The sequence below is a fragment of the Siphateles boraxobius genome, unplaced genomic scaffold, assembly GCF_051911475.1.
Source record: "Siphateles boraxobius isolate OS27281-9 unplaced genomic scaffold, OSU_SipBor_1 6, whole genome shotgun sequence".
NCBI classification, from domain to species: domain Eukaryota; kingdom Metazoa; phylum Chordata; class Actinopteri; order Cypriniformes; family Leuciscidae; genus Siphateles; species Siphateles boraxobius.
This window is the reverse complement of record NW_027509186.1, coordinates 21,750,917-21,823,005: the sequence shown is the minus strand read 5'-3', so window position 1 is coordinate 21,823,005 and position 72,089 is coordinate 21,750,917. Positions and strand designations below refer to the sequence as shown.

Genomic DNA, 72,089 nt, shown 5'->3' with positions numbered 1-72,089 from the left:
TGGTGATGCTCCAGAGCGGTATCTTCGTAAGTCTTTTGAGAAATATAATAATAAATGCATCTTTACCACAGTGAAGCATGGAGGAAGAGGTATTGTTGTGTGGGGAGTCTTTTTAGCTGCTGGTATTGGTATATTTCGCTGTGAAAAGTCATTTAATGCTTTGAAGTACAGGTGAATATTGCAGAATGCCTTACTTCCCACAAGTGAAAAGTTGTTATCTAAAAAGAAATGATCAGGTTATTTTTCAAGAAGACAATGATCCTGCCCAAACTGCAAAAACAACTAAGAAGTGATTTGAAATCTGAGAAGTGATTCCATCAGGCTCATATTTTGGCCTGGTCAGAATCCAGATCAGAAACTTATAGTGAATATTTGGTCTTATATTATAGTCAAACACATTGGAAGACATTTTTCAACTACTCATGAACTGTTTGAAGCAATTCACATTGAATGAAACAACACTGACTCTACTTCCTGTTTTTCACCACATAATTCTATTAACTCAATTCGTAGGATGTGTAGATTTAATATGTTTGTTGTCAGCAGTTCTTCTCATCAGGGTATTTGCACATACTGCCTCTGCATATTTTTTATATTATAGACAATTATCTTTCTTCATCATTTTGTTTACTTGGAACAGTAATTTGCAGGCAGTTTATTAAAGCATTATTTTATTTTAGTTGTGTTTTATACTGTTTTCCACAACAACAAAAAAATATTGTAGTGTTTCATAAGCACTCAGGCACTTTTAATAATAAACTTTAAAGTTAAAGTTTAAACTGAGCAGGTAATGAAATTGTGTGTATATATAAATTAAGTACAAATGTAGGTGACATTTCAGACAAATCTATTTATGTCTATAAGACTTTTGTTATGCCATCATTTAAAGTTGAAGTGAATTATTTTCCTATTAAAAAAGACATTTATTGCCTTATTTGTATTTCGTGCCTTCTTATAGGCCTTTGTATTTTATCATAATTGTACTTGTTCATAATACTCAGATTGAATTTGTATTTAAAATCTATTCCAATTTGATTCCGGATAGCACACAACCCCTTACCCTAAGATATATACATATCTACTTATTTGTACCTACTTATGATCTAAGATATTCAATGCAGTTGTATGAATGTATTTCTGACATTTTGTCATGAAAAAGCCAGAGGCCTTCCACCTATTAATTGTTATATTATATAGATTCTTTGTAAATGAAATCTTATCCAGCATTTTTGGTATGATTCATATCTGTAAGATCACCCAGGATCACTTTGACCCCTTAAGCGTAAACAACCTACCACACAGTAAAAGGAAACAGTCCCCACTGGGTTTCATCTGTTATCTACGGCAGAACTGAAACATGCATCGCTCACTCCTTTTTTCTTTGCTGAGACGGTTGTGGTTGTATGCTTTGCTTAGGTGCCTTTGGGCGCCCGTGCTTGATCTTCAGTGGTTTACTGAGAACTTTTTATGAGTGCACTTTGTTCCCCTGTCTCTCGTTTGCCACATTTTCCCTTGGCTGCCTCGAAACTCGCAGCTACAGCATTGAAGGGCAAAGCCTCTTCATGAGATTACAATTCAAACCTATCCTATGTATTATATTAACACTACTTCCCGAGCACTCTCTGAATTTAAATAAAGTTTCTAGGCAATTATTATTCATTGGATTGCAGCATGTTTAAACACCTTATTAGAATGTGCATAAAATCAGACTTAAGGAAGAGTGTGGAAACAGTGTTATTTTACAGATTATGGAGCTGATTTAGCAATTGTTGCAGGTATTGTGGTTAGACGTGTTGGAGCATTTTGAACAGTGCCCAATGATAGCGTGCAGCTATTTCCATAACAATGACACATAAAACATTCCTCCTGAGAAATCAGTTCATTTGTTCATCAATGTCTGACTTGATGCATGTTATGGGAATGTTTTTCTGAAATAAAGCAATGCAAGTGTCCCTTAACAATCTCTGTGATGCTGTCCTTGGCCATTTGTAACAACAACTGTGGCCAGAGACATTGACTTATTAATTATGAATTACTAAGAAGCATCCAGCGTTGAACTGACCCTCGCTTGTGAAGCAGTCCGGCATAAAATGATTTGCATACATAACACGTTAACGATTTTCTTCAGCACATTAAATTCAACCAAAGTGTCCTCAGTGGCTCAGATGCCGTTAGTCTATGGAGACTCTTATGTTCGTTGGTACATCCAATAACAGAAAATTTGTAACAATGGCTCTGTTTAAGTGCAATTTTAACTTCCTTCCATCTCGTTCACTCGGATGTAGACCAATGCTTATGTTGCATTAGGGCCTATACTGGCGGAACCCTTGATCACTTGGAATCTGCTATGGAATTATAGCCTATTAAAAGAACCCGAAACAGGGAAGGCAGTTTCCACTAAATAAATGAAGAGGCCTCCTGCATAGGGGACTCCAAATCTTGGGGAGGCAGCAAGAACTTCATTAACACAAGGGAGCCACCTGCTTATATAACCTCAAAACAGTGGGAGGCAGCTGCGATCTTGAAACTTCAGCATATATGGAGAACGATGGTAGCGAAGGCCTCAGCAGAACAACTGTCCATAGTGAGAGGAGGCCAAACTTCACTCAACCTTAAAGACAGCTTATCACAGCAGCTCACAGAGAGCCAACACACTTGATGTCACTGTCAAGATAGAGCTCGGAGAGCAATTACCTCAGCAGAAGAACACTCTATAGTGAGAGGAGGCAGACCAAACTGAACCTCAAAGACAGTTTACCAAGGTAACCTCACAGAAGTCCAACACACTTGATGTTACTTGTCTAGCTGGAGTTCAGGTGAGTGGAGGTCTCAGCAGAATGACTCTCTATAGCAAGAGGATTCCAAACTATACTCAACCCTAAAGCTTATCACAGTGTCCCACAGAGAGCCAACACACTTGATATAGGGTCCCGTTACACATAACATATGGTAATAATAAATAAAAATTCACATTTTATATCACATAATATCAAATAAATGATTTCCATTACACGAGAGTAGATGTTAAAACTTCATGCTGATTTGTACTCGGCTTTCGCCAAGATAAGCACCAACTAAGACATAGCTTTACAGTAACCTATGCTTCTCCATCCATTAACCCTCTGAGGTCGGCTATCGCGCCGGCGCGATAGTCTCGCTTTTTTTCTTATCAGTGCAAAAGAAACTCAAATAACTCCGTCGATTTTTGTCATACAGACAAGTGTTTTACATTTTTAAAAACTGTTAAATGTCTTCTTTTTTTTGTGTACACTAATAATAAAAACAAAAAGTTGTGTTTTTCGTAAAATAAAGAAAAAAAAACATGATGCACGTTCTGTCTTCTCTCTCAATGTGAAGTTCATTCTGAAACGCGACAGAAACTGATCTGTAACTCAGCCAATACTTGCCACTTACTTACCTTACTTGCAGAAGGTGCTCCAAACTGGATAGAGCGCGCACGGCGGAGAGGGAGAGGGAGAGAGACCTTGCGTGTGCGTGTGTGCCCCATGAAGCGCATGTAAGACGAAGTCAGGCACCGAAATCAGGCACTGAAATTTTCGTTCTTATTCGGTCTGATTACTACCGTTTACGTCGGAACCGGTTCCCTATTGGCACCAAGTTTCGGTACCCAACCCTAGTCGTGTGTCATCTGGTGTCAGATAACGCTGACAAACGTCCTGAAACGCTTGTCAGAGGATACATCCATTATTGCCAGAAATCACACTTTAAAAATAAACAGTCTCCTGGAGACAAAAAAGCTGATGACATCTATTACAGGTGCCCTTATATACTCACGGGTGCACCAGTAGTGAGGTCACGGACTGTCGTTGGCCATTGACGTTTAATCACGTGACATTTAAACACGTGCTTCAGACACCAATGGAATAATGATATAATCATGGAATTATATGATTACTTGCCTTTGACACTTAATCTGAACCAATTATTATTTCCTCATTGTTATTATACATTTGTATTTTAAGTCATTTTACTGGTTATTGTTCACTTAGGTCTATTTTTATTACCACAAAAAAAAAGCCAGATTACTTGATCATTCGCAATAGGGAATGCAAAGCTTTTGCGAGCAAATGCAAAGTTTCTCGGGGGAACGCTAAACTTTTTCAGAGAAAATGCAAAAGCATATATTATATATTTTTTATAGTATTTATAATATTTTTTATAATAAATTTTTTTCTCCCATCCCATATTTTTTTTTCTTAAAAATATTAAAAAAATTAATTTATATACATATATCATAACTAATCCTGTCCCACTTACGCTGCAAATCGGGTGATTGTAGGTCAAGATTTTGACTGTAAAGGCCTCATTATGCTTCTGCGTCAACTCCACGGCGTAGCTATGCTGTCACTCCTACGGCGTTGTGGCCGTTTTATGGTTCTGCGTCAGGTTGAGTTGCATCGCGGTGCATCTGACCAATCACAGCCCTTGTGGTCTGCATCGCCTCGATGCGTAGTTACAATTTTTTGGAGGTGCACGTCAAGCTACGGCGGAGGGGTTCGCGGCGACGCTGAGGGGTCTGCGGGGGTACGCCGTCGATTCGACGCAGAAGCATAAAATGCCCTCTGTCAGTTGGGAATAGCAATATGGCCGCTCAAACACTTCCGGTGGCTTCACCGTCTGCTGGAAGTTTAGAACGCAATGAGCAGTCCAGTTATTTATATATATCCATTTCAGTTGACTGCTTCATCTTTCAACAAAAATTTATTTGCAAACTCTACATTACACTGTGCCTCACTAACAAAACAAAATGCTCTGAACAAACATATAATCCTTCCGTCACGGATATACCATCGTCAGCACCAGGGGCCTCATTTATTCGTACGCACAAAACAGGCCCTGAAAGAGGCGTACGCCACTTCTGACGCACAAGTTGTGATTTATAAAAACAAACTTGACGGGAAAGTTTGCGCACCTGCACGCAAACTCTGACCCATGCGTACAAACATTTTGGAGATGGAGCAGTTTGGCGACACCGATGGTGAGCTGGAGTTAAATGTCTTTTTGGTCACTTTTGGACAGAAAATCTAAAGAAAATTATACATATACAGAAAGATAATACAAATATAATTTCACTCACCAAGCCTATCACATGAAGCAAACATCCATCCCGTCTTGAAATCCCCGCGCCAGCGAGCGTGTTGGGCCGTTCAGTGAAACTGACGCATATACAGCCTATCTAAAACCGTAAATCTTCATTATAAATCCTAATCATAAATACAGTGCATGTTCACAATAACAGTTTAAATAAATAAAAGAATGATTTAAACTGTGTTTTACTTCTGATGTAAACATTTAGATTAAATATGCCATTCTGATTAATGGAGTTAAACACTTAAATTACATGAAATCATTACTGAGAAGTTACAAAAATTTTTATCTTCAATAAATATAAATATTTGTTGTGGATGCAATGCAAATTCAAACACTTTTCCTCTGGCATGCTGTGTTTTAATGTTTTATCTACATAGATACTTGCTTATCATGATAATAGCAGATTGTCTGAGAAAATAGTTTCGTGCAAATAATGCACAACAAGGTCTATCTGTTTCCATTAAAAATATGAATCAATTAAAAATACTCTTTGGCCAGTGGGAAAGTTTGAGAAAAACTTTCTCTGAAATGTATTTTACACTATTTGATTTATTTATTCAAAAACAAGGCAAGGATAGGATACTAAATGATTTTACTAATGTATCTAATGTGACAACAAATCCGTATTTCCTATTTTCCTAATGTCTTGTACTGTTAAACATATTATCACGTGGATGAATAATCATATGCAAATGATACGCAGATGAGGATATGCCTTGTAAAACTAGGCGTTGTAAGCTCCATATATGATTGTTTCGGGGAGGAGACGCATGTGCGCACAATCTTCCGCTAACTGGGATTTATAAAAGTGAATTCTGCGCTGGTTCTGGCGTATGTTATAAGTCTGAATATTTTTTTGCGTACGCCATTTTTGGCTTTCTGCCGCACGTACACTTTAAGTGTACTAAAACTCCGCCCACTCGTTACGCATGCCCTGAATACTAATCATCCGCACCTGTCATCATCACCTGCCGGCAATCTGCACTCACTCACCCACACCTTAAATTCACCACCAGTTCCCTCAGTTCACTGTCTGGTCTCATCGATACGCCATCGACTTCTTGACTCACTGCGTTAAAGACGATCTCCAAGTCTGCATCCAAACCTACCTGCTTCGTCACCTACCTGCTATCCTGAGTCCCCGTTCCGCTGAATCCGGTCCATCTGTCTTCAAACCAGTCTGCTATCTTCTCCTCATATCCTCGCAATTCATCCTGTGACAGATAAGAGACCCGGTTATATAAATTCATCCTGTTCCACTTCCATTTATACCATCTTCACTTCAACTCACCTGCCGTGACGGTTCCTGAGTGCATTTAATAAAAACCTGTTGAACTTTACCTGTTTGTGTCCTTCTGATTTATGACAGAAGACCAGACCAACATGCACGAACTCACCGCTAACGGCGAAGAGGAAGCTTCACCCCCGGTCACGGTCGCTGACGTCTAACGAGACATTCAGTGCGCCATTCCACCACCCGCCATCTGTCCTTCTACATCTTTATGGGACGCGAATGGTACTGTCACACAATCCTCATTAACTTCTTTGGCCATTTTCGTGAAGTGTTTTCACAAGCCTCAAACTCTCTCTCTGTTCACGATCAGTTATTTCGTTTACTTCAAGGACAAACTTCTTTGTCAACATATGCATTGCAGTTTCGCACCCTGACGGCTTCCAGCGGATGGAATGAGTCGGCACTTATCACCACTTTTCGCCAAGGCTTAAACCATGAGATTCGTTTATAGCTCGCCATCTACGATGAAGTCATCGGTCTCGAAAGCCTTATCCAACGCTTCATCCTTGTAGACCAACGTTCGCGCCGCCTGCCAGCTCGATAGCCCTGCACTGCCTCCTCCTCGCCCCTTCATTCTCTACCAGCCCTTCTTCATTCTTCTACCAGCACCAGAGCCCATGGATCTTAGCTCCACTCATTTATCAGCAATCGAACGACAACGCCAAATACATAACAATCTCTGCCTCTACTTTGGAACTGCCGGTCATCTTCTCATCACCTGTGCAGTCCATCCCCCACGACCGGCAGTGAGTATGGTACAACTTCTTTCACCTATTTCCCACATGAAATACACTTCAGTTCTGGTAACTTACCTCTCTTCCAGTGAAAGCATTAATCGACTCTGGTTCCAGTGCAATTTCATCTCACTATCCACTCTGCAGAAACTTCAAGCCTGCAAAAGAACCATTTCTCAAACTCTACATATCCAGTCCATCCTGGGAAAACCGCTCGTCGTGGGCAAATCCGGCACTGCAGTCCCACCATCACTCTAAAAATTGACTGTCTTAATAAAGAGGAACTCACATTTCTGGTGCTGGAGGGCTCTACAGCAGATATCATCCTGGGACGCCCGTGGCTGAAACTTCACTCGCCTAACATCTGTTGGATATCCGGTGAGATGTCAATGGGGAGATATCTGCTTTTCACGCTGTTTATATTCTGTCAAGAAAGTTCATCGTTCACCATCCATTCGGTCCACGAAGTCTCAATCTGCTCCACCTCAGTCAAGAGTCCGGCCACCAGTGAACATCACAAGATTCCGGCCACCTATTGGGTGTTCCAGGATGTCTTCAACAAGCAACTGGCAACAAAACGTCCTCCTTGTCGGCCATGGGACTGTGCGATCGACCTGCTGCCTGGGGCTGTTTTACCTCGTGGTAAGATCTACCCGCTGTCCATCCCGGAACAGAAGGCCATGGAGGAGTACATTGAGGAGGCTCTTCGTCAAGACTACATCCGTCCATCTACGTCCCCTGCCGCTTCCAGCTTTTTTTTTGTCGGCAAGAAGGATGGAGGCTTGCGGCCCTCTATCGACTACCGAATCCTCAACTCCACAGTCAAGTTCCGGTATCCCCTTCCTCTGGTCCCAGCCGCCCTGGTACAACTACGTGGTGCTCGGATATTCACAAAGCTGGACCAGCGTAGTGCCTACAATCTGGTATGAATTCGGAAGGGAGACAAGTGGAAGACAGCATTCATCACCCCTGCTGGCTACTACGAATGCAAGGTGATGCCCTTCTGATTGTCCAATGCTCCTGCTGTCTTCCAGGGATTTATGAATGAGATCTTCCGAGACTTCCTTCAACGGTTTGTCATCATTTACATCGACGATATCCTTATATATTCTTCCAGTTTATCCGAGCACCACCACCACCATGTCAAGCAAGTCCTCCAACGTCTGCGCGACCATCAGCTCTTTCTGAAGTTAGAAAAATGTGAGTTTCATCAGGAGACTATGCTTTGATGTCATCACTGATCACCGCAATCTGGAATGCCTTCGAGATGCCAAACGACTCAATGATGCCAAACGACTCAAGGCTTGCCAAACGACTCAACACCCGTCAAGCCCGCTGGTCACTATTTTTCACCCGGTTAAACTTCAAATTAACTTATCGTCCTGGAGACAAGAATATCAAAGCTGATTCCCTTTCCCATCTGTACCAACCTGACACCATCACCTCCAATCCAGAATCCATCCTCCCTCCAGCCGTGATTGTCAGCCCTATTCAATGGAGTCTGGATGACCATATTGCCGATGCCATCCGATCAGAATCTGCTCCCCCGGGAGGTCCTGAGGGAAGGACCTATGTTCCATCACGGTTACGTCTGTCCCTCATGGACTCAGTTCATACATCTCCGGGCTCTGGACACCCAGGCAGCCATCAAACACTCTCGCTCATACAACAACGCTACTGGTGGCCCAATATGACCCAGGATGTCTCCCGGTACGTGAAAGGCTGCTCAGTCTGTGCCAAGGTTCCCCGACCCCTTCTGGAAGGCAAACTTGTACCTCTCCCAGTGCCCACGAGACCTTGGTCCCACCTCGGGGTGGATTTTATCACCGATCTTCCTTCCTTTGACTCGCACACCTGTGTTATGGTTGTTGTTGATCGCTTTTCCAAGGCTTGCAAACTAATCCCACTGCCTGGGGGGTACTGTCACGGATACACCATCGTCAGTACCAGACCTCCACACTCCGCCCACTCGTTCTGCATCCCCTGAATATTAATCATCCGCACCTGTCATCATCACCTGCCGGCAATCTGCACTCACTTAACCACACCTTAAATTCACCACCAGTTCCCTCAGTTCACTGTCTGGTCTCGTCGATACGCCATCGACTTCCTGACTCACTGCATTAAAGACGATCTCCAAGTCTGCATCCAAACCTACCTGCTTCGTCACATACCTGCTATCCTAAGTTTCCCATTCCGCTGAATCCGGTCCATCTGTCTTCAAACCAGTCTGCCATCTTCTGCTCTGATCCCGCAACAGATAAGAGTTGTATACATTCATCCTGTTCCACTTCCATTTATACCATCTTCACTTCAACTCACCTGCCCTGACGGTTCCTGAGTGCATTTAATAAAAACCTGTCGAACTTTACCTGTTTGTGTCCTTCTGATTTATGACACCTTCAAGGCGATCCGAGATCCCATTAAAATATCACATCCACTTGTTTTTGGTGTTGGGATCCTTCTAAAATCTGTACAGAGAGGCAAATTCAAGACAGATTCAGGTGCGTAGTTTTATGAGTTTACACTTATGTAATTAAGCGGAGTAAAGGTTATGCGTATTATGCGGCCTCCGAGCTTGAAATTTTTGCACCAAAAATTGCCCCAAAGTACTCCCTTCAGATGTTGTAAGAGTAGTTAGGGCTAGAAGTGAGGAGATGGGGTGGTGGAGTGATGCTGTTAAACTGTCGACGAACGGAGGTAAGTCTGCTGTATATATACCTCTTATTTTGGCGATTGGTTGATTAACTGAGTGCGCTCTTGAGTTAATTTAGGTTAATTATCTGAACCTGCTCCTCCTGAACTTTGTTAATAAAACATCATACACGATGTCAGTAACTGAATGTGCATCTGTACTGTGTATCCAGTGTAGATAGTGCCAGTGACTCGATGCAACACTCACACCCAGTGTAGACAAATTTCAGCCGTAAAGCTACTGAATGCCAGTGGTGTGATGATGCATAGCTATTCGTTGATGACTTGCTCTGGAGACAGTCATATGCAAATGTATTTGCCCGTTTGACATCACGTCACCCTATATAAAAACAAGCTGTTTTTTTAGCTTGATTAAATAAATGCTTTGTTTATAATGAGGACGACGTTTTTATGGAACTTGAAGGATATTTTAATGGTACAATGACCTCTTCCAAATTAGATTCCTCATGTCATGACCCATTTAACTATTTCCCTGCTATTGATACGTTTTTCACACCAATCCATGTTTTTCACTGTTCACTATATGGTAGAGGGTGCAATTACGCATCTTCTGAAACAGTACAGCATCTTCAGATTCAAATCAAGCAGAAACAAGCGATAGAATAGAAGATTGCTTAAAGGGGTCATATAATGCCATTTTTGTACAAGTTAATATGAATCTTTAGGGTCTTAATGAAAACTTTGTAATATACTTTTATTAAAATTTCTCATTAGTATTTTAAGAAAACACTAATTTTACATGGTCAAAAACAGCTCTGTTTTCAGCACGCCGTTTCAGTGGATATGCCTTTAAATCATAATGAGCTTGCTGCCTCCGCCCCTCTGTTCTTTGGGGCGTTTTTGACACAACGCACGTGGAGTGTTGCCTTGACAACACTTGATGGTATATTTTGGCGAAAGAATGGCAGAGGGAGTCTCTGAGGACACATCCGTAGTGTTGCCCTACCAATTTGAACTGGAGTCGGACCCGGAGCAAGATGACGGCCCCGAAGAAGTTCGACCATTAAGGCTCGAACAGGACGTTTCTGAATGGTTGGTTAACGTAATGTCACTTTGATCTATTTTTGTATGTAGCCTACTGTCAGGGTAGAGTAGTGGGATACAAACGCTATGTGTTTACTGTATAGGTTAGTTCGTTGACAGATTTATGTTGAAAAACTTTTTTTTTGGTAAATATAGGCTTGTCAGTGATGCGTAATGTTATCTCAGTGTTCGGTACAACTATCGTGACTGAAACATGTCCCGTCATGTCAGTAATGATTCTAGCAGTAGTTATAGGATACCTAAGAATTTGTTGTAGGTTTATGTTTAGTGCAGTATGAAAATGTTTTATGTTAAGCAAAAATAAAAAGCAAAAATAAGAGATCAGATAACATCAATTACAGTATTAATAGTCTTGAATCATGCATTTGCAAGATGTAAACAGTATTGTGTCGGTATTGTGTTACCATTCATCTTCATGCAGTTATAACTGGGATTTTTACACTACTTCTTAATCAGTAACATACAAGTAAATCAGGTGTAACTTAGTGTTAGCACGTTAACTGTAACACCTGCGTACATAGTTTTTAATAACACAATAATCCCAGCCAACATTTGTATGCCGGGCCCATATGGGTTTGAAATGTGCTGAAAAATGGGCCCCATGTAGGATTGTCCACGGGTTACATAATGGCCCCATGTTAATTGCCCAGATGAATTTCATGTATGATTGGACTTGGTACTAGGTGGGACCCAAGTGGGCAACATGCACAAGACCCATCTCGGTCCCAACTTTAACCCAGTTGATATTTGTATTTGGGGCCCATGTGGGTTTGAAATGAGCTGAAAAATGGGCTCTGTATGGGATTGTCCGCGGGTTACATAAAAACCCCATGTTAATTGCCCAGATGAATTTCATATAGGATTGGACTTGGTACTAGGTGGGACCCAAGTGGGCAACATGCACAAGACCCATCTCGGTCCCAGCTTTAACCCAGTTGACATTTGTATGTGGGGCCCATGTGGGTTTGAAATGGGCTGAAAAATGGGCTCTGTATGGGATTGTCCGCGGGTTATATAATGGCCCTGTGTTAATTGCCCAAGTGGATTTCATGTATGATTGCACTTGGTACTAGGCGGGACCCAAGTGGGCAACATGCACAAGCCCCATTTCTGTCCCAGCTGCTAATATTTGTATGTGGGGCCAATGTAGGTTTAAAATGGGCCGAAAAATGGCTCTGTATGGAATTGTCCACGGGTACCATAATGGCCCCATGCCAACTGCCCACATGGATTTCATATAGGATGACACTCATAAACAGGTGGGCCCCAACTGGGCTACATGCACAAGACCCATCTTGGTCCCAGCTTTAGTTTTTTTGTGGGTACTACAAGGTTACTACATGGGCTGAAATACGGGCTGTAAGTGGGTTTGTCCAGGGGTTCCATGTTGGCCCCAGCAACTTGCTCATTTAGGTTGTATGCAGGATTTCACAGGGCTTTAGGTGGGGCCCAACTAGGAATCTCATGCATTTGGCCCAACTAGGGATCATCTGGGTTCCATCTAAATGAGTAGCAACACCACACAAACAAGTTTTAAAGCATTAGAGCACACAATGAGATTTAAATCTTTTCAAATTTCAATTTTATTGAAATTACCCATTATATTATGCTATATTCTGAAATTCCAGAGACAATATTTAAAGAAGCAGATTTATGTCAGATTAAAGAGTATCTCTTTAAAGTTATATACCTAATTGTTAAAATACATATTTTGAAACTGTATTCGACCCAGTCTTTACTGAAATCTTTGATCAGGAAATAAAAGGGGACAGTTAGAAGAAGCAGCAACTATACAACTATACATTTACAGTACAGCTTACACTGCAGACAGTCATTTGTGTTTCTTGCCAGTTGATTTGTGCAGTCTTCTTAAGAGCCTCTGCAAAACAAGAGGGTTTTTAGAGATTAAGATTTTAGAGAAATCATGTTACTTACACGTCACAACACCTTATGAAAGAATAACAACTTTTACTCAGGATAAAAAACAAAAACAGCAAAAAACTTCAATTGGAATGGTTATGGTATTGGAATGTCACTGGAAGGGCATTTGGGAAATCAATAGAGAATTACTGTTTATTTATTCAGATTATTCTGATTTCATTATGTATTAATAAAATCAGTTTATAAAGTATGAATATGCGATGTGTTTGAAAGAATCAATTCATTCAATGATCCAAGTTAACCATTAAAACAAAGTATAAACAAAAATAATAATAATACATTGTCTCAAGACTTTTGTCATTTTAATATTAGGTAGTTTCTCACAATCAGATTATCAGTCCATGATAGAATGAATGGGGAGAAAAAATGATACATACTAAAGTATTTTAATTATTTTGATTGCTAATGATTTATGATTGCTTTTAAACGTAAAAATATAATAAAATATTTTTTGGAAAATAATTGAGGTGATCACATGTGTGGATGATTCTTAAATTTCCAGGACCTAAATAGGTACATTTAAGTCTGCTTTTTAAAACAACGGAGGATGGTTAGTTTGTGACAACAGCAGGAAACTGCATATTCCTGCAGTGTGTGCACGGCAAAATATTAAAATAGATTTTAAGCTTGTGACTTTTAAATGTGCATCAATCCGATTACTTAGCATTCATGTAAAAACTATGTTCAGATTCATCAATCAGAATGATTTCATTCTGATCAAAACAAAAAATGTCCATGTAAAGTGGCTACTGACGCAGATATAAATGTTCACTGTGATCTTACTTGACAAAGGTTTAAGACAAATGGTTGTCATTTAGGAAAATATTGCGTGGGTATTTGAATCAAGATCAAAATCTTTCAACAACTGCAGCTCTAATTTCTGATAATATGTGGCTCTGTATATTTCTGATATTTAGAGATAGAGAAACATTGAGCTTAATTCAAAATCCTAACTACACATTGTATCAAAGGAGTAGTTCACTTTAAAATTAAAATTAGCCCATGATTAATTCACCCTCAAGCCATCCTAAGTGTATATGACTTTCAGATGAATACAATCAGAGTTATATTAATAAAAACCCTGACGCTTACAAGCTTTATAATGGCAGTGGATTACAACCATCAGATTGAAGCTCAAAAAAGTGCATCCATCCATTATATAAGAACTCCACAGGCTCCGGGGGGTCAATAAAGGCCTTCTGAAGCAAAGCCATGAGTTTGTCTAAGAAATATATTCATATTTAAAACTTTATAAAGTAAAATAACTAGCTTCCGGCCAAACGAACATACGGATTCCACTTAAGGGTAAAGCGCAACTTATGCGAGTAATGCAACGTACTGTTGATATTTACGCTACACCATGATGCACTACGCTACTTCTGACGTCACAAGTTGCGTTTTATAAGCAAGTAGACTGCGTTTGGCCGGAAGCTAGTTATTTTACTTTATAAAGTTTTAAATCTGGATATTGTTCTTACAGAAAACTCACCCGGAGCCGCGTGGAGTTTGTTTACGATGGATGGATGCACTTTTTTGAGCTTCAATCTGATGGTTGCAATCCACTGCCATTATAAAGCTCAGAAGCGTCAGGGTGTTCATTAATATAACTCTGATTGTATTCGTCTGAAAGAAGAAAGTCATATACACTTAGGATGGCTTGAGGGTGAGTAAATAATGGGCTAATTTTCATTTTTAAAGTGAACTACTCTAAGTAAATTATGTAAATTCTAATGTTTTAAATTTTATTAAATTAAGTAAAATCAAAACACCTCACACATAACAAAAGGTCAATGGATCCATACCAGAAGTGACAGTGCAGTGATAAAGAACAATCCTCCACCGAATTGCCAGTAATCATCTGGATCCTTGGTCAATCTGGGGTGGGGTGGAGTGGGCTGATAAGTCCTTAAAAAGATAGATTTAATTTGTACCATTACTTTAAACAATATTAAACAAAGCATATTTAAATTTTACAAACATTTGCCATTATAAAACATTCAGACAACATGAACAAATGGTCCCCAATAGGTCCCTAGGTGCCACAGAAAAAACAGCTGCCCACTGCTCCCGGTGTGTGTTCACAGAGTGTGTGTTCAATACTCACTGTTGTGTGTGTGTGCACTTGAATGGGTGAAATGAAGAGCACAAATTCCGAGTATGGGGACCCCATACTTGGCTACGTCACGTCATATCACACAATTGTAGCTTTAAAAAAGCTAATTGGTACACCAAAATCAAACAAACAATTACAATTAATAATTTTACCTGTAGCCACATTTATCCTGTTATGACACGTCTGAGGGTCTTTCCCTGATGTTCTTCAGTGAACTAAATAAAGGACTGATGATGGTGACATGTTCTCCTTTCTTTGTCCCTTTATAGGAAGAAAGACAAAAGGATAAAAAGTTACTCAGATTTGTCACTGGTAGAGGAAATTACTTTTGATGATGAGAATAATACTTTTAACTAAATAATATAGGCTATTAATCCCAATGTGAGGTTTAGAAGCAATGGTTAAAATTGACTAACATCTTACTGAAGTTGATAATAGTGGTGGATTTGTCTCTCTTTTGGGTGCCTGTTCTCGCCAAAAAATCTGCTTCCAGTGCTTGATATTATATATATATATATATATATATATATATATATATATATATATATATATATATACTCAGAAACTGGTATCTACAAAAACATAAGAGATTTAGACCAATAATATTTCTTAACTCTTCTGTAGATTCCAGTGTTTCAGAGTGTAAATGACTGTTTTATCAGTCACTTTACTCATTCGGATGCTTCTTCCCTAGTAAAAAATAAAGTAAATAACAAACCTATGCAAAAATATATTTAAAACACATTTATTTTATACTTATTATACTTCAAATAATTAACATGTTTATTGACACATCACCTATGACTTATATTGAATTTATAATTAAACTTTATTTGGAGCATTTCTTTAGTACACAATACACATTTTTTTATATTAAGACAAATATTTTTTTAAATAGGCCTATCACTATTAATAAAGTGTACCTAAAGTATGCTTGCAATAGTTTCACTTTAGTAATCAAATACACTTAATCTCAGCACTACTTCCAGATAACTAGAGTGCATTAAGTACAACATTTGTTGTTCTTATTGACTTTAAGTATATCATTTAGGATACCAAAGTACAATTGCAGGGTATTTATATTAAAGGGATACTTCAGCTCTGGGAACATGAATGTGTATTTAATAGTGATCATTTATATAGTAGAAATGTGAAATTATTTTTTAAATTGAAGCATTCTAGACTGAGAAAAGGCAGAAAATGTATTTTTTACTCATGTGGCTGAAAGACAACAACTCCCAGAATGCACTTGCTTTGCTGCCCTTACGAGGCCAGGCCACTCCCAAACCACGCCTACCGGTTACAGGCGGCAGTATCCGAAAAATTTCTCCACACATTCTCTAGGCTAATACATACTCTAGTAACAGTAAAGGTTTAAAGGTTTATAAAAAGAACCACAACCGATGGGAGTTATAACTTTTATATTAACTTAAAATTAATATTAACACTTTTACACTCAAAGCTCTTCCAGAGCTTCGGCTGTTTCCTTATATTCATTCACAGTATTGTCAGTCAGGAGCTGGATATTTCCGTCTGATGTCCTGGACAACACAGGTGGGCAAAACGAGACGATAGTCTTTACCAAGTCGCTCGCCTTGCTGGAACCATTCCATAAAGTGACGATAGGCTGTTAGGCGATATTGTCTACAAAACAGTAAGCACAACGTTAGCAATGCGAACTATTTGCACACAGTATACTATCATAGATGTAAATATAACAACAATAGCTCAGCTGACTAACGTTACGAGGGAAGAACATTGTGATAATGCCGGGTGTCCAAACTCTGTACATTACGTCTTGGTAAAAAAAAGAAAAACAAACCAAATAACGTTACTCACTTTACACTAAGCCGTCCGTTTGTCCCTGCGGGCTTTGGCTGGCGTTTCCAATTTATCTCGTCCAGAAGAAAATGGGATCGTTGAAATTCGCGACAGCAATAGGACTCTCTATCTGTTTCCATAGGCGCACAGCGTGAGCACTGACAGCTCCAGTCCGCCCCAGCTGGAGTCTGGCCGGGCTCGAGTCAGGTCTTGCTCCCCTGCTGCAGCAGCTGCTCCGGCCGCATCTTGTTCCTCCATCTCCCGCAACTGTTCATCGCTGTATTGCGGCTCGTACAGGTAGCCGCGAGCATCAGATTCGCGCAACTGATCTTCGAAATCCCCTTCTGTCATTTCAACTTCTAAACTAACGTTACCTTCCGCTATCGTGATTAGCCCACTATACAAACTTTATACACAGAGCAAGAGCCTGTTAGCTTAGCTTCTACAGAAAGATGGCTGACAATATCTTACTTTCTGTGAGTGAGATCCCGCCCCATATGGGCGTAGTGAAAACATGCGGAACTAGCTACTAGTACTGGCTGTAGTTTTAAGCCTCTGGCCCAAAAATCCTCCGATGACGCAAAATGACGATTTTTGCGTCATCGGAGGATTTTTTCCAGACTAAAAATACATAAATCTCTCATATCAGGGGGAAATGAGGGGGGGAAGCAAGGCAATTCGAAAATACTACTGGTTTTCTATTAATACAAATCTTAATGCTAAATCCTGAAGTAACCCTTTAAGTACATAAATATGTAAATGTCTTTGTAGTAAACTTAGCATAAAATAAATGTTTCAAATATATTTTAGTATTTTTCTTCACTAGGGTTTTCATGTGTTTGAATTTTAAACTAGCTGACAACATTGACATCAGAGGCTACAACATTAAATATGTGCTAATACGCTATATTAACTATATTAACACTCTCATCCACTTATTGTAATACCTAATCGTTTAAATATGAATTGATCTCTATTTGTCTAAAATGATAGTGAAAAGTGTTTATTTTACCTGATATGCCAATATGTTTGCAGGACCTCACATATCCAGTCCGAGTCCGACCTTCCTCTGTGTTCACATTTCAGCTTATGTTCTCCTCCGTTTACATTTCACAACGCAAATTAGTTCAAAATAAGAATTTTACAGGCATAAGGATTAAGGAAAGACTGGGTAATCTTGCCGAGCAGTAGCACACACACGTCGTCATCAACTCAAACTGACGACGTATTTTCAAAAATGACCAGTAAAAAGGCGCACACAGTTGTCATTGGCCAGTTACGTAGATGACAGTCAGATTAACCAATCATGACCAAAGAAGGTGAAACAACCAATATCAATTGTTTCAGCGTGGTAATGGAAAAGTTTACTTTTCTTCTTTTCTTTCTATTTTTTTATTTATTTTTTGAGAAATGTGTGTTTAGTTTTATATGCAGACTATATTATTTGATTAGTTGGGCAAATAGTGTTTTGATGACAGTGTGCGAATAAAAATGCAATCCTGCGCTTTAGGCACACACAAAATTGTAAATCCAAACAAAATCACACATAGCAAAAAAGTTACTGCTGCACTTCTCTCTTGAGATTGAAATTATATCCATTATTATTATTATTGTTAATAATATGATTATATTTTCACATAAATTTAGATTTTTGAAGTGGTGTTTGAGCAAAATATCGTACAATGCTAAAATAATAACAAAAATAATAATTAGAAATAATAATAATTAAAGCTGCAAGCAGCATTTAGCGGTGTTCAAGCAGTTAAGGCCTTTAAGGCCGTTAAGCACAAAAGCATCAAAAGACATTAAGTTTTATGTAGCAAGCATTTAACCACTGACATCATAGATGGAATAGACCATGTTTTAGCATGATTTACCATGATATACCACATTTCAGTTTGATTTTTCTTGATTTACCATGTTCCAGTATGATTTACCATGTTCCAGTATGATTCACCATGTTCCAGTATGATTTACCATAGTTTACCATGATATACCAAGTTCTAGTATGATTGACCATGATTTACCCTGTTCTAACATGGTTTACCAGAATTGAACACATTCTAGTATGATTTAATATGATTCTAACATGGTTTACCATAATTTACCATGATTTATCTTAGTTTACCTTGATTTACCATGTTATAGGATGATTTACCATGATATAGCACATTCTAGAATGATTTACCAGGATTCTAGCATGATTTACCTTATTTACTATGATTTACCATGTTTCTGGTGTTATTTACCATGATTTACCACGTTGATAGACATTATGTGAAGCATCAGAACAATTGAAGTGATAAACTCTGACAAAATATGATTGTGTTATAATAGTAATTGTTATATAAGTGATTTATTATTGTCTATATATATGAATGCAAAAGCACATGTGAAAAGACTATTAATAAGTAGAGAGGGCAATAGAAGACCACTTACTGACTCACTTTCATTTTGAACACACTTGATTTCACCAGTATTCTGCACTAAAACAAACCAGTTGTTAACTATATTATGCATGCTTACACACACACACACACACACACACACACACGGGATATGTTATTGTGAAAATCTATTTTAATGGTATATAAGCATTTTGACAGTTATAGCGCCACCTATGGTCCGATCTCCATGAAACTCTGCATGCTTCTTCACCATGTCATGACACATGTGCTCATCAGTTTTTGTGAAGTTCTGAGTTTTTATTTATGATTTATAGGCTTTTGAGTGTATTTTGACACGCCCCCTTTTCTAAACGACCCTGTTACAGTGAACCAAAGGGCAAAGTTCAACTTTTTTTTGATAATTATTGATCTAGAGAGTCCAGAGAATTGTCCTAGACTGGTCTGGTTCCGATCAGGCAAAAAACCAGGGACTAGTTCGCAAAAGTAGGATTTGGACAAAATCGGCCATAACAAATTTTTTGTTGCTGAAATCGAGAATCCGAGATATACATCTTGTCCATCTTGAGCCAAGGACAAAATCCGACATAACTTTTTTTCATTTTGCTTAAATCGAAATCGGTCTATGGGTTATGAGCAATTTAGCAATTACAATAGGTTTTCAGCACTTCGTGCTTGAACACCTAATAATTCAAAGGTTATCTATTTCTTGAAGACATGACATTGAAAAAAAACATTAAGCATTAAACGTTATATTAAACGTTACACCCTGTCTGTCAACGTTAAAAAACCCAACTGACATTATTTCAACTATATTTTAACTTTGAGGGTCAGTCATGTGCCAACTACGACTGAAAAGAAAAGTCTGTACTGTTGACCTCAAAAGAAAACACAAAACACAATATGCTAAATGAATGAAACTGCACTTTATTCTGTATTCTTGTATGCTGCAAATATGATTTCTGAATCTACATTGGATTTTTCCTTCAAATCATGAATTTTCATTATTTCTTTCTTTACTTGTGCTATTTCATCATCTGAACTGATGTGCCCCTTTTAATAAACAAACCCTAACCCTAACTCCAATATTCAAAATCTCTAGAATTACATTGTCACTAACCGACTGACCATAGAACTCTGGAGTATCTCCATTGAATAAGGGCATATAGCTGTTGTGGGGTTTGATTTCTTCTACCCATCTCTAAGCCATTATATTTCCATTATTTTGATAGGTAATTAGCTTCTGTAACCCGTTCTTCATATTGTACAGTGACCATTTTCTGGATATTTTGAACCATTTGTATATATTTTAAAATAACTATATGGATATAAGCATTTGCAGTAACTGACAAAATCAGACAACTAAAAAGTTTACACTTTGAATATTTAATGTCAATGACTAGGGTTGGAACTAATGTCTGCTGAACACCAACACTCCAGGACTGGATTTGAAGAGGCCATGGCCTATACTGTACCCACATACACTATATTGCTTGGGACACCAAAAGTATTGGTCCAAAACAGTGAATTCTGGTGTTTCAATCACTTCCATGGCCACAGTTGTATAAAATCAAGCACCTAGGCATGCAGACGCTTCTACAAACATTTGTGAAAGAATAGGTTGCTTTCAGGAGCTCAGTGAATTCAAGCATGGTACCAGGTTTCCACCTGTGTAATAAGTCCATTTGTGAAATTTCCTCACTACTTGTTTTAATGATTGTACAGATATGTTATTTACAAGTGTATAGTTTATGATGTAATTTACAGATGCACCATTTATATTTATTACATAATTCATAATTATATATCCCCGATTATACTTGTATGTATTTCCCCATTCAGGACCCATATAAAGATTACCTATGTGGGTACTACCTGCGCCAATGTAGGCAGCCTATATGGGACTGATTGTGTTTGTCCTTGTCTGACCCATATGGTTAATCAAAGTGGGCCCCATATGTTTTTCCCATTCATAACCCATATAGAGATTACCTATATGGGTACTGCCTTGGGCCCATGTAGACAGCCTATATGGGACTGATTGTGTTTGCCCATGTCTGACCCATATGGTTTATCAAAGTGGGCCCCATATGTTTTCCCCACTCATAACCCATATAGAGATTACCTATGTGGTTACTATCTTGGGCCCATGTAGACAGCCTATATCGGACTGATTGTGTTTGCCCATGTCTGACCCATATGGTTTGTTCAAGCGGGCCCCATATGTTTTTCCCATTCATAACCCATATAAAGATTACCTATGTGGGTACTAGTTTGAAGGCAGCCTATATGGGACTGATTGTGTTTGCCCATGTCTGAACCATATTGTTTATCAAAGTGGGCCCCATATATTTTCCCCATTTATAACCCATATAGAGATTACCTATGTGGGTACTACCTTGGGCTCATGTAGGCAGCCTATATGGGACTGATTGTGTTTGCCCATGTCTGACCCATATTGTTTATCAAAGTGGGCCACATATGTTTTTCCAAGTCATAACCCATATAGAGATTACCTGTGGGTACTACCTTGGGCACATGTATGCAGCCTATATGGGACTGATTGTGTTTGCCCATGTCTGACCCATATGGTTTATCAAAGTGGGCACCATATGTTTCCCCCATTCAGAACCTATATTTAGATTACCTATGTGGCTACCACCTTGGGCTCATGTAGGCAGCCTATAGGACTGAATGTGTTTGCCCATGTCTGACCCATACGGTTTATCAAAGTGGGCCCCATATATTATTCACATTCATAACCCATATAGAGATTACATATGTGGGTTCTACCTTGGGCCCATGTAGGCAGCCTATATGGGACTGATAGTGTTTGCCCATGTCTGACCCATATGGTTTGGTCTAGCGGGACACATATGTTTTCCCCATTCATAACCCATGTAGAGATTAACTATCTGGGTACTAGCTTGGGCCCATGTAGGTAGCCTATATGGGACTGATTGTGTTTGCCAATATCTAACCCATTTGATGAACCCAAATGGGCCCCACTTGTGTTGCCTATTTTGAGCCCATGCACTCATTTCCCATCAGTGACCCAACTAGGACCCATATAGGGAGCCCACCTGTTTTTGCCCATGAGGGACCTTCTTAGCTGACCCAAGTGGGCACCAGAAAAGATGCCCATTTTGGGACCATCCCCACTTGGTACCCACGTAGCCCAAGAATAAACCATGTGGGGCCCACATATACATGTTGGCTGGGAACCATAACGCGTTGTTCATTATAAACTTGGGATTATAAATTATATTGAGAACGTCGTAACGTTACATAGAATACATGCCGTAATGTTACCTGAGTGTAAACATTAGCTGCATTCATCGTGAAGCCTGCAAGCGATTTGCAAAGATTAATATGTATCGTAAAAGGTTAATAAAACGTTATACTCACTTCTTCAGGAGGTGCAGCAGGAACACGAACAGTTGGTAACGATTCCTTTTTCAGGAGCAGCTTCTTAGCAAAACCAGCTTTTTACTGACGCTCGTTTAAAAAGCAGTCTGGTGAGAAATGATTTGCGCAAACATGAACGCATTTACGTTGATCGTGAGGAATATTCCCATCGTAAACAAAACTCAGCCACTGCGTCTTCAGCGGTTCAAATTTAGGAACATCAAAATGATTTTTGTGTTAGTTATTGCACCCAAGAACAGAACAACACAATCGCTTAGACGCCATTCTGCTCCAGTGTATCAATAATGACGGACTACGATGACAGCTCGCTCAGGGCGGGGCTGTGTTGAAACACTGCTGTCAATCAATAACCGTGGGAGGGGCGTCACGCGCCGTGTGACGTCACACGGTGAAACGGCTCGATTTGAGACAGGGGAATACATATAAGGAGATTAAAACAAAAGCACTGGATGGATTTTTATCATTATATGATGGTTGTGTACAGGCACTGCCAACACACACTGCAGTACAATCAACTTGTAAAAGTGCATGTACCATTATATGACCCCTTTAGTACATGTAAGCTATGATCATCAAACATTCAAACGCAATAAATGAAAACTTTATAACTGAATAAAATGTAGAACCTCAGAATATATATATATATATATATATATATATATATATATATATATATATATATATATATATATATGTATATATTGTATATTGTAATGTAAAAAATTCAATTTTCTCAGGTTTTTGTTCAAATGTTGATTTTTTATGACATTAGCCCACATTCAAGTGTTGATAAAAAAGAAAAAATTAAGCTTGAATATTTTTTTGTATTGTTGTTGTTTTGGCTCTGTTCTTTCTTTTGATATACTGTATGTTCATATAATCATACAACAAAATAGCATTGTAGTACTCGGGTTGTGTGTAGTGTGACTGAACATTTTTGTGAGCCAATTTATAAGGGTATGTTTTTTTGTTCCTCTGCCCTTCAAAATGGCAGAAATGAAAAAATATCACTTTATTGTGAAATAATTTCAAGGCTACGTCTGCAGACAAGTGTGGGTTTTGGCTGCTGTGTGATTGATGCTTTGTGCCCATTACAGTTCAGAGAAGATCACAAGTTAGTCATGGTCTACTGTTACAGCACCAAGGGCATGTACTGTAGTAGGACAAAATCCATTTTAAGTATTTTCCACTCCACAAAGATTATTTTTCTTTTTTCAGGGAAATGTCCTTGTGCTTATTCAGGAAATCTGCTGTAAAAGTTATTAAACAGATGCAGCAGCTAAAGGGTGAGAGCCTTAAATATCCCAATAGGATAATGATAGCACAGAATTCTGTGTGTGTGCTATGCTATATGAGCCTGTTCACGTTAAGATGCATAAGGCATGTTGGAAATGAAAACCATTTCAATGCTAAGGTGACGCAAAGTCTGGTGCGGAGGTAAAAATGCCATCTGTATGGCTGCATCAATATGCCTCTCAGTTACAGTCTTGATGAAAGGGCGAACATTCTTAAGGGTCCATCTGTTCAATAAGAGCAATTAGTTTATCTAAACTGACATCACCTGGCTGACTTTTACCTGGCCTGATTAGTGAGACACACACACACACACACACACACACACACACACACACACACACACACACACACACACACACACACACACACACACACACACTCACACACACACACACACACACACACACACACACACACACACACACACACACACATTTTGAGATAAAGAATGTGAGATTACATTTTATATGACCGTCTAAAGGAAAAGTGTATATTTTCTGCCTTTTTTGGCATTTAAGTTTAATTTTATGCTTTTAATTTGGTATACTTTCAGTTTCTGTCAGACTCTTATTTTGACGTTTGGTTACTGAGCTAAAACGGGAAGTAGGAAATCACATTAGAAACACATGGAAAAACGCAAACTGGTTAAAAAATGCAGACGGTCAGTGCGCCAGAGAAAATTCATCCTGCCCGTTTGACTTCCCAGTAGAAGCATCGCTTGTATGTATATAATCTTTGTTTTGACTAAGTTAACTTTTAAGCATATTGAATTTGTGCTGTAAAAGTAATGTCCATGAAAGCTAGGTGGCTTAGCTAATTTCAGTATTTTGCTGTTTGTTTCCTAGTTTCACTCTCTCATCACTCGTCTCATATGTATGGATTTCGTACAATGTGGAGAAAATAAAACTGCATACAAAGAATTCAAGATTTCTTCATGTTCATAAATAGAGAGAGTTTACCTCACTGTTTAGTTGGAGTTGTTACACCTCAGCGAGAACAGTACAGTGAAAAAGCGTAATCCAGCTGTTTCAATGTCTAGAGAAGCAAGTAGACAGGCAAGATGAGTAAAATGGAACCAGAAAAGACGGACAATGGGTCTGCGCGCTCAAGAAAATCAAAGAGCTCTCACTCATCGGCATCGAGCGCTGCAGTAAGGGCGCGCGCTAAAGCAGAGGCGGTGAAAGCATGGGCAGTGTTTGCTGAGAAAGAGGCGGAGCTGAAGGTACAAAAGGCAGAGAAGGAAGCCGAGCTACAATTACGAAAAGCAAAGCTGGAAGCTGAACTAGGCGCACTTGAACTTCAAAAAGAGGCGGCCGCAGCTATTGCGCAAGCCGAGGCATTAGAAGCGGCTGAACTAGATCTAGAAGATTCAATCAAGACCGATGTATCTTCTCAAGCAAATTTACAAAATTAATTTGTAAAACGCACTAATAAATATGTGACCAGTCACGGAAACTAGGGACACAAGTCGGTTCTGGGGCATTTTGAGTTATTCATAGATTCTGAGAGTGTAATATCCAAGCTTTCCAACGATGTGTAACATGTGGAAATCTGATAATATTTGGAGAAGTTGTGGCCATTTTAAAGTAGGCACTTAAAAAAGCTCAAAGAGGAGAAAACGAGCTCTAAAAGATTGTGCAGTTCTCACCTGTCTCTGCTGCTGGGGGTGACAATAGGGCTCATTTACATCTCATTTAGATAAGCCATATCCCCTGTAAAGCTCCTCCATGTGCTTTACAGCTTTTTTTACACTTTGAATGAGTGCACTTCTGCCGCACTAGGCGAAAAACAATTGTGCTGCCCCTCTATTTGCAACGTACCAGCAACAACACACAAAGACCAATAATGCCATATAGCCTGCATATAACGCGAAACCAGCAACAACACATAAAGACCAATATGCCATATACATATAACGCAAAACCAGCAACAACACACAAATAGTACGCAACGCTCGTGTGCCCAAAATGTCAACAATATTAAAGTTTATGTAGGAGGCAAATGCCTGCTGGCATTTTTCTTTAAGCAGTCATTTCTGCAATTTTCCAAATAATCACATTTCACCTCCTCAAATTACTGTTGCAAATCTCTTTACACCACTTTCTTATGTGCGTATACACACACAAATGAAATGTCCGCAAGCACATTATATCATCAGCAGGTTCAGCATCTTAAATAACGACTAAAGAGCAAATGAAGCTTAACTTACATTTCAGAAACACGCCGTATTGAAGCACTGAGGGCGAGCGCGCTGCGCCCATACCTCCGGTTCAGTTTCCCGAGCCCACGAAGTGCGGCGAAAACATTTTCGGTGTAACTGCCAGACGGTTCATCTCGTCTGCGACAATCTTTGCGGCATCCATCTTCATTGAATTTTGATATCAGAGAGAGCTGGCCAGAGCACAGCATAATAAGTAGCCATGTGGTTGACTTGGAGGGCGGGGGCAAAAGCGCCGGGTTATTCAGTATGGAAGTACACACAGACAATGACACGCCACGCCCCTACTGCATGCTAGAATCTTCGAAAACAAGCCGATTTCAACCTCAAAATGTTAGCTTTTAAATATACCAATACTGCTATCTCAAACATGGAGAGGCTTCTTCGTGATTTCAATTAACAGATTCTCCAAAAAATTGAAAATCACCAATTTTGAAAAAAAACTCTTCTTTCTCATTTTGCTCGAAAGTTGTGCTGCCGACTTGTGTCCCTGGTTTCTGTGACGGGTCACATATGTTGAAGCACAAGCTGAACAAAACATAGCACAAACTCAAGCATCTGCCCATGCAACATTACCTGAGGCAACATTGTCAGAAGGGAGCTACGTCACATGGAACCCTCCAGCAGAATGCAACCTACAGTTACAGGAAGGGCAAGAAGAGGTTGAAACCCATAACAGACCATCTGAGTATAACACAGCGCCGAAACTGCCATTCTTCAGCAACCATGCTAAATTCAGGGATGTAACCCACATCAGCACACCACTTAATGGAGGTCATACAGGTCTGGTAAGATATGATGGACATCATACAATACCCATTAGAGACAGTGGACTTCACACAACACCTGCTAGAGACAGCGGACACCCTACAAAACCCAAGACAACATATCATCCTCATAAATCGCCACTTAAGGCAACAGCGCCATCATACGGGCCTGTGTATGCACCATCCATTTCAAGCGTGACACCTGAAACAGAACACCTGGCACGATACCTGGCTCGTCGTGATTTAGTGAGTACAAGTCTCTACCGATTTGATGATAAACCTGAAAGTTATTTAGCATGGCAGTCATCATTCAGTAATGCTACTACTGGCTTAGGAATCACTTCCATAAAAATGTTAGATTTGCTGATTAAATGGCTCGGACCAGAGTCTGTGAAACACATCAAAATGATTCGCTCTGTGCATGTCGGAAGCCCAGATGCAGCGATTAAAAAGGCCTGGGACCGCCTCCAAGAGTGCTACACTGCGCCTGAAGTAATGTAGAAGTCTCTTTTTAAGAGATTGGATGAATTCCCAAGAATATCAACCAAAGTCTACGGGAAGCTGAGATACCTAGTCGATCTTCTTATGCAATTCAGGGTGCCAGAGAAGAAGGTTACCTCACAGGATTGGCCTACCTGGATACCGCCAGGGGCATTGGGCCCATCGTGGAGAAACTCCCTCAAGGGGTACAGGAGAAATGGCTCTCAGTCGGCTCAAGATTTAAAGAAAATAACAACGGGTACTTCCCCCCCATTCGATTACTTTGCCGATTTCATCTGCGACGAAGCACGTCGGAGGAATGATCCCAGTGTCATTCTCCTATACGCCAGCAACAGCGGACTGAAGTCAGACAAAGTAGTCTCAAATAATTATGGAAGAAAAATATCAGTTCACAAGACAGACATCTTTTCAGGGAAAGACCCACCTGCGAACTCACCTGAGAGAAAGCCCGGTGGGCCAGAGAAAAATTGTCCCATTCACAACAAACCACATTCGCTAAAGAAATGCAGAGTATTTAGAGGGAAGAGAGAAAGAGCATTCTCAAAGAGAATGGAATTTGTTTCAAGTGCTTTACATCAGCTAGTCATCTTGCAAGAGACTGTAGGGCAAAAGTAAAATGCCTGGAGTGTGACAGCGACCGACATCATGCTGCTATGCATCCAGGTCCACCACCTCAAGTCTACAGAATGCCTATAACCCCACCAGATAATGGCGGGGAGGGAGTGGAGCATGCTAGCGACAGCACAGCCATCTCCTCACACTGCACCCAGGTATGTGGTCCAAAGCGAACAGCAAGATCCTGCTCGAAGATCTGTCTGGTATGAATATACCCTCAAGGTCAACGTGAGAAGGCAACCAACATGTGCCATTTTGGATGATCAAAGTAACCGCTCACTGGTGCGATCAGATTTCTTTGAGCTTTTCAACATCAAGGGCCAACCATTCCCCTACGCACTGAAGACCTGTGCTGGATTAGTTGAGACGTCAGGAAGAAAGGCAGAGGGTTTCCAGGTTGAATCGCTTGATGGGCAGACTAGCCTACTGCTACCACCGTTAATTGAGTGTAATTACATTCTCATTGATCGCTCTGAAATACCGACGCCTGATGCAGCCCGCCACCATCCTCCTCTACGAAGAGTAGCAGCACACATACCAGAACTCGACCCCAAGGGGGAAATCCTCCTCTTGCTAGGCAGAGACATTGTGAGAGTCCATAAAGTCCGTCAGCAAGTGAGCGGACCTGACAATGCCCCCTTTGCACAAAGACTGGATTTGGGATGGGTCCTGGTAGGAGATGTGTGCCTAGGAAACGCACACAAACCAGCTGTGAGCACGTTCATGACAAGTGTGCTAGAGAATGGCCGACCCTCTATTCTAAGACCATGTGAAGGCTTCATGAAGCTGACAGAAGACGTGTCCCATAGCAGAGAGCAGAAGAACAAACCACACAAGGCATCGTTGGAGGCCTTTGGACTACAGGTCTTCAGCGAGACTGAGTCCGACAACAAAGCTGCCCCGTCCATGGAAGACACAATCTTTTTGGAAATCATGGAACAAGAAATGTATAGAGACAAGTCAAACAACTGGGTCGCTCCTCTCCCCTTTAGAGTTCCCCGTCAACGTTTGTCCAACAATCGTGAACAGGTGTTCACTCGCTTCACCACCCTGGAGAAAATGCTTCGGAGAAAAACTGAGATGAGAGACCAGTTTCTAGAATTCATGAAGAAAATATTTGACAACAGACATACAGAAGTGGCTCCTCCACTAGAGGAGAATGAAGAGTGTTGGTACCTGCCTACTTTCGGAGTCTACCACCCGCAAAAGCCTGGAAGCATCCGCGTGGTGTTTGACTCCAGTGCAAAGTAGTTCGGCACATCTTTAAATGGTGTTCTTTTGTCAGGCCCAGACCTCAAAAACTAACTCATTGGGGTTCTGATCCGCTTCCGCAAGGAACAGGTAGCAGTGATTGCTGACATACAGCAGATGTTCCACTGCTTTCTTGTGCGCAGAGACCACAGAAACTACCTGAGGTTTTTGTGGTACAGAGACAATGACATGTCTAAGGACATTATCGATTACAGGATGAGGGTTCATGTTTTCGGCAACAGTACGTCACCATCCGTAGCCTTCTACGGATTAAGGAGAGCCATCCAAGAAGGTGCACACAAACATGGAAAAGACACGGTCCAGTTTGTCGAACATCATTTTTACGTAGATGATGGGCTCCTCAGTGTGCCAACTGAAGCCGAAGCCATCAGTCTGCTACAGAGAACACAGACCTCTCTCGGTCAATCGAACCAGAGGCTTCACAAGTTTGCCTCAAACAGTGAAGGCTTCCTTCAGGCCTTTGCACCAGAGGATAGAGCAGTTCAGAAAGACCTTGACCATAGCGGTGAAGCTACACCAGTGCAACGCAGTTTGGGACTGGTGTGGGAGACAACGAAAGACACTTTCACATTCACAGTCTCAGAACACAAGAAACCTTTCGATCGCAGGGGAGTCCTGTCAACAGTGAATAGCGTTTTCGATCCTTTAGGCATGGTCACACCGGTGACTATTGAAGGCAAAAGTCTCTTGAGGAACTCAGTGTCAACACATGTAACTGGAATGCTCCTCTAACAGACCAAAAGTTGAAGCAATGGGAAGCATGGCGTGAGTCACTGCATGACTTAAGCAAGCTCCATATCCCACGTTCATACACAGCAACATCACTTTCCAGTGCTGTACACACAGAGCTATGCGTGTTCTCCGAGGCGTCCAGAAAGGCAATTGGAGTTGTGGCGTATCTCACGACCATTCAAGCTGAGGGACAAGTCGAAGTAGGATTCATCCTAGGGAAGGCTAAGCTGGCCCCACAGTCCGAACCTACCATTCCTCGGTTGGAATTGTGTGCTGCAGTATTAGCCGTGAAAGTCGCCGAACTCATCCAAGATGATTTGGAATCTGAAGCTGGATGAGATCAAGTTCTATTGTGACAGCAAGGTCGTGCTTGGATACATTTACAATCAGACAAAACGCTTCTATGTCTACATTCACAATAGAGTACGACGAATTCGTCAATCCACGAGACCTAACCAATGGTTCTACTTCAACACCGAGGACAACCCGGCTGACCACGCATCCAGGTCAGTTCCTGTGTCTCAATTGACAAAGACTATGTGGTTCACTGGACCAGCCTTTTTACACAAACCAAATCCATCCGACATAGATACAAGCCGGACGTTTGAACTTGTTAACCCAGAATCAGGGTTACAGCGCTTTTCATGCATGCCCGCTCTCACCAGGGCTATTGCCCTACTCATCCACATAGCAAGCGCCTACAAACACAACAAGTCCAGTGAATGTAAAGGATGGCATCACTGTAACCTCCCACGCACTGCGGATGAGTTGTCTCAGGCAGTAAACATCATCATCAGAGCTGCACAGGAAGATGTTTATGCAAAATAGCTCACGGTTCTTGAGCTCGGACAAGCTGTAACCAAGGACAGTTCTCTTCACAAGCTCAGACCTGTTCTTAAAGGTGATTTGATTTGTGTTGGTGGCAGATTAAAACACGCTGACTTGAGCAAAAAACCCCATCATCTTGCCCAAGACCAGCCACGTTTCTCTACTGTTGGTGCGACAATATCATGAAGATGTAAAGCATCAAGGCCGCCACTTCACTGAAGGTGCCCTGAGAGCAGCGGGCTTCTGGGTCATGGGTGGAAAACGACTTATTGCCTCTGTCTTACACAAATGTGTAGTGTGCCGGAAGTTACGCCGAAGAACAGAGGAACAACTTATGGCAGACTTGCCTCCAGAACGCTTGTACACATGTCCACCCTTCACCTATGTAGGAGTGGATGTGTTCGGACCATGGCAAATCGTCTCCAGGCGTACACGAGGTGGACAGGCCCAAGCAAAAGATGGGCGATGCTCTTCTGCTGTATGGGCTCCCGTGCCGTGCACATCGAGATCATCGACTCCCTAGACACGTCCAGTTGCATCAATGCATTGAGACGTTTTTTTTGCCATACGGGGACCTGAGAAGCAGATAAGATCGGACTGCGGAACAAACTTTGTGGCCGCTGCAAAGGAACTGGGATTAAGCCGACAAAATCCTGACTTCACAGTGCAGAACTTCTTGAGTTAACAGGGGTGCTCATGGGTGTTTAATCCTCCGGATGCGTCCCATATGGGAGGATCATGGGAACGTATGATAGGCCTATCAAGACGGATCCTTGATGCAATCCTGCTTCAAGAGGACATCCAACTCAACCATGACGTCCTTTGCACACTCATGATGGAAGTGACTGCGATAATCAATGCCAGGCCTCTCGTTCCAGTCTCCACTGACCCAGAGTCACCGTTCATATTGTCTCCTGCAATGATACTTACCCAGAGGGTTGGGGTTGCCCCACCGCACAGAGATTTCACAGATAAGGATCTTCTCAGCAGACAATGGAAACAAGTTCAAGCTCTCGCTGACAGATTCTGGCGTTGCTGGCGTCAGGATATCCTTCCCACTCTGCAAGTCCGCCGAAAATGGAGAGATTCTCAACAGGACCTGAAAGAAGGGGACATTGTGCTTCTGAAGGACAGTCAATGCATGTAATGTGTGGCCTATGGCAAGGATCACAGCTGTCTTCCCTGGGAGAGACAGCAAAGTAAGGAAGGTGGAGCTCAGGACATCGGATCAAGGTTCTGCGAAGGTGTTCTTGAGACCAGTGTCAGAAGTAGTTCTTCTTCTGCCCAAAGACTGAAGGTTCAGAGACATTTGATAGTTAATAGTGACCTTTAAGGTCAGACGGGGAGTGTTCTGCCTTTCTGGCATTTAAGTTTAATTTTATGCTTTTAATTTGGTATACTTTCAGTTTCTGTCAGACTCTTATTTTGACGTTTGTTTACTGAGCTAAAACGGGAAGTAGGAAACCACATTAGAAACACATGGAAAAACGGCAAACTGGTTAAAAAATGCAGACAGTCAGTGCGCCAGAGAAAATTCATCCTGCCCGTTGACTTCCCAGTAGAAGCATCGCTTGTATGTATATAATCTTTGTTTTGACTAAGTTAACTTTTAAGCATATTGATTTTGTGCTGTAAAAGTAATGTTCATGAAAGCTAGGTGGCTTAGCTAATTTCAGTATTTTGCTGTTTGTTTCCTAGTTTCACTCTCTCATCACCCGTCTCATATGCATGGATTCAGTACAATGTGGAGAAAATAAAACTGCATACAAAGAATTCAAGATTTCTTCATGTTCATGAATAGAGAGAGTTTAGCTCACTGTTTAGTTGGAGTTGTTACACCTCAGCGAGAACAGTACAGTATATTTTAGTTCCTTTTCATCATCCATCATTCTGCCTCTTTTATTTTAAATTACCATCTATAGCCTCCTTTCTAACATTCTAACATTCTAAGATATATAACAGTGTATTTGAATTATTATTGTTTTTAAAAATTCATGTTATATTATGGTAATAAATAATTAATATTGATCAGTACATATCCAATGTCAAATGATGCAAAATGATAAAATAAAAGCCTATTATCGATATGCTACCAATATCTGATTTCCCTGATTGAACATCCCTGATTTCAGGTAATATGAGGTTATGAAATGTCGGGAAATGCCTGAAAACGCTGGAGTGGGAGGAGAGCATTTTTAAACAAAAATGCCATTTTCAAATGTATCCGGATTAATGTAGACCTGAGTTGTTTAATGTTTGTAGCAATTATTGCTCTTGGTGTTTATTTAAAGTCGCTATAATGTTTATTCTGCATCATGCATCTAATTTTTTGGGATTCATACTGCACAGCCCTGTGACGTATGTCTGATGACTCATAAAAACTGTACATTGTGTTGCGTTGTTTAAATTGTGACCACTGGAATTTTGGAAATTTGCTTTATGTTTGTAAAATGATGATTGGATTCACCACAAATACATGTTATGGTTTAAAATACATGTTGTACCTCTACCAGTCTCTGTCACTATACAGAATATGTATTTTCATGCTTTGGTAGGTACACCCTGCCACAGTTCTTCTCATCTTAGACAACTTTGAACTGTAAATACAAAATGTGTTAGGGCAAGAGTCAGCTGCGCTGAACTACCATGAGAGAGGCACGTAGCCATATTTAAAAGACAGATTGCCTGCAGCTTCAAATGACACAAGGGAATGAACAGCAAGGCCTTTTACTGTTTGCTGCGCTCCAAGGGGGCTCAAAGCAATGATCAAGCAGAGGGAACAAAATATGATTAAAGAGTGATGCAAGACAGATGCAGGCACCCTGTCTTCTATAAAAAAGGTGATACAATGTAGGGAAGAAAGCTTTTAAAGAACCGTTTTTGCCACATTAATCTGAGGTTTGGTTACTGGTAGATTCAGTAAAGCAATGAATGCCGCCTCACATTGCTTTGTAAACGTTGAACAAATAATTCAGGCTGTTTTACTCTCAAAGGCATGTGATGGATTTGTTTTCCTCTGAATATCTTAAGAGCAAGTTTATATTCTCTTTATATTCTCAAACAATCTTTTGTCACCACTTCTGAGAAGATGAAAAAAGACACCAGAATGCATTATGAATTTTATTCATTGTGTTTTCACAACAGCAGTCAAACCTTGGGGGCCGGCCCCTCTCAATAGCATCTACTCAAGTGAATAGCAGTCACAGAGTCTGACCGATGTTAAGAGAGTTTATGAAAGTAAAAAAAAAAAAGGCTTGAGCTCATTATGCCTCTTGTTCCTCTAGGATGGCAGAAATAGAAGCTATTTGCTTCTGTGGAAAGTTCAATGAACATAATCAATTCATAATGGAATTGGAATTCTTTTTTTTTTGTCCATGGAATGAGGCACCAGAACATGAACAACATTGTGTGCACACACACACACACACACACACGCACGCACACAAAAGACGTAGGCAGTCGCATACTACTGTACACGTTTCAATGTAGCTCATATGTGCACCATATACTGCAGCGATGTGCATGGAAATAAAATTCAGTTTCATTCAGACGTTAATCTGTCACAGTTCTCCAGGCAAGACACAATGACCTCAGCATCAAGCCTGCAGGAAATCACAGTGGGGGCGCAATGGAATTCATTTATAATTCATATCAGGCGCACAGCATTTTATTTTCCACGGCAGAGGCTTATAGAACAAACCTAAAGCAAAATCTGATATATTTCATTAAACCTCATATATGTCTCATTAATTATACTTGTGTTAAGCTTACTGATGTATATCTCTTTGTAAGAATCCTTTGGGGCCAAAATAATGTTACTTATAGTTAATAAAGGCTTAAAGGGATAGTTCACCCGGAAATGTAAAATCATTTATCCACCCTCATGTCATTCCAATCTTTCTAAAAGGGTTTTCATTGATTGAAATAAAAGCTTAAATGAAATAAAATTTAAATATTAGATTAAAAACAAACTAAAATTAGAAATGTTGCATTGGCAACCACCTGAAATAAGTTGAAGTACTGAAACTGCTAAAATAAAAAAATAAAATTAAAAGCAATTTCAAAATATTAATAAATACTAGAATAGTACATAAATAATACTAAAATAACATTGGTTTGGGATAAACATGAGGGAGAATAAATGAGAGAATTTTCATCCAAGCTTAGTTGATTCGCCCCAAAAGTGTAAACAGTATGGCTGTGGGACTATTAAACTGCTCTTTTTGTTTGAACATCCCAACCACTACAGCTTAGCAACACAGACTCAACCAATGGCATGAGTTTGGGGGTGTTACTGTCGGTTTTCCAGACCAATGACAGATGAGGGGAGAGTTTGTTTGAAGTTACACACTCCCGCTTTATGTAACACTAATCACTGGTATTAAATTATGGATCAAACTCCAACAGTGAGGAATTTTTATTTAGCCTACACTGAACGACGCTAACCGATTGATCTTTTGTATCTCATTGAATAACTCTGCAGAAACAGACCCCCGGTGGGATTCCTGCCACTAGCACTACAGTGACATTGTCTGAATATGCAGCTGATCCCAGTTTGGCAATGTGCAAAAGAGTATTACACCAGCGCTTAATCCAGACACATCTGGAGCATGCTGGCGGCGTGCTAATCAGCTCTGGGAGGATTAGCATCAGGCTAGCATCATTCCGCAAGGCAAGTCTTGTCTAGTCCAGCTGAAAGCTTCCTTTCCATTCTGAACAAATCTAACGGGATGGGGACAGTCACTGTTCGTTTGACTTTGATGTATGCTAAGTCTGTTTGCCATGTCATATTTTCTTGATCTTGAAGCTTTGGAAGAAAAACATGTTTGTTATTCTGCTTCTTCATGACAGCGTATTACGTTTCTCATCTATCAGGGCCATAACCACCATAGACACGTTGCACTCAATTCAGATTTAGTCAACCAATGACTTGATTCGTTACAATTGATAACATTCGATCCACCCTTATCTTCAATATGTGTTTAAATCAATGTCATCTGTTATGCTAATAGATTACATACATTGATATCAGCTCTGTGAACGGTCTAAATGGTCCCTACCAAAAATGTCACTGTATAGTAATAAAATGATTATGTTGTTATTGTGGTAGACATGCCATTATCATCTGCAGTACATGTCAGATTAGTTCATAAGCAATTACATCTGTTGTTTATTAGGCCTCTTGTTGACTTGTAGTTGAAGTATGTAATTAAGCACTCAAGTGTCCTCCCAAAGGAGGAAGGAGAACTTATTTAGCTTCCGACTATAGATATTTTGAGTTTTAAATCTACGGTTGTCAAACGTAATCTTTATAATTATTCACCATGTTGTCAACAGTGTTGACCTTTGTTCTCCTTTACAGATCGCCGTTAAAACATGACGATCTCAAAGCGCACCAGTGAAGAACAGCATCATATGGCATAATTTCGATCTCAATATGTGAGGAAATAAACTTATCAAAATATCTCCTGGACATGGTGGTAGCGTTGAAACTTGAGCAAGGTGACTACTCCTGCGCTCTAGTTCTAGGCGTATCATCTTGGAAGATACTCCTGTGGCAAGCCAGAATGGTTTCTGGCTCTGAGTGCCTGGTCCACAGTACTGATGTAACCATCAATCAGCCGTTTCATATCTGGGGTGAAGGGATCAAAGGTGGGATGTCGCGCACCTGAGCGCTTGAAATGGCCATCCTTGTTGCACTCAGCACAGAGAAGACTCTCTTCACTGACACTGGTATTGAGGAAGGAAGTGATGGATCGTAATGTGGGCACCAATGCCTCCTGCAACTCCTCATAATGCACCACCAGAAGTGTCTTTCCATAACGCAGCCAGTCTAATACGTGAGAAGCCCACCAGGAGGCATAACTACCCACAAATTCGGGCCACTCTGGAAAGAGGAGAAAGTAGGATGATAAGAATTACATAAATGATTTGCACTAAATCTTGAGTTTACGTATTATGAGAATACAGTAAAGTATGTTTCCCATTTTTGTGTGTCCGAGTCATGGACCACTTATAATGTGTTCATAATACCTTTGCTCTTCCAATGCAGATCAGAAGCGTAACCAAGGTGCCCGGCGCACTTGCGGTTGAACTCAGCCATGAGAGAGCGGTAGGGGTTTCTTATCAACAGTATTGCTGAGTCATACATCTCTATATCCCGCTGGCTGCTCTCATGTGTCTTAACGCAGATGGTTCGTCCACTCTTCCAGTAATCTTTCTCACCCTTGAAGCCTGCACAGTTGGGAGGAGAAGAGGATTAGAATATACAGCCAACTGCATGTGGCGATCACTCAGGGCTCTGAATCCAGACATATACATTCCAAAAACTGCATCCAAAAATGGTGTTAGTCCAGGCATGAGCAACACGGCCCCCCTCAAGCAAATGTGTCAGGTTCTGTGATGGATTTGAAAAGGCACTGCGACTTTCAAGGCAGGTCAAGTTCTTTAATAATAGAACAAAAATATGCTCAATAAAGTTTGGCATTTGAAAGAGAACAGAAAGTCAGCTGTGCCCAAACGCACAATATCAAGCAAATTCAAATAAATAACGTATGTTTATGGATTTGATAAAATGAAAAATGTCAAGAAACTTCACATAAACTCTCTAAAAGAGTCATGTTAAAAAAAGACATATTTTACCTGAATTTGCAGTCCAAATTGAACGTGATAAGATAAAAAGGCTGTGTACCACAAAATAATGGCAAGAATAGACATCTTTATGCTGGTTTATTCTTGCGAGCCGCACTACATAACTTGCATGTAGTTAGATTCACATTGAAATTACTCTTAAGAGCCAGTCCTTATAATTCCAAAAACTCACAAATCCTGGAGTTACTGTTTGAATCAGACTGAATTAACTTACTGAATCAGTTGCAGTAGTTATACACATTACAACTGGAAATATTCCCAAATGAATTAAATTGTGGAATATAGTTTGAATGGAATGGAAAATTACTGATTTAAGAACTTGTAATTCTGAATTGAATCAGGAAATACATATTGATACCCATTCCTAATGACACTGGCAGTTGTGCTTAGTAATGCAGTTATGCCATGATGTTGTGGTGGCAGATTAAAATGTCCAATTTTTATTAGAGACATCAATGTTTTTGATTTGATGTGCATGAGAGAAAAAGATATGATGCTATTATGATAAATATATCTCATCCAATGTCTGAGCAATAATATTTTTCAGAGTGGCTCAATATGTGGGAAAGATTGCCTCCAGCAATGATGCATGCAGTCTTTTAAAATGGTAATATATATTATCCCTGATATAGCAGTGATAGTGTTACCTCTATTGTAGAGGGTGCCATCAAAGTAGTAACTGCCTGTGTAGTAGCCTGTGGCAAGCTCGATCAGATGCCTCACCCAAGTGTTCCCAGCACCAGGAAAACTGGATAAAGCCACCAGTGAACTTGATTTCTCAGGTAGAAACTTCTTCTCTGTGCATCTGGAATCTGGACCAAAAACTGGCACTTACAGAAGGTAATAATAGACAAAACCCGGTTATTTTCAGCCAGACTTAAATGAGTTAAAGGACTATAAGTGTAATTTTTAACATTATGCTGTGCTTTTTTTCAGTTTTTTTCTCCTACAGCTCTGCATAGCCCTTCGGAAGGATCCGGATGCTACTGTAGGTAAGAATGACTAAAGTTTATTTTTAACAGCAACTGTTTACGATTTTCTTTCTTGTCTTGACATATTTTCTATTGCAACAGGAAGCTGTGGAAGGACAGCCCGAAAAAAACAAGTTGCTATTATCTCTTGCTATTGCTAGTTGGTGGCAGGTGGTATTAGAAAGAGGAGACATTTGGTAAATGATAGTATACTACAGTTCAAAAGTTTGGGCTCAGTGAGATTTTTTTTTTAACTTCAATTATAAAGATAATTATTAAGACCAATGAGATAGTATCAGTCTTACCTTGAACAGGTGTCTGATAGACCTGGAGGAAGAGATGATGGGAACTCTGGTTAGGCAGACTGCTGTTTTCCACAGCACACAGCTCCTCCTTCACTGGCTCGTGAAGAGTGAAGCGAGGGGTGGCATAGCCACAGAAACAGTCGGGCTTCCTGACCAGGGCCAGAGGAAACTCCTGATAAGAGAGTAAATATGTGTATGAATCTCACCAAGAGCCGACCTCTATGTCTCTCCATCCATACTTCAAATCAGAATTTATCTGAAAACGTTCTCAAGCACTGCAATTAGCTTCTCAGCTAAAGAAAAAGATAAATCAATTTACCATGTTGCTGGAGTGGAACAAAGCATGACCATCTGATCGAGAGGGCCAAATTATACCAGAATCAAGGTGATATAGAGTGGCGTAGAGGATTGATTACAGAGTGAATTTGTGTTCTTTAGGGACACATTAAAGGTTAAACAAGCAGATTGTGTTTAGAAGACTGTGGGGAAAAAATCTGTACACCTAGAAGAACAACCACTGAAGCGGACCATATCCAATCTGAATTAATCTATTTTAAGTCAGACCTGATCCATGCAGGTCTCGATGCACCATTGGGAGGTGAGGTTGGGCTGGACGGCATGGGTCAGGGATGCTGCTGTCGTCTCGTCAGGATTTTTGAAGCATCCCCGGTAGCGCACGTTCCTGTCTAAAGGCAGAGAAGAATGGAGAACATTGCTGATTGACAGGAGAAAAATAGTGTAGGAACAAGACTTTGTGCCAACACTCAATTCATTGCTCTAAGGTCTGGAATGCTGCAGTGAATGTGTAATTAGGTATAAGATGTAAAAAAAATAAAAATAAAAAAAAGAGGAAAAAAACCCTTTTAGACCTTCAAAGAAATCTCAAATAGTTCAAGGAATGAGGCTCTATGGGTAAGGAGTGAACAGCAAAGAAGCCACATTTCACAAAAAAAGGAAACTACGCCATCTAATATAAATAAATTAATTTTTTTCTAAGTTCCTTCAGCATTTTCCGAACCCTTTTCAGGCACAGCTGCATGTTTCTTTTAGCAGGTCCTTTTGAATCTAAGGAGATGAATGAATTTTATAAAACTCACTATGCTTTAAAACGATATTGACATTTTATTTTGAATTCACTTCTAATGATAGCAGATGTACACTACATAAATATGAATGATAATATGTTTAATTGATATAATACCATTCCAAAGTTTTGTGTCCTTAAGATTTCTGTTTGTTTTTGATATAAGCAATTTATGCTCACCCAGGCTGGATTTGTTTGATTAAATACAGTAAAAACTGTAATATTGTGAAATACTATAACAATTTAAAATAACTTTTCTGTTTGAATAAAAAGATGTCCTTAATTCCTGTGATGGTAAAGCTGGATTTTCAGCATTATTACTCCAGTCTTCAGTGTCACGTGATCCTTCAGAAATTATTCTAATATGGTGATTTGGAGCTCAAGAAACATTTCTTATTATTATCAATGTTGAAAAATTTTGATGTATAATAATAGGTTATTTTTAAGATTCATTGATGAATAGAATGTTCAAAAGAACACAATTTATTTGAAATATAAATGTCTTTATTGTCACTTTTGATTAATGCATCCTTGTGGAAAAAAAATGAATTAATTTCTTTATGTAGTGTAGTGTATATTTTTTTATCATTTATATAGCATCTTTTCAGAAGTTCATAGTCACTTAATTTACATATTTTATTGGCTTAAAACAAACACAACACATGTCTGCATAAATAGAGTACATAATCATAATAAATGTGTTTTCTGTATAAATGTCCCACCAGCTAATTTCCAGCCAGCGTTGACAGTGAAACGAGAAACTGATTAAAAACATGGACAAACACAGAATGTGAGTGGATACTTTGATTTAAGGCCTTCATGACACTTTGTCACCTTTGCAGAGTAAACAAGCGCTCTGTATACGAAACCCCACGGCTTTTGTTTGCCTCTCCAAATAAATGAAGAGGCCCAACAGACCGCAGTTTGCGTTTGAGGGATCACATGTTTCTTTGTTTGGGCCGTAAATGAGACACAGCTGCTTGAAAACATCAAACAAAGCACTGTTAAAGCAGACTTTAGCACAGTGGAGAACTGCAGCTCTCGGGTGAGTCTCTGAATTGCTTACTAAGACAACAGGTAGAGTGTTCAACTTTACCAAAAACAAGGCAGACCCTAGCCACTGATACAGGTGTGGAAAAGTGATTCTGATTTTGCAGAATATTATGCGTAGAATATTCTTCACAAAAATATGCTATGTACTGGCTATACTGCTCGTTTAGAATCATATTCAACAATAATTAAAAAAAGAGATGATAAAATTCTTTCATAATTTGGGAGTATGCTTCAAAATTATATTTTATGAATATATAAAAATAGAAAAAATAAAATGGCCTTTAAAATGGGGGACTGCAATTTTAGTTTTATTTTAACTTGAGGGACCAACAGTATAATTATTTGAAATACACTACCATACACAGGGACGTGCACAGGGGGGTTGCTCAGGTTGCCCGGGCAACTGCCCATGCCCTTCTCGACTCAAGTTGCCCTTCCGAGAAAAAAAAAAAAAAAATCGTACAATGGCTGCAGAATTTCACATAGGCCTAGATACATTTTTTATTTATTTATTTTTAAATCGCAAAGCCTCATTCACTTCCATTCGTGCACCGAAAGTGAAAGTCAGTAAGGGAAGGGCAAACTGTTTACGTGGCTGCAGCGCTGCACGCGACCGGTGCGTAAGACGCCACAAATTACTTAAGGCCCCGCCTCCATCTCGTGTCATAGCGTGTCAATTAATGTGTAAAACATCCATGACAAAATGAAGCGAAACTATCCTTCTGGTCACGAAAAGAGGAAGAAGAAAAAACCCATGAGAGTGAATTGCGGGAACAACAATCAGGTAAACTTGTGTTCTCTCCTCTCTAAGTTTGATGTCAGCAAAGTTTGATGTTTTTCGGTCTTGCTAACCTAGCTGGGCAGGCAGTGCATCTCTTGCATCACTTTGTGCCTGACAAAAGTGAGAGTAAAATAAAAAAAATTATTACGTTTGTTTTTGATAAACGACAAAGTGCAACGGTGTTTGTTTACTGCAGCTCGGAAAACATAACCGCGTCGCGTGTGTTATCGTGCGTTCATATGCGCGTGCACGAAATGAAACTCGCATTTTTCAAGCAGAAATATGTGGAGACCAGACATACTGTACAATACATGCACGTGAATGATGGCACTCCCAATCAAAGTCACATTTATAAAACAAGAAACTGATTATCTAGTCTCAGTGTAGTTAAAAACTCTAAACAACTGCACTAATTATGCAAGATAGAAAGCAATGTATTGACAATTTGACATTGATTGACTATTGATTTATAGGCTATATTGAATTTAAAATGTTGATTAGCTGGACATACTGGTCAATATGGATGCACATCCCTCGGTAAATAATAACCATAAATCAAGAATTGCTTCAACATGCATAATAATAAATAAAACAAATCATACTGATGGTGAAAATACCCAGGCTGTAGAGAGAACCAAAGTTAATCCCAAAAGCCAAAGCTCAGGGTTATAATTTATTATTTTCTTCTTATTTATTTTTACGTTAATATTCACTTGTTATGTTAACATTCTATAGAAAATACTCTATTCAATAAATATTGTTTGTTTGAACCTCATTCTGTTCTATATTGTTGTACTTATTCTTTGACTGTTTTGTTTCAAGGAGGGAGGATTGTATTGGGAGCACTGAAGTGTCAGGTGTGATTGTGTGGCAATGGCAAATGGTTTACATAGCTCACGGCCTCACAGGTCAGGTAGAGGGCCCCTTTTGCTTAGGGCCCCAGGGGGAGTTCAGGATCGGCCCTGGGTTTAGCAGTCGATTCTGTTGCCTACCGGAATTCCTGTTCCCTTTACGCAATCATACCTCAAATCATGCGTAGTTGCCCGTAGCCTACCATCAGAACTGAATACGAGCAAGAAGCACAACTGAATGTAGGGGAAGCCCTTTTTTCAGGTCAGAGCAACTGCCCCTCATAATTCCTGTGCACGTCCCTGACCATACATACTTATTAAAGAAATTATACATAGTTGTAGGGTGCATTAATTTGATCGAACGTGACAGTAAAGACATTTATAACGTTATAAAATAATTATATTTCAAATAAATTGCAAAATTTAGATTTCAAATTGCTTGAGCGCAAAACAGGCAAATAGAATGATTTCTGAAGGATCCTGTGACACTTAGGACATTTTTAGCAATGATGCTAAAAATTGAGGTTCCCTTTCAAGGGAACTCGAGCTGCGTTTGAGACGCGGTGGGAACGCTCTGCGTGATTACGTCGTGAAGCACGTGTAAAATCAGTCCAATGGAAGCCCGCTACGACATAGGTGACGTCATAGACCAGGAAACTATAAAGCAACCCTGAAATTAGACCGGATAGCTTCTGCACCTTCAGCAAGCGCTCTCTGTATATCTGTCCTTGTCTATTTATTGTTGTCTGTCAAGCCCCTTATATATATATATATATATATATATATATCACTTTGGCGAGCAAGCAAAGTTATAAACCTTGTGTTGTGCCCTGCCCTCGTTATATCACGGGTGGGGACACACATCCTATGTGTATTGCTTGTTTGGGAGTGGAGCATACCCAGTCAGTTCTCGAGGGGGCTGACTGTAAGCATTGCTTGAGTTTGTCTATGAAAACTCTCCGCTCTCGCCGGGCGTTCTTTGAGGAGGACGGTTCGGTTCGCGCTCACCGAGGTGCGGGTCCCGCTGCTGCCGAGGCACAGCGTCGAATTTCATCTTGGGGTTCGCAGATGGATCTAGTAGGGGGGTTTGAGACGGGCCCCACCCTTTCTCAGCCCTTACCTACTGGATTCGGTGTCTTTGCCCAGGAAGGAGCCCGCTCTGCGGCTTCTCCTTCCCAGGCTGAGGCACCAATATTACGGCTATCCAGTTCTGAGGATCTGGATGTCGGTAGTATGGGGGATATTGAGTGTTCGCCAGCTCATACCCCTGCTGATGAGGAGCTTATGGAGGTTTTATCTCGTGCTGTTACTAAATTAAATATTGAGTGGCCAGCCGATGATTTCGATGTTGAATCTAGAAAGAGTCTTTTAGATGAACGTTATTTACCATCTAGATCACGACCTCCTCGTCAGGAACTCCCGTTTTTTCCCGATCTCCACGCCGAGGTTTCGAGATCGTGGATTAAACCGCCGTCTTTCAGAGTGCATAACCCACAAACTAAGAATTATAGTAAAGTTCAAGGGATTGATCATTATGGTTATTTGACTATGCCTCGTGCTGAAGACACACTAGCGAGCTATCTCTCCCCTGAGTCTTCTTCTTCTCTGAAAGCCCCGACCTTACCCACCAAACCATTAAAAAATACATCTTTGTTGGTGGGTAAAGCGTATTCGGCAGCAGGTCAGGCTGCAGCATGTTTGCAAACTATGTCGATTCTCCAAGCGTACCAAGCTGACCTGCTGAAGGACATAGACGATAGTGAGGAAGTTAGTGCTGACGCAATTCGAGAATTGCGTCGCACGACAGATTTATCTCTCCGAGCCACCAAGGAGACGGCCAAGTCTGTGAGCCGCTCTATGGCAGCCTTGGTGGCCACGGAACGCCATTTATGGTTAAATTTATCAGAAATAAAAGATAAAGATAGATCTGTTCTTCTGGACGCACCGCTGTCACCTACAAGTCTGTTCGGCGACGCTATAAATTGTGTCGTCGATAGGTTTCAAGAAAATAAGAAACAAGCGGCTGCGTTTCAGAGGTTTCTTCCTCGCCGGTCTATTGTCCCCGAGGCTGCTCGTAGTATAAAGTCTGAGCAGCCTCATCCGTCTACGAGCTCCGCTCACAGAGTTCAACAAAAACAGAGCGTCGCCGCTCGGGCACCTCCTCAATCTACGGTTCCTGAGTGGCGCTCGCAGCCCAGACCTGTTAGCGGTAGACAAGATCTGAGGACTGTTATCTCTAGGAGAGCTTGGGCTAAGAAGAAGTCCTGACGCCAAGGCTATCAGGCTTCTGAGGGTGGTCCCCTCCAGGGAGGAACGGTTCCGAGGAACCGTCCCTCCTTGGCACCCTCCGGGGGGCGACTCTCCGAGGAGAGCCGCAGCGCTGCCACTTCGGTTGTTCCCTGCCGGTTCGCCGCTTCAGGGCACCGAGGTGTCAGCGTCCCCATGCAATCCTCTTAGGAGGGTTGTAGAACGGTCAGTTCGGTTGTTCCCTGCCGGTTCGCCGCTTCAGGGCGCCGAAATGATTGTTCAATCAAATCCAGAGGCCAGTCTCGAGAGACTGGTTCCCTTTTCGGAATTTCTGGCAGCGTGGAAACTTCTGCCAAATATTTCTCTATGGGTCCTGCACATAATAGAAAAGGGTTACAGAATTCAGTTCGGTTCTCGTCCGCCCAGATTTCAAGGAGTCCTCCCCACGGTGGTGGACTCACAGCAGGCTCTGGTAATAGAGCAAGAAGTACTGACACTTCTTCGAAAGGGAGCTATAGAAAGGGTTTCTCCTCCCAGCAGAGAGTCAGGGTTTTACAGCCGTTACTTCATTGTTCCAAAGAAGGATGGAGGGCTGCGTCCTATTCTAGACCTGCGGCAGTTAAACAGCAGGGTTCAGAAACTCAAGTTCAGAATGCTTACACTCAAACAGATTGTATCACAGGTTCAGTCCGAGGACTGGTTTGTCACAATAGACTTGAAGGACGCGTACTTCCATGTATCTATCCATCCTCATCACAGGAGGTTCCTGAGGTTCGCTTTCGGGGGCGAAGCATACCAATATCGGGTTCTTCCATTTGGCCTAGGTTTATCTCCCCGCACTTTTACAAAATGCGTGGATGCAGCTCTGGCTCCGTTGAGACTCCAGGGCATCCGCGTATTAAATTACATCGACGATTGGTTGATTTTAGCTCAGTCAGAGCAGGTGGCAGTTCAGCATCGAGATGCTGTTCTGTCCCACATAAAGAGTTTGGGGTTGCGGCTAAACACCAAAAAGAGTGTGCTCCTCCCTGCTCAGAGGAACACTTTTCTAGGTGTAATTTGGGATTCGACCACAATGCAGGCACGCCTGTCTCCTGCTCGTATTTCTGCGATTCTCACAGCCGCAAAGAATGTGAAACTAGGCCAGTCACTCACTGTGAAACAGTTTCAGAGACTGTTGGGTCTCATGGCAGCTGCGTCCAACGTTATTACTTTTGGCCTTCTGTACATGAGACCCCTGCAGTGGTGGCTCAGGACCAAGGGGTTTTCTCCCAGGGGAAATCCGTTCCGCAAGATCAAGGTCACGCGGCTATGCCTTCGTGCCTTGGCCTTGTGGAAGAAACCTTGGTTCCTCGCCCAGGGCCCAGTGTTGGGGGCTCCTTGTCGATGCGTCACGCTTTCGACGGATGCTTCCCTCACGGGATGGGGGGGCGGTCATGAGTGGCCGCTCGGCGCAAGGTCTGTGGCAGGACCATCAATGTTCCTGGCACATAAATAGTTTAGCGTTGATGGCGGTATTTCGAGCACTCAAATATTTCCTGCCAGACCTGAGAGGCCATCACGTGTTGGTCCGCACAGACAACACTTCGGTGGTCTCCTATGTCAACCATCAGGGGGGTCTGAGGTCACGTCACCTTTGCAAATTGGCCCATCAGATCCTCCTATGGGCCCAGGGGAAGTTACTGTCGCTCAAGGCGGTATATATTCCGGGGCGTCAGAATGTGGGAGCAGATATTCTGTCGAGACAGGGGCTGAGGCCCGGGGAGTGGAGACTTCACCCAGAAGTGGTGGAGTTCCTGTGGGAAAAGTTCGGTCGTGCTCAGGTAGACCTTTTCGCATCATCAGATTCAACCCATTGTCCCATGTGGTTCTCTCTAACGCACCCAGCTCCTCTCGGTCTGGATGCTATGGTGCAGGTGTGGCCGAGGCTGCACCTGTACGCCTTTCCCCCGATATCTTTTCTTCCGGGGGTTCTGGAGAGGGTTCGCCGAGAAGGGGCTCGTCTGCTACTAGTAGCCCCTTATTGGCCGACCCGAGTTTGGTTCTCGGACTTGGTGTCTCTTCTGGACGGCTCCCCCTTGGAGATCCCAATCAGGGTGGACCTCCTGTCTCAGGCCGGGGGCACGATATTTCACCCTCGGCCGGAGTTGTGGAAACTGTGGGCCTGGCCTCTGAGGGGGCCAGGCTCAGGGAGACCGGTCTTTCGACCGATGTTGTAGAAACCATTCTTCAATCCAGAGCTCCTTCCACGAGAAGGCTGTATGCGCTAAAATGGAAACTTTTCACCACGTGGTGTGTTGAACGTCAGTTAGATCCTGTTAACTGCCCTGTTGGTTCAGTTCTTGATTTTCTGCAAGACCGTTTCTCGGCCAGGTTATCTCCTTCCACCCTAAAGGTTTACGTGGCGGCTATATCTGCCTACCACACCCCTCTGGGGGGTACTTCTATTGGGAGAAACCCTCTAATTACTCGCTTTCTCCGTGGTACATTGAGGTTGAGACCTGCACTGCACTCTAGAGCACTGGCTTGGGACTTGGCCATTGTACTCGAGGGTCTGGCTTTAGCTCCCTTTGAGCCCATCGAGGAGGTTTCTGAAAAGTTCCTCACTCTAAAGACTTTATTTCTCCTTGCTATCTCATCTATCAAGAGAATTGGTGATTTACATGCTTTGTCGGTTGCTCCTTCATGTCTGGAATTTGCACCTGGTATGGTGAAGGCATTTCTCTACCCCAGGCCGGGTTATATTCCTAAGGTCCCACTGAATGTTGGGGGCCCAATAGTGCTGCAGGCCTTTTATCCTCCACCCTTTAATACCCCTGACCAGGAACAGCTTAACCTGTTATGTCCAGTCCGGGCTTTAGATGCCTACGTTCACAGAGCTGCCCTGTGGCGTAAATCTGAGCAACTATTTGTTTGTTTTGGGTCACTCAAGAGAGGATGCCCTGCATCTAAGCAGGTTATGAGTAAATGGATAGTCGAGGCTATTTCATTGGCTTATGAAGCGGCCGGACAGCCTTCACCTATGGCTGTGCGGGCCCATTCTACTCGGAGTATGGCGGCCTCTATGGCCTTAATTTCGGGAGTTTCCCTTCTTGACGTATGTAATGCGGAAGGATGGTCCTCTCCGCATACATTTGTCAGGTTTTATGACCTTGACCTCTCCACTCCTGGGGCGAGGTTGCTTGCTTCTTAGTGTGCGCAGGACCTCACACAGAACGGGCATTTGTCATTATGGTGTAGTGGGTATAGGGTTCCCACCGCGTCTCAAACGCAGCTCGAGTTCCCTTGAAAGGGAACGTCTCAGGTTACGTATGTAACCCTGGTTCCCTGATAGGGAACGAGACGCTGCGTTGGCCTGCCATACTTCCTGCATGCCCTGATCGACTTGCTTCAGGTTTTTCAGAAGCTCTCGCGGTCTGATTTCAGGGTTGCTTTATAGTTTCCTGGTCTATGACGTCACCTATGTCGTAGCGGGCTTCCATTGGACTGATTTTACACGTGCTTCACGACGTAATCACGCAGAGCGTTCCCCCCGCGTCTCAAACGCAGCGTCTCGTTCCCTATCAGGGAACCAGGGTTACATACGTAACCTGAGACGTTTCCATCACAAAAAAATAAAAAATAAATAAATGAATAAATTAAATAAATGTATAGGTTTTATAGGTTTTTATATATTATATACAAATAGAAAAGTTATTTTTAAACTGTGGAAAAAATAACTTTTCTAATATTTTACATTATTACTGTTTTTACTGCATTTTTTAAGGTTAAGTTTCTCAATTCAGCATAGTATTTTTAACTTATTTGTCACAGTACCAAAATTTTTGTAGTCGGTACCAATACCAGTAACATTTTGCGGTTCTCTGTACCAATTTCGGTATCAGAGCAAAACATTTTTAATTAAGTACTTTAAAAATGTTTGTTTTATTTTGTCTCATCCATTGGTTATCACTGTCAATCATCGCAATTACTATTCAATCGTGCATTTAAATACGGTTGTCAATCCAGAAACTTTGCAGTGTTCTTAGCAGCATGAAAAACTAAACTTGTATTTAAAAGCTGTCTTAACTGTACAATGAATCTCTTATTTAAATAGTGTTTACACTTTATTGGTTACAATGAAAGGATTCGTGAGAGTGTGGTTCGCATTGAACAAAACAAAACCTTATGTTTTTTCAGCAATGTTAAGCGGATTCTGACTAATTTACTTACTAGCATCTCTGAAAGCCCCTTGTGCTCAACAGATATGATTGTGATTGGTTACAATGTTCAACACTTGTAAAAACACACTGTAAACAGAATCCTTTGACACTCAGAGAGTGCTCAAACTAATAAGAACGGGAACGTTCGAAATCAGCGTCTATCAGCGATTACCACTCGGTACTGCAGAAATGCTGGGCTTGTCTACTTTCGTTGTATTTTTTTTTTTTTTTTACAGACTGGTACCATTAATACCTGTTTGACAACCCTACTTAAGGCAGCAGAATAAAAAGGTAAAATTATGAGGCATAGAGGGAACTTTACTGTGTTATAATTTGGAATGTCAATGAAGACATTTTGTGTAACACCAGCTCAGTGTCCCCTTCACATTTATAGTTTTAGCAAAGTTAGCATAACAATTAAAACAACCATATAGAGACATCTTCGTGGCATTTCTGTTGCGTTACATACATTCTTAAAACCAACAGCCCAAACAATACACAAATCCCTCTTAACAAGATATTAACTGGTACAATGGGTAGTATTTTCAATTTAAGCCACAAAACATATTGCCCGTGGTTAATAGCTGTGTCTGTGAGTGCTATGCTGGGCCGAATCCAGTTGGCCTGAAACTGCAGAGGGACATTGGGTCTGGACTCCGAGGTCCAACAGCGTGTGTAAGAGACTGATGAAGGAACCTGTTTCAAACATATGGCCACATCAAAGCTCTACTGCCAGACTGGATTACCTGCAGAAGCAGCGCTGGGTAGGAACTGCAGATATGTGCATTCATATTTACATTTATTCATTTGGCAGATACTTTCATCCATAGCAATTAGGTTATATACTTGTTTTGTTTTTTACTTTTGTGTTTCCTATGAATTGAACCCATGACCTTCATTGTCAAGACTATGCTCTTCCAGTTAAGCTGCATTTTTGTGCACATTAACTGCAGTGCTAGAGAGCAGCATATCCGATTTTTATGCGTTTTTGCATGTTTGTATGAGCAATATTTAATATTACTTAAGAGATTTTGCCTGCTTCCCAATGCACTGGTAAAGCTATGCATGACAGAGTGGAAAGTTCTGTCCTGAGAATAAGTAAACTTATTTCAAGCACTCACATCTCCGCTGGCCAGGAAGAACCTCCTCCACCTTGTAAACGGACAGACGGGACACACCTCCACAGATGGCGCCCTTCTCGCCTTTGCAGTCCAAGTTACAATCCTCTTCTTTCATCCGAACGCTTGTGATGCGGTTGCCACAGTAACATTCAGTCCCATATTCAAGGCCAGCAAACTGGTATCCGCTGTGTTAAACAAAACATTCAAAATCTAATTATACTCACAAAAACCCTGGTTGCATAGCATGAATATTTACAGCGGAAACTCTTTCATTTCTTAATACAAGACGATATTACATTATATATATATATATATATATATATATATATATATATATATATATATATATATATATATATATATATATATATATATATATATATATAATGTTTCTAAAAGAAATCTCTTATGGTCCAATGTCTGCATTTAATTGATCAAAAATACAGTAAATACAGTAATATTGTGGAATATTATTATAATTATTTTACAAGAACTAGTTTCTATTTTAAATTGTAATTTATATTCATGTGATGCAAAGCTGAATTTTCAGCATCCGTACTCCAGTCTTTAGTGTCACATGATCGGTCAGAAGTCATTCTGATATGATAATTTCATGCACACAAAGCATTTCTCATTATTATCAATGCTGAAAACATTTTTGTAGCTTATTTTTGTGGAAACTGACAAGTTTAAGGTAAGGTTATTTATTTATTTACTTATTTAATTTTTTTTTTTTTTTTTTTTTTTTTTTTTTTTTTACCAAGGATGCATTATAGTAAATTGATCAAAAGTTACAGTAAAAACATTTATAATGTTACAAAAGATTTATTTTTCAAAAACACTTTAGTCTTCCAGAAAAGCCTTACACAAGTAACTCACACTAAAACCCTTGAATGCAGCCCGGACCCAGTAGGGATTCTGCTAAAGTCCACCAGCATCTCTCTGTCCATCCCTGCCTGTGAGCCCAGGAGTTTACCAGCTGGTGATTGACCAGCTTGCTGAGCCAAACATCTGTCTCACCATTACCCTGTGGTGCTAGACTCAGCCACTTTGTAGCGGCAGCCCTTCTCAGGGTGCCATTGCGTACCACCTGCCCAGCTCTCTCACAGTAACAAACTTGTCCAGGACACTCCTGCATAAATCTCAACTTTTAGATGGAACATAACAATTTTTGTTCTATTACATTGACAGCAAATGGGCTAATGGTTGTGTTAACCACAAATATCATCCTCCATCTCAAAGCTTTTGTCCTCTGGCCCACTTGCCTTTTTTTTATTTTTTTTATTGGAGGTTGCAAAAGGCGCAGCACGATTCCATTCAAGCATGTTGGTGTAGGGCTCAACAGGTATTAGCTTGAGCCCCTCTGCAAATTGTTTCCCTGATCCTCTGCTTGAAACGTGGCATTGGCACTGCCATGGCAACCTATCCAGGGACATTCCCACTGTTAATCTGCTCTGAATTAATCGCTCAGTCTGAGCAGACATGTACCTGCAGACACCTGTCACCTATCTGCAAGAGGATAATATTGGGGTTGGATGTCAGATCCTTTTCCATCTGTGCAAACATAGAATGTATTCTTAGATATAAGTAACTTTTGGCAGGTCCATAAATATGATGTCTTGCAAGGTTACAAAATGTTGTTTATTTACTGTAATCTATTTATTGTAAATTTACTTTGAGTTTAACGTCGTCTCTCGACTCGTGATGCTTTGCAAACTGTGCTGGCTTTTGGAGACGCTCTGAAGGGAGGGTGGGATCTCATGCTTTCATAGCTAACTTGCTATTGCTAGCCGCTCCGAAAATTGCCTACCCTAGCTTTAAGCAGCATAACTTAACATTTATAATAAAAATAATGTTGCTTTAGCACAAAATCTGAAGCATATTTCTGAAGGATCATGTGACACTGAAAACTGGAGTAAAATACAAAAAATTCATAAATAAATTACATTTAAAAATATAAATAAAATAGAAAACAGTTGTTTACAATTATTTCACAATACAACTGTTTTTTGATCAAATAAATGCAGCCTTGGTGAGTAAAAAGAGAAAAAATACTGACCCAAAACTTTTGAGAGATTTTTTAGGCTTTATTTTTCCTTTTATTTCCTTTATTTTTCATTTTCAATTTTTACACATTTTTACTAAATTATGATAAATCAATTTTATAATAAATCACAAATTTAGTTTAAACATTGTGGTAACATGACTATAAAGAATAGAAAATCTCACAGAAAATTAATAGAAAAAATATTCTATATTAGAAATATAATATTATAAATATAAATTAAATATTATATGATACTAATTCTGAGGCTGACGATATGTACCTCCTTTTCACTAATCATTTGTTGAAATAGAAATAGAAAAAAAAACAATTCCATAAACATTATATCTAGCTGTAATGCAAGACTATAATATTGCACAGGTCATGATGTTTGAGGTAAAACAAAAAACGTAATTTTGCACTAAAGTTGTCAACACTGTTAATTATGATTTCTTCTTCAAGGGAAGTCACTATGTCAATGTGAACTAAGAAAATCATCTCTAGCTCATGTTAGGTTTCATTTTTTCTAATGGACTATTTGGATTTTCCCTGAACATTGCAAATGTCACCCAAGTAATTAATAAGTAAATAGTAAGTAAATAAGCTCTGAAACGTTGAAGGTAATTACAGGAGGTCAGGCTTCCTCACACTTGTTCTCTGGTGGTCAATTATCTACCAGCCTAAGAACTAGAGAAAGTGAATACTCCATCATGGCAGATAGCTGTTTCTCCTCCAGCATTAGCGGAGTCCAGGTCCAGAGTCGCGGTCCATTAATTGGGCCTGATCCCATTCCCAGCATGAGCTCCGCCAGCTGGCACACGGATTCACACTGCATGTTCTTTTCCCTAAACACTGTTTCATTATTTCGTGATTTAAGATGAGCACGAAGGAGACTCTAGGCAACAGATGTCCATCTGCTTTTCAGTGGCTCCATGTTTACCAAAAAAGCTTTCTGTATTTAACTATGTTGAGTATCAATCACATACCTTTCCATGCAGGTATCCTGACACAAGGTGCTGGTCATTTTCCGGAAGTCATAGAACACCATCCCTTTGAGTGCCCGGTCCTTGGCGTCATCCAGAAAGCAGCCGATGTAAGTGCCTAAGCGAAGAATTACAATCGCATCACAAATTCAGAACGTGACCTTATTCTGTGGAAACAGATGGGACGATTCTGCAGCACAGCTTGGAATCGAGATAATTGAGAAAATAATCCAATTATCATAAACAACCAATTTGTCATCCTGAAAAGCACTCATTTAGCATAGACTTTCACCTTTGTGTCGGATTTTTCTTTTCGGAAGGACTTTCTCCACTCTAGACGCTTCTTGTTCGGACATGAGGCTGTGGAACCAGCGGCGTCTCAGATGTCGGATCTCCTGGTTTCGTGAGGTCAGCCATTGTGGTCCAGTATTGTCTTCGGACAAACCGCTTTGGTATCCCACCCCCTTGCCGTTGAGCCGTGCACTCATTATTCCATAACTTGTCCGGAGGGCAGGCGCCTCCAGGGACCTGGGAGGAGATGGCAAAGACGGTAATGGAAAGTAACTGCCCGTCCCACGCTGTGACACCACCAATCCATGTCTCTGCAGAAGTAGAACACTTCCAGCCATAATGTAGGCGACACCGAGAAAGAAGAAGAGTAGCTGAGTCCGTCGTAAAAAGCGCTGAAGCCTGTAGAAGGGCTTTGCCATGTTGCCCTCCTTCCAAGTTAGTCAAGAAAATTTTATTCTACAGTTTCATGTTGCCATTGTTCCAACCAAAAAAGGTAGAGATCTATTCCAGGTGCTTCATGCTCTAGAAAGCTCTACCACTGATACCTTATTCAAATTCTTTTTAAAAACTTTGAGCGCAAAATTCCTCAGGCAAAATGTCCCGCCGTTTACCTGTGAGAGGATTAAGTGAAAACTTGAGTGTGGCGTTACATCCCCTTGATGACAGAAGTACTTGTGGCAGAATGTACTCTGAGCTCTTTCGCTTCAAAGACTTCGGGGAACCTGGTGGGAAAATAGAAAGCAGTTAGACACAAGTTGAAGCACATCTTTCACTTTTTTTATTCGCAGAGATAGACCGGAGTGCTAGAGACAAGAAAGAAATATAGAGTATGTAGCAGTTATTCTGGTAGTATGTCTCCATTAAGAGGAGAGAGAAGGGCTCGCTGGCTGGAGAAGCATTACCTCTTTGTGCTCCTGTCTGTCTTTATGAGTACACAACAAATGTGAAGAGTGTTAGAGTGTACACTACAGTCTCCTACTTATTATGGGGGGCTTGGGCTCTGACAACCCAAAGGCAGTATACGCAAATAGTTTTGGGTTTTGTGTGTGTGTACAGTATATAACAAAGTGAAGTACGTGGAAATGTTATTTCGTTTTTACAGTGATTTTCAGCTAAGAAGAATGCATACATTGATCAAAATTGACAGTAAAGACATTTATAATGTTACAAATAATGTTATTTATATTTCTAATAAATGTTGTTCTTTTGTGTTTTCAAATAATCAAAGAATCCTGATTCAAATATTAAGCCGCACAACTGTTTTCAAAAATATTTTTTTTCTTGATATGATTTATAAGGATCATGTGACTCTGAAAACTGAAGTAATGATGATGAAAATTTGGCTGTGCATTAATGAATAAATTACATTTTGAAATATATTTAAAATAAAAAAGAAGTTATTTTAATTGTTATTTTAAATTGTACAGTATGCTTTTATTGTATGTTTGATCAAATAAATGCAGCCAGGTTTAAAAAAAAAAAACTATGATATATATATATATATATATATATATATATATACACATATATACACACACACACACATATATATATATATACAGTATATATATACAGTATATATATATATATATATATATACATGTATATATATATATATATATATATATATATATATATATATATATATATATATATATATATATATATATATATATATATATTTAACATCAATCCTCAACAGATGAAAATTACAGAAATCTGCCAGGGGTGATTAAATACTCTTTCAATTCCTGATTTTCATTTCTCAAATGCATTTTCATGTGTCTAATGTTTCTTTTTTCTTCTTTTGACATGTAACATGCACATTAGCTGACTGAGTGAAATGAAATCTGGTTTAGTACTGCTTATCTAAGCCAAATACTTTCTGGAATTTGCAGCACTTTTCCCCCTCCATGCACTTTAGACATTCTTGAAACTTTCAGCCCATTATTTCAGCTCCACTGACACTCCTTTTGTGTGGCAAAAACAAACCTTGTATCAAGTCTTACTGAACACCGGGGTAGGCAGTCCCTTGCTTGCTTCCATTCATTCTTGCCAATCAAGCAAGTATAGCTATACAGAGCCCACTGTGTGCCCCACATACTCTACCAGTCTATTTTATCTGAAATATGTTTGAGTCCACAGAAGATGAAAACACGGGCTGAGCCTTAATTGCATAATCACCAGACTACACATGAATATGAATGTGGATTTGGTTTAATGCATGGAAATCTAAGGCCAGACGAAGAGTAAAAACAGAATATCTAACCAATTTTATTCAAGATGCTCTTCAAGTCATGTGACTTTCTTAATACATGTGTCTGTGCTTAAACAATCCAAAAGAATTTCTGTAATCAAAATGTATTTTGTTTTTCCTCTAAAATGACTTTCCTTTTCAACTGACATCACTTAGGATAATGTAAACCAATAGCCAAATAGCTGTTTTCTTTAACTCTTTTTCAATCTCATTTTACAGCTTTATACTTTGGGGTAAAAATATCATTATTCTTATTTTTAGTCAGATCTTAATCAGAGATAACTGGGCTTGTTGCAGCTCTTCATACAAGCACAGCTTTGCTCACTGAACCCATTTTTTGTCAGTGAGCCCCCGACTCATTCTTTTTAGGCCTAGTGCTGGAAAATGTCTAGATTTGCATAAATGCTTGAGATGCAGGGGCGGGTGTCCTAGCCAGCACCAGAGGAAACCATAACTATGTGGCGGCTGAGAATGTCAATCAGCCTGAGGGCTCATTATTCTTCTAGCTATGAACAGTGAGTGACTGGCGTCTGGTAGTTTTCCCCCCTCTGCCAGCACACAGAGCAACTTCTAACAAATCTCTCTTTTACAAGACAGAGGCTGCATGTAGTTGACAGAAATCAAAATAACACACACTGCATCTGCCATTCTACACCGTAATTGTGTGGGGAAGGTATTTTAAAACAAATGATTTTAACATGCTAGGACATGTTCTAATAAACCATGTCATATTCAGCTATACTCTATGAATCTGCTTTTCATTTGAATTATTTGAAGCAACATGTTCTCATAAAACAATTTGCTTTCCATGTATACATAATTCATAGCTTTTGAATAATATATACAAATATGAAATGCTGCTTACATGTATATGAACAAGATTTACAGAACTGACAGCTATTCACAAGACGTTCTTGTTTGTGTTCTTGTGTTAATAACAGCTAGACAAAATTGAGCAAACTTTTCAACCAAAAACTGAAAATGTTTTATGCATTTTGGCTGTTTATTTACACGTCAGTGGCGATTTGGGGGCCTGAAAACGGGTTTCAAAGTCTACGTTTTTGAAAGTGATACAGAGTTATCGCCAGTGTGTAATCAACAAAAACGCAAATTTTAAAAAAAGGTGACGTCATGCGCATGCGTATGTTTCTTTACAAAGTGACCTCGCCAACTACTGGCCTGGTATGCGCAATACAGCGTTTTTAGTCATTTTTGCGGATCCGTGTGAACAGGGATCATTTTGGTAACGTTATCGTCTTTATGCGGAAAACCCAAAGGAAACACTTTTACACTTTTAGTACATTGTTGTCACATAAACGCACCCTTTGAACTGTCTAGGCATGCCATCTTAAAAATGTTGCACTCATGGCATGAGATGCTAAAAAACAACTTGACTTCTATATTTTTATAATATTTTTTAAAAATGTCTATACATTTTTTTCCCTCAGCAAATATTGAAATGGACCCAATGCAAATCATTTTAATTTATGCAATCAGTTCCATTGCAATTTTTAATTGATTGACAACTCAAGTATAAATACATACTTCCCCTAAGATGAGTTATTGAAAATGTGAATATAGACATTGAAAAAGATTAAAAAACACGTGCGTAGGGCTTTGTGTTTTGCTTTAGGTCAGATTTTGTGTAGTTATAGGCTTTTAGTGGGCATTTAATGTCAAAGCCTACTGACATCAATTGTTATTTCTGTTCCTCTTTCATCTCTGTAGAAAGAAAACAAATACTTATTACATTTTTTAACATTAGGCATAATGAAATACAACTAACTAGCTACAGTATTTCCCCCAAACAGAGTAGAGTATTTATGTGTTTCGTATTTTTTTTTTTTTGCTGTTTTTGCTGCTATGTTTGGGCTTGTGTTAGGGATCATTCATTATATGGTACATTACTGATAGCTGATGCTCAGCAGTCTTTGCTTCAAAATGAAAATACCTCCAACAGGTGCTACACTATGCTTTCACTGCTTTGAAGTGAAGGCATGAATCCTTCTCAACTAGGATTTTTAACTTTAGATCTATTCAATTGAAAATCACTTTTGGAAATAAACCCGAAATGAGGCCACGGTATGTTTATGAGAGATGAGTTTCTCATCATCTTGGTAAACCGGAGCATGTAGTCCCAAGCTTTTTTTTTGTTTTTGGGAATTTTATTCACTTTAAATAACTGTAATTAATGGAGCCAAAGGGAGGCCGCTCGATTAATTATAAGGATGGTCCGTTAATGAATGTTATAGCAGTGAGATGCGTGGGGCACATAATTCATCTTATTTTATCTTTTCTTTTCGCTCTGTTGTGTGCTTGCTGGTAAATAGCATTGTATTTCACACAGAAACAAATGCATTTATGAATAATAATGCAGAGCCAAGGTCATTTCCATTTCCGTTCAGGGAAGTCTGAGGGCTCCACGGTGAATTTCAGAGGGCATTAAGTTCGAAATCAAATGTTATTCGCCTTTATTTGATGTATTATTTATTAGGCTATTTTGCTGTTGCTCTAGTGACATATGCTTCAAAACTCTTGAGTTGTTATAGCACTGGGCTGAGTCTTCATGGCTGACGGTGGACAGCAGCGAGTGGGTGCTGTACGTCCAGACTGGTGCACTCATTTGTCTTCATCTGCTTTCCCAGCGTGTTATCATCTCACTTACAGCAGGGCAGCCACACTTCCATCTCAGAGGCTGATGGGACTGACCCTGGAGCTCAGATGCTGCCTGGAAAGCTCTCTTTTCTCTCATATAAGCATATTGCCACCATCTCTGTCCAAATGGATGTTATGTACTCCACTTTAGTATCTCTGAATGAAGCATTTCAGTAAAAAATGTTTAAGCAAAGAAGGTTTCCACAGTCATAATCTTGCTTCTAAAGAGTGTCACAGTGGGGCGGCAGACATATGACAGGTGGCCCGCTGTTCCCCTGGCCCGCAGTGACCCCAATCTGTCCTCCTTTAATATATATTCAAGGCTAAATCCAAGAAAAAAAAAATATATTATGCTTAACATTTCTTTTTTCTTTCTAATGCACTGTGAAAAAAAAAAATGTTAACCTGCAATTGTTACTGTAAGGAGCTATTTCTACCTGATCTAACCTTTACATTTATTTTGGCTAGTGTCACCTCATATATTTAGGTTGATTCAGTGATCATTCAGTGATGTTAAATAATACTTTGGTTTAAATTAATTTGGTTTAATTTAAATGTTACAACATTAAGCTAATTTTAGATTACTTTTTATCACTCAATACTGCAGTGCGAATGAAATCTCAAAATTAGTTTGTTGCAATGTGTTTTACATATATTCTGTAATATGTTCTGGGAAATAATCTTGCGGTAACACTTTATTTTACAGTGTCCTTGTTACTATGGAGCTAGAAATGTGTCTTTATTACATGCGAGAAAATAAATGATCTGAGAGAAGAAAAAAAAAGTTTGAGAGAAAAAGTTATCACACTGATAGCAAAAAAGCATTTCATGAGAGAAAAAAGAATATTTGAGAAAAAAAAGTTTTCATACCAATAGCAAAAAATAATATTTGAGACTAAAAAAGTTTTGAGAGAAAGTATTTTCTCATAGAACATAAAAAAATATAAATTTGAAATTTTTAAAATTATTTCTGAGAAAAAAAATCTCTCTCAAAATACTTTGAAAAAAATCTCAAATATATATTTTTTGCTATCAGTGTGAAAACATTTTCTCTAAAAATAAAAAGTGTTTCTCTCAAAACGCTTTTCTTTGCTCTCGATGCAATTTTTTGCTCTCGTGTCAGGATTTTGCTTTAGCTGTGAAAATTGTGTCATGGGCGGGGCCACGTTCTTTTTTTTCCTATTGGAACGTTCCTATTGGCCAGTCGGGTGAGCATCGTCTTGTCTTAGGAGTCGAACTGAATCATTACACCATTGTTCGCGTTCGGTTCACCTAGATAGATGCCGTCTCTGCAGATGATGACACACACACAACTCGATGGGTAGCTGGCTGAGCAAGTTCAGCATCACTGAAGATTACACATTAAACAATAGCACTCATGCAAGTTTACCTAGCATGATGGCTAATTAATAATTAGCTTTACTAGCGATTAGCAAGCTAATAATATAATACACATTCATTCATGAATATGAGTGCTATTTTTAATGTTTAATCTTCAGTGATGCTGAACTTGCTCAGCCAGCTAACATCCAGTTGTGTGTGTCATCATCTTACCCAAACATTGGAGTGTCCGTGCTCGACTTAGAGCTTAGATCAGGCCCAAAAAATCAAGCCCGACCCTACCCGAGCCCGTGCACGTTGTGTCCGAGCCCAGCCCGACGCATTAACAATAATTATGAGCCCGAGCCCGATTTAAACCCGAGTCCCGACCATTTTAATACGTGGGTCGTTATAACTGACGTTCTCAACTACTTTCTATGTTACTTTCTCCTCCTCCTCTGTTCTGCACCTCCAAATACTTTCAAGTTAGCCTACGTGTCGCCATCATACACATCAGCATAAATGCTCCTGATAAATTATGTGTTATTAAAGCATTAACACACAAACCACTGTTATAACATAAAATCAAGCAGCTACTGAGTGCATGGTTTGGCATGACTGAATGCGCGCAAAGTGCGCTCCCTGAAAAATCCCTAAAGCTGACATCAGTTCATCGCGATCTCACACATCTCTGTTATTATCAATGACGCTGACTGCACAATGAATCTTTCATAATATATACACTTTGTTTGTTATAATTAGAGGATTTGCCAGCATACAGAATTCAGCTCTGAACAAAAAGTCCGTTTTGAGCAGTGAGGGGAGACTATCTTAAATGCTTCTGATTGGCCATTGCGTTCAAGAAATCAACACATATGTCTGTGATTGGCTACATCGCTCAACGCTGCAAACATGTTATAAAACAAAACTCTGGCCTGTAAATCATTTGTATTTTGTTTTAGTTGTTCTTGTTGTTTTTCTGCAACAGATGAATAAAAATGTATTAGTTTTTATGTTTTATTCATAGATATTTCTAGTTTGCGGGAGTCCCACAAATCGTTTTATTCTCCCGGAACCCACCCACACAGAGTGAGTGCATTACAGCCCGCGCCCGCGCTCGCACTCGGCCATCAAACCTAGTCCCGCGCCACACTCTCTTGCGTTGGGAGTGCACGTCTCTAGATCAAAAGCCCGGCCTGGCCCGAGGATGGTGACGGGAAATATCGGCCCGAGGTCGGGCCTGGGCTCGGGCAGAGAATCTAAACTCTAAGGCAGAGACTGCATCTATCTAGGTGAACCGAACGCGAACAATGGTGTAATGATTCAGTTCGACTCCTAAGACAAGACGATGCTCACCCGACTGGCCAATAGGAACGTTCCAATAGGAAAAAAAGAACGTGGCCCCGCCCATGACACAATTTTCACAGCTAAAGCAAAATCCTGACACGAGAGCAAAAAATTGCATCGAGAGCAAAGAAAAGCGTTTTGAGAGAAACACTTTTTATTTTTAGAGAAAATGTTTTCACACTGATAGCAAAAAATATATATTTGAGATTTTTTTTCCAAGTATTTTAAGAGAGATTTTTTTTCTCAGAAATAATTTAAAAAATTTCAAATTTATATTTTTTTATGTTCTATGAGAAAATACTTTCTCTCAAAACTTTTTTTAGTCTCAAATATTATTTTTTGCTATTGGTATGAAAACTTTTTCTCTCAAATATTCTTTTTTCTCTCATGAAATGCTTTTTTGCTATCAGTGTGATAACTTTTTCTCTCAAACTTTTTTTTTTCTCTCAGATCATTTATTTTCTCACATGTAATAAAGACACATTTCTAGCTCCATATGTTACACGTTACATGTAGTATAGTCATTACTATAACCAAAACCAAACCCTAAACCAAACCTAATCCTAACCCTATAGTAAGTGCATGTAGTTAATAATATTACTCAGTACTTAAATGTATAATTACACTGTAAAAGGGACACCTTAAAATAAAGTGTAACCAGTCTTGTTCAGCATCACACACCAGGGTTGAATAATCTAATCAAAGAGATTCAAAGAGACATTTCCAGCAGTTCACTGATTGGCAGCCTGTCAGCGAATTCAAAATAATGTATGCAAAGTTCCCAAGAGTAATGGTGATGACTAATTAGAGTTCACTTATCAAAATTGCATTTTATTTACCATAATATTAGTTTAAAGGAAATGAAAATAAACCAAAAAATATACATCATTCTATTTAGTAGAGTTTATTTCAATCAAATTAATAATACTGATCTTGGCCAAGATGTGTCCATCTGATTTGAAACTCAAAACTTAAATGACTGAAAAAGCATTTGTAATACTTAATCAAAATCCTCTGAAGAAGGAGGAACCACCAGCTGTGAGCTGAACTGCAGGTGATTGTCAATCACTTTATTTACAGCCTACTCAAACTATTGATCATCCACTGCAGGGATTGATTTCACTGCAGTGTCCAAAACCTCCATATAAACTGAACTGTTATTTGTTGTTAATTTGGTCCAATTTTGCTTTTGATCCAACTGAGCTTTTGGTTAAAACACACAAAGCCTGTTGCAAAGTCACACACACACACACACACACACACACACACACACACACACACACACACACACACACACACACACACACACACACACACACACACACACACACACATATATTAGTGTATTGCAAGTCCATATACTCGTTGTTTTGTAGATACGTTTCAAACATGTTCAATTTCACTGGTTCACATCCAGTATTTACTAGACACTTACAGAGGCAAGAGAGGAAAAGAGATAAATTAGACAATGCATTAAAATTTTGTTAGGAATAGTCTGTCTTTGATTATTTATGCTTTGTGTTGCTTGAGGCACATTTACATTTGGGGATTTATAGCCCGGCTATAACAAGGCACTATAACTAAAATTCGCTCAATAAATGCTGGCTGAAAAGATGGCGACTGCTGGCCCCTGGACACCGATTTATTGACCACTAAACTACAACGGATGCGTGCACGAAACGTGTACTCGAAGTACTGACACTAGAGCACTTTAACACCCACAGACCACAGACAAGTAAGTGTGATCATTCTGAGGCCTCTTCTGGGAGATAAAGCAAGTTCAGGCAAACAGCAACACACAAATGCATATACAGTAGTCCTCGCTGACACAAACTGACAAGACTACAGCCTTATTTCCAAGTATTTTGCAGGAACTCATCACCATCCGCTGCAGAGGATGACACTGCATTCCAAGAAATGTAGCCCTTTCTTTCTCGACTGTAATGTCTTCAATTTTTTCAGCTGCTGCAGTAAGTAAATGTAGTGGTTTCTCACAAATTGAAAGTCTTTCATCTGTGCATACTCTGCTTCCTGGTTATGTACAATGAAATTTAACAAGCTGCATTATCACTATCCTTTCTCCCACTTTTATTAGTTCCTAAACCAACAGTAAATATAGTATATAAGCCCTTAAAGGGCTACCAGGAACACAAAAGAAGATATTTTGAGAAATATGTTTGTTTTTTTCCTTCCCAAAATCTTTTTTCTTCTCTGATGACGTGTTTTTCTAATGGAAAAGTTAAGTCCCGCCCTAAATTTTTCCCAACACGGGCGCTGATGCGGTTTAGTACAGGTACAGCCATTATTATTACTATCGCAAGACGGACCTAACATGTTGAGTAATTGCATGTGTCCGTACATCAAAGAGCAAGTTAATTTCTTAGATTATATTGTGTATTTAGCTCTAAATCTCCTGTGTCTCCAGAGATCCCAGTCAGCCTTCCTCTCCCACCTCTTCTTCCAAAGCCAGCCAGTCCGTCGGCCCTGCCTCCACTGTTTTCCTTCAGCTCTTCAGCTCCTCCTCTGACTTCACTACTGTATGCATTTGCCTCGGGTCTTCCGGTCACCAGCACTGCCTTGGCAAGAGTTACCCTGGGTCCACCTCCAGCCGCCGGGCCCATTACTCGGCTCGTAGACCAGTCAGTTGAACCGTGGCTCCTCCCTCCCTCGGCTCCACCTAGGACCATCGTACTTACGGCTCCACCGGGCTCCCTCATTCCTCCTACTCCCACTTGGTCAGACAGTGGTCAGCCTGCGCCACACACTTCTAGGCTTTTAGCTGCTCTTTGTCTTTCCACCCCTTCTGCTCCGTCCCTCCGGCTCCACCTTAGTCCCACTGGTGTGGTCTCATTGGCTCCGCATGGGTCTCCACCTCCATCGGCTCAGTCTCTGTCAGTCGTCTCCCTAGTTTCGTCAGCCAAATCTACACCATGGTTCCTCCCTCTCTTTACTCTGACATGGGCTATCGTCTGCTGTGCTCTGGGTCCCCATTTGGCTTCTCCTGCTCTCCTGTCCACCCTGGCTCCTCCCACTGTCATCACCGCCCTGGTTTCTCCTGTTACCTTCTCCTGTTTCCTGCCATTCACCTGCTCCATGTCCTCTTCCAGAACCCCCACCTTCCCTCCTTAGTTGGACTGTTACAGCGAGAGGGGGGCATAATGTAAAGTGTATATTCTGTTTTGGTTTTGTATTCACTGTGTTTCCTGTGTTTGTTTTGCCTGAGTTCCTAGTCATCTTTAGTTTCCCTGGTTGTTAACCAGTTAACCAGTTATCCCTTTACCTGTTCTGTTTTACCTTGATCACTCTCCCTGTGTAGTTAAGCCCTAAGTTCATTCACTTCTGTGTCACCTTTATTTAAATGGTTGTGTGTTTTCTATGTATTATTTTCTATGTATTATTCCTCCAATCATCGTGCAATTCATTACAGCCACAGTTTAGCGTGACAAGTTGACGAAGAAGAGTATTATAATATCACATATCCAGATGCATGGTGTAGGCAAACACACTTCTTGTTTGTTTTAAAACTGATTCCGGAGTGTTGATCAAGGTTGCAAAAAAACATCTACATCAAAATATCAGATATATAAGATATATCAGATATATAAAAAAGTCCCCTTTTTAATGATGTAAAACGAGCAGAAAATAATATAGACAAACGTTGTGCAGGGTTTAATTGGTTTCCAAACCTCATGCAAGTTATTTGACAGCCCAAGATCAACATTATAACATGGTTCAATGACTTTCCAAAATATGCGAATAAATAATAATGGCCATGGCACAAAAGGCCCGTTCAATCTATATAGAATGCTTCTGTCAGTTTTGTGAGACCACGGGAGACAGAAGGGAAATAAGACTGTCTCTTGCAAACTGTGCTAAGGCCAGAAAAAATATTTCTAGAAACATAATCAACCACCCTCCATGCATTAATTATTTACAATAGGTTTTAGCAAGGCTGGAGAACACTGCAGTCACCAGTGGTTGATCAAACCATGGGAAATCTAAAGGGGAAAAGACAGCCTAATCAAAGCAATATAAAGGTATTTATATGAATTGAGACCTGGTTCAAGGCTGAATAATCACTTTATCTGACTACTTAATTTAGCTTAAAGTGAGTCTCATTGTAATGATTGTTCAGAGACTTGACCTTGTAGCTGAAGATGTGATCACATTCTGAAACGCTTTTTTTCTAAAAAGGTCTGCCATTACTTTCATAGCCTATGCAGCTACTGTAATTATATGCATCATATAGGCACAAGTTTTAAAAAAATTCGAGCAGGGAGAAAAAATTGCAAAAGGGACACTATGACATACAGTAAAAGCACACTGATGCAATGTAATCATAAAGGATTATGTATTCATACATTATTCTATGGCAGATGCCTCTCTGGAGATGAGGCGGCTTCCCCCATAGGTGGTAAATGTATGCGCCTGAAAGGTCAACCATGACAAAATGATCTTGATTAAGCCTATGAGACATGAATGCTGAAGACTGACTCATTTACAGTTAGTCTGAAAATATTCCTTTTTCATAACCATAAAGAACCGATATAATGATGAAGGAATGAAACACTAATTAAATCTACAGCATCTGGGAGCACTCAAATGACACATGTTAGTTCAGTTCATCAGATAATTCAGCTCTTATGGACAAATTCTATCACTGGGCACATCATATTTATACACAGAACTCCATTAGACCTAGTGTACAGTTATGTGTTGTAGCACAAAACAAAAACTTATCTGGTCTATAAAAAAGTTTGTTTATAAAAAAAAAAAATTGTTATAACAAATATTTATTAAAAAAAGGTTTATTCCAGACACATGGGGACCCCCCATTTAGACTTTCAGCCAACCTAGAGGCATGACATTTTATGTATATGCAATATTTTTTTAATTGATCAATGGACCCCTGGTTCTATTATTTGTACTTCTAAGCTGTTACATTCACTTTAGAGGGATTGGTTTTAACCAATTACACTAAAACAGTAATTTATTTGATTCTAAAACACTATTTAGACTATAAGGCAGTAGCACTGCATACAAGTAGGCAAAATATTCATGAATTTGAGCACAAATCCTAAAAGCAGAAACAGCTAAATCAGTCACTTGGACATCGGTCATTAAACATTTGTTTGCATTCATTTTGACAAAACTGACCATGACTTGAATAGATATATTGGTGTAGGCTATACAAGTGACGTTTTTATAATTTACGTAAACTTTGAAATGCATTTAGTCTTAAGCAATAAAACGTTAAATTGTTAGAACATTACTTTTTTTGTGATAAAAAGCTTTTTTAAGCATTTCTCTTTTTTTAAAACATAAGAAATTCTCTTACCTTCATCAACTACCAGTCGGCAGTGAAGAATACAAATCTTGTAGCATATTAAATGTATTTCAGAGATTTCCTTGGGTTGAATGTCTCTTCATGAACACAAGCATCTCTTTCATCTCTGAGGCGAGCCGCATCTCGCATTCTCACTCTGTTTTGCTATTTTGCTCCTCTTGATGTTTTGTCACTAATCCTCTTGCATTTTCTTATTTTTCATAGCTGTGAAACCACTATAACAACGATAATCCTCATCTAAATCCGTTGCCGTGTCCCCTTTGCTTTGCAGTCCCACGTTACTCTGTGTGAACGCACGTAAGAGCCCAGCTGTTTTTAAGTCGGGCAGCGATGCCCGTATGCGCATGCGTCACAGAAGAGAGTGAGACCAGACCTAACCAGGAGAGAGTTGGGACCAGAGCATCAGCAGCATCACTTTCAAGGAATCTGTAACTCAATAAGACGTAGGCTACATGTAGGGGGAGACCGGGCAGTGGGAATCACGGGAGGTGAGTTGTAACATAGTCATAGTATGACCAATAAGAAATGAGCTACGAGGTGACATCACTATCGAACATGAGCACCACTTTTCTGAGGTGGTGACAGTAGTTGTGTCTATGCAAAACACCGAAACCGTAAAAGTAAAAACAAAATTAAGTAGTCTATAATTTTGCTTATGATTTGATTTGTGATCATCTGAAGCAGCATATTTTTTTTTCTGTTGACGAGAGATGGCACAAAATCTCATATCAGCACATTTAATATGGCTATATGCTCTTCTTAATTTTGTCATTCAATCTAAAAATCAATTGTGAAATTTTGTCAGACAAAACAGATTTATCATCTTTGCATATGTTCATCAAAGGTTTTTGTATGTGTTATTATTTTATAATTTAATAATGTAATTCATGGGGTTATTTTATAAATAATTCCATAAATATAGATAAATATTTTCACTATTAAATAAAACCTATAGGCTATTTGAGTGAATTCATTCATTTTGAATTCACAGTGTTGACATTATGACATCATAGAATACATTCTACTTTTAAGATTAATTTATTTTACTGACATTCCACCTTGTTTATCAGTTATTCAATTATTGAACTAAATTGTCAAAGCACAATTGTAAATAGAATACTGATTAATCACTCTATATTAATGAGACTTTATATGTATCTAAATATGACAATTTAAGTTGTTATCAAAGTTTAGACCATTAGACCATCAACATTAGACCATTTATGGCTAAAAATTATATAAAAATATTTAGTATAAATATACTATAATATGCTATAAATAATGATACTATACTATACTTGAGAAAAGTCAGTATATAAAATAACATGCAGCATATTCTCCCATATGATCCATACTTCATTCTTTATAGCTTTTCTGATTGAGACATCAGCCCATAATAACAATGCAGGGCCATAACCACCGTAGACATTGAAGAGGAAAGTTAGTCCCCAATCTGGAACATTTGTCCTGGAACATAACCTTGTCTAACAGATTTTTTTTTTCTTTCACAGTTAATGAGGCTCGAAATGTGATGCACTGATATAGATATACTATATAATGAGAAGAAATCACGCTCAGCAGATTCGATTCTTTCCTATCATTATGATTATCATATTATATCAGTTCATATCAGATAAAGTTAATGATAAAAATTATCCATTATTGTTAGCTTAAGTGTTGATAGCACAATAAGCCTTCTCGTCAGATTTATGGTCTGTTGTTTGAGAGTGTAAGTATTAAGATTATGGAAATCACAAATGTGTCTGCGTAACTCACACATGCAGCACATTTACACTTATATAAATAAATAAATGCTGGCCAAAAAAAGCAGAAGAAAGAAAAGGAAAACAACTGTTGGTGTAACTTAATGACTGTATTCAGATGAAAACAAAATGGATGAGGGCCTGTTTACTGCAGATCTGAAGACAGCAGCATTTAACATTTAGCATATTCTGAAAACTCGACTCCCTCACCAACATTCAGATAGAAAACGAGATCCAATGACTGGCCAGATGACTATAGCGGTTTACATTGGCAGCCTCTTTTGTCTCCCAGCACACATGCAGAGCAATTCAGAGGTCTTGAATTTAAGTCCCCTAAAATGAGAATGAAAGCGCTGGATAGGTTTCTGTGCTTGTGCGTCCTTCCTGCTGCGACAGTGCTTGACTGGGTGTGGGAAGATAAATTGTATGCAAATTGATTGTGACGCTGATGAATGCAGTCTAATGCATGGAAGGTGGAAAAGGTTGCCAAACAATGTTGAGTAGACTTTTTCTAACACCAGATATGAAAAGTGCATTGTGGCCCCTTGATTGCTATATAGTTTTGTAAAGCGAACATTATGGCATAACAATGTCTCTGAAGTCATTACGCTACCATTTGCATAGACTAAATTCATGTAAATTACACATGAGCAGATATGGCAGATGTACAATAACCAGACCGCAATTATTTTATTATGTTTGCGAGGATAATTGGAGAGAGCCTAGACACTTATTCTCCAACCACAATGGGGTTAGAGCACCATTGCTGTTAATTTAATTTTTCATAATAATTGTTAAGACAAATGATCCCTGCCTCAAATATAAAAGCCAGTTTCACACCAAACAATAAGCATATTAGCATTCGGAGGCCTGTTTGTGATATCATTTACATTTTTATTAAGTTAAGATAAGCATTGCCATGAATCTCTTCATATCCATGATGCCTATCTCAACCCTTTTGTTCAGCACATCATCGCTGTTTCACTGTGTAAGGAAATAATTGTTCACTGGTATTGTACTCAGGGAATATATATTTTTTTTTTCCTTGTGAATAGACCAGTAAGAGATGCTATGCTTGTGGATTAATTGATTAATATGAATCATAATGTTTACCCCCAAAAGAGACCACTGAAAGATTACATGATTTTTTATATTTTATCAAAAGAGGCAATTTAGATTAAATCGCAAGTTACACTGGAGCATCACACAAAGAAAACTGACAACTGTATTAACCTAGTTAGTCGCTTTTTTAAGAACATGTCAGATTTAAAAATGTTTATACAGGGAGTTATATTTATATTTTTGGATATTTAATCATCAAATGGAACTGTCTGTGACAGTCAGACACTTTCCGTCCGTTTTCCTCATGTATTATGCTTTCTTTAGCCTCTTCTATTCGTTCACATTTGAATAAAAGGAACATTGCCCATGTGCAAATCCAAGCCAAACATTAGCACGGCCTTCTGATTATCAAGGTCTTTGCAAATCCATTTAGTTCTGCCATTTCCCTCAGTTCCAGTGCTGAACTGAAAGGAGAGTGAAACATGATTACTGGCGCAGCTTCATTTTCATAATGTTCTCGTCAAGCAAAAACTTGAACCAATGTTGTTGTACGTAAATTTCCTGAAGGCATGTGCACATTCCATTTTTTATTTTATTAATTTCTTCTTCTTCTTCATTTTATGCCAGGTTACAAGAAGCATAAAAATGTGCATACCGCTACTATACCATGGAATGTATGGCCTCATGGCTTTGACTTTTTATACTAAATTCTATTAGTCAGTAAAAAAAAAATTTTTCAACAAAATCTAATTTATTATTTTATTGTTAATCTCCAATTTCTAGTCCATTCTCTTCCTATTTTGGATATTGCTTCTTTAAATTTCTGTATGATATTTTTTGCATTTCATTTGTTCTACATTTTCATGTTTCACATTTATCAGTTAATATTTTGATAATGAGAAATAATGTATTATTTAATCCACTATCCCAATCTAAGTATTTGTATTGATGTATTCTTGAGTTTTATTTTAATTCTTCTCTTCGGTTTACCATTTTATTACAAGATAAGTCACAAGACACAATTGCCTGCCTATTTTGGTCTGCCAGTGAAAAATATGCATGTATCTGCAACACCCAGCATGAACAATTGATGACTGATTCAATGACTCACTCATAAAGATAGTTACTAATTTCTTTCCTTTGAAAGAATTGGCTGAATGAATGATTCACTCACTCATAAAGACAATCACTTTGTCCAGTGTCAACTATTTTTCTATGATATTACTATTACTACTATTTCTCCATAAGATTTTTGTTTGAGTTTGTTGTTGTTATTTTTCTGTTACTTTTTTCAACTGTGGACCAACTACTTGCAGAAACAAAGGCACATATGTATAGAACCAGATTGGTCTAAATAATAATTCACGCAAAAGATACAATGCACACGAGTAGCCAAATACACATGCATGAAACCTAACTCACATACACAAAAAATAATTCACATGCCTGGAAAAACAAATTATATATTCAGAAAAATCAGGCTGTGATTAGCCTAAGCGTAGCTCGTTCATCTTGCATTTAATGTACTGATTCCAATTATATTTAGTCTTTTCTATCCAAAATGTATGTTTTTAGCAGCAAGAGAACGTCCTGGTTGCGTAAGCAACCCACCGTTCCCTGAAGGAGGGAACGGAGGACGTAGTCGACGGTCGACTGAATTGGGAGATCGCTAGAGAGCCTGTCTTCTTCGAGTACTATTGAACGAGCCAATGTAATTGGCGTGCGTGATTCGCATCACACACTCCGCCCCCGCGGCGCGGGTATAAATACGGAAGTGGATGCACGCACTAGTTGCTTTTCGCTGAGGAGCCGAGAGAAACCCGGGGTCAGCGGTGGTCCAGCGGTAGTGGCAAGGGGACTACGTCCTCCGTTCCCTCCTTCAGGGAAAGGTGGGTTGCATACGCAACCAGGACGTTCCCTTTCAGTCGAGAACGTCAGACGTAGTCGACGGTCGACTGAATTGGGATCACCCATTGAACACGCCACTAACGCTGCCACCTTCCAGTGCCTAAACCAAAGCCTCCTGATGCCCCCGCAAACTTAAGGCGGGGAAGGACAGGGCTTAGGCCAGGGAAGTCACTGCTGTTCCTACAGGACCACTGGGAAAGCGTTCCCCGTACGTTGGAAGGAAGGGACGCTGCGGAAGCCACATCCAACGCAGAGGGAGGTAATGTGGAGAATACACATATGAACTGGGCGGAAACCGGGCAGTCTAACATATGGAATGTCACTGGGGTGGCTCCAGCCTAAGACGGGGGGAGACACACCGGACAGTGACGGCAGAGAGACTCTGCCGAGGGAAGACACGGGCTCACCGCAGGGAGCCGTATCGTGGAAGAATACACATATGGGGTCACCGAAGGGACCGCAACATATGGACCCAGCCTAACACAGGTTCCACACTGCTTACGAGTGGTAGGCCTAACACCAGACGTTCCGCACGTCCAACGTCGGAGGGGTGTGGAGGAACTCAACAGGGTTCAATTTTAAGGGAACTCAACTGGAGTAAAAAGGCGCACGTATCCAGTCCATAGGAGGGGAATGGCGCGGCAAGCCGACACTTGAACCGGGCTCACGGTGAAACTGGCTTCATGAGAAGGGAGCCCACGTGAGGCAGCGGTTCAACTAGGTGTCGTCCAGCCCCCAACTCTAGAATCTGTTTAGCAAAGTATATCGTCAACGCCCAGGCGGAGCACTTTACACTCATCATAGAGGAGCTCAACACCTAAGTGGACATGTTGCATCTCGGATCTTTGCCGAAATGAAGGCAAGCACTAAGTGCAACTTCGCATGGAAACAGCCTTCCCTCTCTGCTGAATTCTAACAGATACTTGAAGAGCTGGTCTGAGGTCTATGACTTGCATTCTGTACACATCCAAGCGAACGGACAGAGAAGCCAGGGCTGGATCTGCCTCCT

At 39.9% G+C, this 72,089-nt stretch overlaps 2 protein-coding genes across 2 annotated transcripts; one reads left to right on the top strand and one right to left on the bottom strand.

Moving 5' to 3' along the window:
• The first annotated feature begins 24,560 nt into the window (after nucleotides 1–24,560).
• On the top strand, nucleotides 24,561–32,313 carry LOC143715634 (uncharacterized). The gene is made up of 2 exons (XM_077207409.1): nucleotides 24,561–24,624; nucleotides 24,750–32,313. The coding sequence occupies exon 2, from the start codon at nucleotides 28,099–28,101 to the stop codon at nucleotides 29,254–29,256; it is 1,158 nt and encodes a 385-aa protein (XP_077063524.1). The 5' UTR covers nucleotides 24,561–24,624; nucleotides 24,750–28,098; the 3' UTR covers nucleotides 29,257–32,313.
• A 1,631-nt stretch (nucleotides 32,314–33,944) lies between these two features.
• Nucleotides 33,945–66,679, bottom strand: wscd1a (WSC domain containing 1a). The gene is made up of 9 exons (XM_077208165.1): nucleotides 66,339–66,679; nucleotides 53,423–54,143; nucleotides 53,134–53,248; nucleotides 50,104–50,288; nucleotides 39,329–39,450; nucleotides 38,765–38,936; nucleotides 38,136–38,300; nucleotides 36,871–37,071; nucleotides 33,945–36,724 (listed from the first exon to the last, which is right to left on the bottom strand). Exons 2-9 carry the CDS (start codon nucleotides 53,838–53,840, stop codon nucleotides 36,372–36,374), a joined length of 1,731 nt encoding a protein of 576 aa, XP_077064280.1. The 5' UTR covers nucleotides 53,841–54,143; nucleotides 66,339–66,679; the 3' UTR covers nucleotides 33,945–36,371.
• Between the last annotated feature and the right edge of the window lie 5,410 nt (nucleotides 66,680–72,089).

What these genes read in the sequence shown, in the direction of transcription:
- wscd1a (XM_077208165.1), bottom strand. Translation starts at nt 53,840, where the DNA reads ATGGCAAAGCCCTTCTACAGGCTTCAGCGCTTTTTACGACGGACTCAG. An exon ending in TCTTCCTGGCCAGCGGAGAT is followed by an intron (nt 39,451 to 50,103) that starts GTGAGTGCTTGA and finishes CTCTGCCTTTAG; the next exon opens with ACAGGAACGTGCGCTACCGG. An exon ending in TCTGCATTGGAAGAGCAAAG is followed by an intron (nt 36,725 to 36,870) that starts GTATTATGAACA and finishes TCCTCTTTCCAG; the next exon opens with AGTGGCCCGAATTTGTGGGT.
- LOC143715634 (XM_077207409.1), top strand. Translation starts at nt 28,099, where the DNA reads ATGGCGGGGAGGGAGTGGAGCATGCTAGCGACAGCACAGCCATCTCCT.